At 39.2% G+C, this 72,089-nt stretch overlaps 1 protein-coding gene across 3 annotated transcripts; it reads right to left on the reverse strand.

Moving 5' to 3' along the window:
- Window positions 1-6,526: 6,526 nt before the first annotated feature.
- On the reverse strand, window positions 6,527-20,580 carry LOC136762958 (pantothenate kinase 3). Of its 3 annotated transcripts, XM_066716588.1 has the most exons (8): window positions 20,308-20,580; window positions 20,077-20,183; window positions 14,686-15,038; window positions 13,316-13,569; window positions 12,604-12,780; window positions 12,066-12,189; window positions 10,619-10,744; window positions 6,527-9,237 (listed from the first exon to the last, which is right to left on the reverse strand). In XM_066716588.1, the coding sequence occupies exons 2-8, from the start codon at window positions 20,102-20,104 to the stop codon at window positions 9,187-9,189; spliced, it is 1,113 nt and encodes a 370-aa protein (XP_066572685.1). In that variant the 5' UTR covers window positions 20,105-20,183; window positions 20,308-20,580; the 3' UTR covers window positions 6,527-9,186. The 3 variants fall into 3 exon arrangements, with proteins under 3 accessions (XP_066572685.1, XP_066572686.1, XP_066572684.1); XM_066716589.1 differs by having other exon boundaries at window positions 12,622-12,780; window positions 20,077-20,580; XM_066716587.1 differs by having other exon boundaries at window positions 20,077-20,580.
- Between the last annotated feature and the right edge of the window lie 51,509 nt (window positions 20,581-72,089).

A 72,089-nucleotide genomic window follows, 5' to 3' on the forward strand; every position in this document is an offset into this window, starting at 1 on the left:
AGCTTCCCCAGCTGCCACCCACACTACCACCATCACCGGAAGAGACGCTATCCCATGTGGCTTCTCATTTGGATATCTTGGATGCTCTATCCTTTACAGAGGAGACCGAGAGAGCGAGCTCAGTGTTGGAACCGTTTCAAGGGCCGAGCATGGAGTTCAAGGGCCTGATGAGGCGGGCGGCCTTGGCGGTGGACGTCCCCTGTTATGCCAAGGAAGAGGTTACCCAAAAATTGATTCGTCAGGGAGAAGACCGCGAAGCCTGTGGAGACTCTCCCCTTGGTCGACGACTATACATCGTACAGTCCACATGGAAACAGCCAGCGTCGGCTCCTTTGACTTGTACGCGACGGCATGGGGGCATAACAAAAGGGACTGGGATCTTTCCCACTGATCAGGGACTCCAGGCTGATCCAAGCGGGTGCTGTTTTGGGCAAGGAGCTGCTCTGCCCTAATAAACAGTGCAGGATGAAAAACGCTATGCTCAAGAAGGCATATGCTGCAGAAACTTCAGCGGTCCGAGCCAATAATGCACAGGCCATCCTCATCCTGTAAAAGGGGTACCTGACTTGACGCCTGAAGGAGCGCCAATCTATGGCAGATGTGGAGGAAATGGAGCTTGTCAATGCCTACATGACGGATTTGCTGCGAGAAGGGGTGAAGGCCATGAGGAGATCTCTCACAGGTATGGTTGCAGCTAGACGCCATCTGTGGCTGACGCCGCAGGCGAAGCTCCAGGACAAGGAGAAATCCGTCCTCCTTGATGCTCCCATCACCCCAGGTCAGACATTTGGAGAGTCGGTGGACCTCTCCATTGAAAGGCAAGCCTGCACCCAGGACTCCTGGGAGTGAACGACGATGACCCACGGATACGCCCTCCAATTCCACTCTGCCACGCCCCCCTTCAGGGGGGTACTCACCACTACTGTCGGATGTCCCGAAGGGGCTCAAGCTCTCTCTCAGGAGATTGCGGTGATGTGGGAGAAACGAGCGATACGACTAGTGGTTGACAAAGACTCTCGAGCAGGCTTCTACTTGGGTACTTCCTGGTGCCAAAGAAGGACGGAGGCTTCAGACCCATTCTCGATCTGAGGGGCCTCAACATGTTTCTGAAGAAAAGATCCTTCCGCATGTTGACTGTGCAGTGTATCCTCCAGCCTGTCTGGCTGGGCAACTGGTTCACGTCAATAGACCTCAGGGACACCTACTTCCACGTCCCCATCCTCCTAGTGCACAGGAATTACCTGCGCTTTGCCTTCCAGGGCCAGGCGTACGAGTTCAATGTGCTGCCGTTCGGCCTCTCACTGGCTTTGAAGTGCATGGACGCAGCCTTGGCCTCCCTCAGGAAGGATCCTGAATTACCTGGATGACTGGCTGGTATGCGCAGACTCCAAGCTTCAGGCAGAGGAACATACAGCGGAGGTCATACGTCACATGACTACACTGGGTCTCGCAGTTCACATAGAGAAAAGCTCCCTCGAGCCCGCACAGATGGTGATTTTCTTGGGAAATTGGGCTGGACTCTCAAAATATGCTTGCCTACCTGTCCAGAGACACAATCGAGTCATTGGAGAAGTGCCTTGCATCATTCAGAAGGACTGGGTGAGGAGTGTGGAGTGGCCTCTGGTCAGCCGCACACATCAATGTACAGGAGCTGCAGGCGGTGCGACTTGCGCTGCACCACTTTCGCCATGGTCTGGCAGACAAACATGTCCCGTTAAGAACGGACAACATCAACCCCCCTGGTGGACTACACGACTACATTGTGTGGCGTGCAGACTTCTCCTGTGGGCGCAAGACAATCTCCGCTCCATAAGGGCAATACATCTGCCGGGTGTGTCCAATACAGCGGCGGACATTCTCTCCAGGGGAGGTCCAGAAACTCAGAGTGGAGACTAAATCCTCAGGTGGTGGAGCAGATCTGGAGGAAGCTGGCGACGACCCACTGTCCTCTGTGGTTCTCCCTGGAGACGGGAGGCAAGCCCCCTGGGTGCAGACACCTTTGCTCACCAATGACCACAGGAACTGCTCTATGCCTTCCCCCCACTGCCACTTCTTGCACTGACACTACAGAGGATTTGCCAGGAAGGAGCTCGAGTTCTCCTGATCACCCCCTGGTGGCCGAGACAATTGTGGTTCACTATGCTGGTGCAGATGGTCAGTGCGGACCCCTGGCAGCTCCCGCTTCAACAGGACTTGTTGAGCCAAGCAGGGGGACTGCTGTGACACCCCAACCCAGCACAGCTGCAGTTGTGGGTTTGGCCCCTGAAAGGCACCATCTGATGTCTCTGGGACTCCCTGTGAATGTTGTGGAAATGCTGCAATCGGCCAGGGCCCCCTCCACCAGAGCCCAATACACTTACAAGTGGTCAGTTTTTCAGAACTGGTGTCTAGGGAAGGATGTGGATCCTGTGTCGTGCCCCATATCGACAATCCTGTGCTTCCTGCAACCGCTGCTTGAAGACGAGAAATCTGCATCCACACTGAAAGTTTATCTGGATGCCATCTCGGCATGTCAAGATAAAATTGACAGTGTCTCCCCAGGAGCGCATTTCGTGGCGATCCAGTTTCAGAAAGGTGCGAGGCGCTTGAGACCACCGATAAAGGACACAATTCCAGCCAGGGACTTGAAATTAGTGCTGAATGCACTGAGCGGTGCTCCCTTTGAGCCCATCTCCACAACGGAGCTCTGTTTCCTCTCGCTCAAGGTTGCTTTTCTTGTAGCGATAACATCGGAAAGGAGAATTAATGAAATTCATGCCTTGTCTGTGGATAGAGCCTGTCTGATCTTCTTGGGAAGCAATGACAGAGTAACTCTCAGGAGGAACCCGGCCTTTCTGCCCAAGGTTGTGTCGGCTTTTCACATAAACCAGCCTGTTGTCCTGGAGCCTTTCCATCCCCCTCCACACGAATCGGATGAGGACCGCAGACTACACACACTCTGCCCTGTCCGGGCTTTGAGGTGCTATATGCGGAGGACTGTGCAGAGTCACAAATCCGACCAGCTGTTTGTCTGCTACGGTTCCACTACCAGAGGGAGGGCGGTTTCAAAACAGTGACTGGCGCACTGGTTGGCGGACGTTATCCGGCTCACGTATGAGACTGCTAATGTTCCCATGCCTGAACACATCTCAGCACACTCAACAAGGGGACAAGCCAAGTCGTGGGCTCTTTTTCATGGTGCCACACTGCAAGAACTGTGTAATGCTGCAAACTGGTCCGGGCAACAGACCTTCACAAGTTTCTACCGCCTCAACGTGGCGGACCGGCTATGCCCAGGCTTGGGCACCCAGGTACTTCAAACTGCTACCCCTCAGGCACCATGAGGCTCTGTTATCCTTGTCATTATGGGTTTAGGCTTATTCAGGTGTCAGGACTCGTGACAGCTCTGGTATACTCTTCCCATTAGGTAATGGCTGTCTTTCGATTTGAAAGGGAACGATAGGTTATTATCATAACCCCGGTTCCCTGAAAAAGAAAGACAACCATTACTCTTCAGGGGTCGCTTGGCCAGACGACCTCCCTGAGGATGAAATGGCTGGGAGCTGCGTCAGGAGGAGACTTTTCACAGACGCCGGGGGTGGGTCTTCTTCCTGCCAGCAGTGCCCCTATTACTTTCAATGGTTGGCAAGTCAGAAGGTTCTTCCCATTAGGTAATGGGTGTCTTTCTTTTTCAGGGAACCGGGGTTATGATAATAATCTATCGTTTCGAATACAGCCAATTTCTACCAACAAGAAGACAACACGGCACGGAAGACGCCACCATCAATGACGTATAACAGTACAGGCGGTGCCGAGGCACTGTACCAAGATGTCAGCAATGACCACAGCACTGGTACTACAGCCTATGATCCCGCACTGGCAAGAGCACTGTACCGTTATTAGCTCATTACACAAGTAAGGGCAGGTCCAACAAATTACAGCAACTCAGACATCTGATCGTGTGCGTCTAATGCAGATTTCCGCAGTTGTGCACAGATCTGCACAATCCCAGCGATCCCATTGGTGGAGCCGCGCAGATCTATGCAGGACTGCGGAAATGTGCGCTACGAGCGTGGCCATACATCTAACAATCGAGACGCTTGTGAGGTCAATGTAAAGCATTACAATATCCGACTTACCGACGATGTTATGTTAGTAGATCCTTTTCCTGCTTTTCTTTGAAGCAAACTCACTGATTGATAACAGTGAGCCCATCTGACTCAACAAATCATAATCAATAGACATCAGAGTCAAGTGGTTAAGATGCAGTTCACCCATTAAGGTGTTACATTTATGTTTGATCACTCCCAGTTTGGAAAAAGACTTTCACCACTTGCATTTGTGACAATATATTCAAATATATTCTGAAAGTAATAACCATTAGGGAAAACAGCATGGAGTTCCTTATCCTTAAGTAAGATAAACATATTCCGTGGTGACTGGGCAGTGCAGAAATTCAGGAAAACTGTGTACTTTACTTATACTTCACGGTTTTCACAATTAATATCTTACAGGGGATCCCTGCTTGCACTGCTTTCCATTCCATTATTTCCATTCCATTTTCCATTACTTAAAGTAATTCTAACCTGTCACTCTGCTAAGTTCCACCCTCAAGTAAATGACCCAATCAGGTTCTGGAACCCAACTCTGCTAGGACAGAAGTGCTCCAGGGACAGAACTATCTGATGCTTGATTGGTTACTTGCCTTTAGAAGGTGGGACATACTCCTAAAGGCATGTCGCATCATGCGACATTAATTTTGAAAGGTTTGCAATTTTGCAAAAAATAGTTTTCATTTCACCCCCACATCTTGCCATTTTTGTAGACCCACGCAAGGTCAAACTTAGAAAAGATAATATTGTGATGACACGATATTGTATTCTCTAATATTGTATACTCTGAGTATTTGCATGAGAAAAGCTCAGAGAAACACAATTTCTAAACATTATAATTAACATTTGTACTTGTCGCTGAGGCCCCCTGGTGGCGAGAGGCCCTAGGATGCGGTTAACATGGCCCAGTCTATAGGATGTCCTAGACATAGTGTGCAGAATATACACATTATCTATATAGTGTGTAATATATATGCAGTATCTGGTGATATTGTTACAGTCAAGACTGGAAGCAAGAAACAAGAGTAATGACAGATTTTTTTAAAGAAGGTTTTATTGCAGAATGATTAAAGCAGTAGGATCAGATCGAGTCACTGTTAAGATCTGAAAATGGATCGCCCAAAGAGATCCCTCCAGTAACATTCAACTTAGGCAAAGGCATAAAATGAGTCAGTGAAACAAAATGCAAAAAGAAATACATGTCAATTGGATGTGAATAATTTGTTTTCATTTTGTACAATTGACATGATCTGTAGCAGAGTGTGCTGTACCATTGTGCCAGTTTCATGTTATCATGTTAGTAATCCAAAATAATCGACATCCATATGATTATGCTTTTTCAGAAAACAAAACAAATATTACAAATGTTCAAGTAGAATGAAACACTGAACCTGAAAATGTAAAATGCACGTTAATTCACAGTGGGTAATTGGTTAACTCTAAGGTCGGCACATACTTCAGAAAAAAGAAAGGAATTTAACTTTCAAAGGCTAAGTAACATGAATTTAATACAATTAAATAAAAAAAAATGAATTTCAAAATAGTTTACTCAGGAAAAAACAAATCCAGTCACCCGTTATTGCCTGAATGCTTCTAATACTTTTCTGAACTGATGTATTCATTTAACCAATACTGTAGATGTCATCAGTAAACCGATTTCCATTTTGGTCACATTTACACTTGTGAAAACTATGATGCCACAGGCACGTCCTGGAGAAGTAGTGTATATGAGTTTAGCTTAGAGATTGACTTCAATAATCTAGTTCACCACACATACAAAACACAGCTCTAGCATGCATAGCACTTAACGCAAGGTTAATTCAAAGCAATTGTTATGGGAGGTATTAACTATGACCATTTCAGGTCAAGGTGCATACAGTCTTTTAAATCTTTAAATAAACCTTTCAAGTTTACATAGTTGTTATTTATTTCCTTCAGGAGGAACTTATCCCCACCTGCTGGACACATTGTGCCAGAACACATTTTGAGTTTCCCTTAAAAATAATAAAAATGCAGAACACGCTTATGCAAGGAGAGCCAATATATAAAAAATGTATTATGATAAAATAAAATAAAAACACTTTCTATTCACAATTGTTTCTAGTGTTATTAAAACTGAATATATATTGTTCTGGTATTTCATTTCTAAACAGCAGTCTACATGATGACACAATAGCACTCAAAACCCATTCCCCAGATTAGGCTTCCCCTCAAATCACAGGACCAAAGAGGAAAGCCAACAGAACAAAGCAACCTTTTCACAGTACCTTGAATGCGACAAGACTTACCTCGGTGGAGACGAAGGAGAAGCAACCCTTTTTTAATGTTATTATCAAGAAGGCAACAGCATTTTCAAGTTTAATAAAAATAAAAGTTATGGTAAACATTAATCAAAGTTAACACTACTGCTTCTTAAAATATATATTACTAGTAGATTTTTCAGAAAACATTTTATTGTTGTTGTAGAGATGTCTAAGTAGATTTTAAATAATTGATGTAAAAAACAAAACGACAATTAAAATACAGTGTTTATAGACTTTACAGCAAATCAGGATGGTCCAGACTACAACATGATTTAAATGTTATATACAGTATTGCCAACAATGACAAAGAAAGGCAATGGCTTGCCATGGCAACCGGCGAATGGAATAGGTTGTGTACAGTATTACTGTTTACTGGCCATACAGATCCCGTCCACACAACCTCTGACACGGTTCTCCCCAATGCAATGCACAGACACAGGGCTGGATTCAATCAAAACCTTGACCCACCAACCACAGCAAAACTACAAACATGTAAGTGAGAGGGGTTATATCTACGAGCAGGAGAAATAAGAATCCAGTGTGGGACTTATTTTCAATTTTTATAGGAGGTGGGTCATGGTTTTGTCTTAATCTGGCCTCTAGTATCTTTCTATATAACTTTATATGAATTTAAATGAACAGTTATAGTAAGCAGGGAAAGGTGAAGTCCTAGCCCTGGTCTTGAAGATCCACAGTCCAGCAGATTTTCTTGGTCTAATACCAGAACCTTAGGAATTGGGGGCTTGACTCTAAATTGGGCCTGTGAAGCCAATGCTCAAGTTGAATTGGGTCGTTAACAGAGCAGAGTGAAATGACAACCTGGAAACACTGCGGCTCTCCGGGGCTGGCCTCCTCTAGGGACATATCAGAGAAGAGGGGAAGTGAGCTGCCAAATAAACATGCAAAAGCCTGCCCTCTAGTCACACGCACTGCAACTGCAGGTTGCAACCCACAATCTGAAATACTAACTCACGTGTAGGTCCCCTTGTGAAATACTGAAGTTAGGCTCGGATGAGGTTACTATGAGGTAGATGTGAAAGACTGAAATAGTCTGAGAAGATGGAGATGACAATTTCAGATAACTAAAGCTGCCAATATTTAAGATCGAGATCAAGTCTCATCAACACGGTTTCTACTTTCCATTCCCATTTCGAGGTTCTGGTAATGGGAAATAAAAATAACGACTTCTAATTCGACTTGACTCCCAAGTAAATGAAACCACACATGGCACAACCCATCAGGAATCGTAGTGCTTTTCAGTTCTTTCACAGTATTGATATGTTATAAACTAACTATGCTAGCTAACGTGCAAGTGCATTGTTTATGGGTTTTGCACCACCACTGTCTTTTTAAAATGTACTGGAGAAATCACAGTAGAAAAGCGAATGTGATGCCAAAATACTAGAATAAGGTGCAGTGTAGAGGAACCTCACATAAAAACGGATTAAAAGATGTTCTTTATACAAGGCTTACGTACATAAGATATTTGAGGTTATTTTACATTTATGGAAATGCTTTGCATAATAATAAACACTATACAGATCACCTATATTTTAATTGAAAAGCAGATACCTCTTCTTGGATTCTCCCATTCACATAAAAAACTTCGTAGTTGAATTTTGCTCAGGTATTTGGCCAGTTTTGAGGGCATTAAAATATATAAATATATATTTATAAGAAAAAGTGTCTATTCCATTTCCCAGATTAATAATTTAATAATAAAATATTGAAATGCCATGTTTTTAAGTAGTGTCAAATGTTATGTACTACAACTCTGATGCGAAGGCATGGCATAACACACATAACAGCCAACAATGCTCAGTTTTGCCCCTGAAAATCTTCCTTTCACTGAAGCCAAGTCACTCTAATATGACACTCAGTTCCAGGAATCTGAGTTTGATCCTTTTAAACAGACTAAACTATGGAAACACATTTAGTGGGTTTTAGCAAATTTGCATTCATTGCACACATAGTTTGTGTCTCTGAATCTAGAAGAATGCAATTTTGTACACTTAAATGGTATTGGCTTGAACTTACAGTGGAGTAGATTGTCTGCACTTGAAACGAAAGGGGGTACGATGTGTTTTCTACTGCAGAAAATAATTCACTTTGTGATGGAAAACTGAGGCACTGAGGGTGAGATCGGGAACATTAGCTGAATATTAGATGCTAATAATTTAGCCATATATGACACAGGCATGGTCATTATCTTTCTCTTCAATTGAAAAGTACTCTCTCTCTCTCCATGGGCCCAGAATGTTCACCTACAATACAAAACTTCTAAATAGCAATTTAATGATACAGATAAATGCCTTTAAAATGGGTGTCTAAACCTGCAGAATTCACACAGTTAATGCCATCAACAGTAAACAATAAATACATGAATGTCTCAAAACCTAGGGTGGAATCTCACAAAATATAGAAGATAAGGATGGGCCTTTGTGTGCCGAGAGTGACCAAACAGAACAGGCTTTTGCATGAAATGAGTCAGAGGTTGCGTAGTGACAAGTAATCACAACAATAAATGCTACTCCGAGTTGGACCCCAAATACAAAAATCTTTTTTCTTTCTTTACAAAAACTAAAATCCCTCTCACTTCTATTTCCCTCTCTCCTTCTCTCCAGTGAGTACAATTTTCAATATATTATAGAGAATGGGTGTTCTCTAGGACCCTTCACCTGTTACAGATGAAAGCTTCATTTTGCAGTCCTTTGGTTGTTTGTCAGACAGACCTGACCATGAGCAGAATCATTGTCAGCGCAGGACATCGGCAACCAGGTTGAAAGCAGACCTTAAGTAAAATTCATTAGACCAAGGAGGGCACCCACTGCTCCGAAGTAGCCCTGCAAGAGAGTTTAGATTGGTTAGGAGGAACTGCTAACAAGACCAGACCTGTTAATCAGATTACGCTTCTGCCAATCACAGGAAAGGAACTCTGGAATCCCTGAATTCATTCTTCAGAGATTAATAAAGGGGTTAGTGCATGTAAGGACAGAGAAATCTTGCCACACTTTGACAGAACATAAATCAGGACATAGGGACGATTAGAAACTAGAAGGGCTAATGTGATTAATCTTGCACGTTTGGTTGCTTGCAGTGAATGGATCCTAAAACCTCTCCTAGTCCTTAAATGCACAATGATCTTAGCTGCACAACATTGTTGAAGAAAAACTTTGTAAATGTAAATGTAGTCATGGGCAGATTGCAGTTTAAGTCTTAATGTATTTCTGTAATGAGGAATGCTGCTGATTTGTACCTGTTTAGGACTCTTTAGTGGTGTTCGTAGTGTTTTGATTGCTTTTACTGCAGAGTTTAAAACTCAAAACAAGTTTAGGTGTAATCCTATACACAGACCGGCTTTGGCATTTCAATTAAGCCTTTGATTTGATCATTAACGTTATTTATTTTGGTAATGATTCAAATGCTGTCCTTGAAAGCTTCAAAGAATGGTCAACGTTTCACAAGAAAAGCTCGGCCGTTCAGAGAAACGGCTGTACGATCCAAAAACACAGAGGGACAAGGGCCCCTGTTTAGACAGCTTTTGCCTAGTAAAAGGACAAGTTTGCCAAGAATTTTCTGTTGTGCTACAGCCCACTTATGCAAGAGATTGAAGCCTCTTGAGTGGGCCTCGACAGACATATTAGAGGCAAACAAATCATAACCGTGATGTACAGGGATTGTTAGACATGAGAGCCATTCAAATCAGCCACACTTGACACTGCAATTTACTCATGTCTTCAGACTCTCAAACTGTTCAGATCTTGACAGTCACCAGCAATGTTTTAAACCAGTACGAACATGGCAAGCCAAATTATCATTTAAAGATATCTTAAAATGCTTTACATATATCTGGAAATATTTCAAGATATCTTCAAATATTGCAAATCATTTAAAGATATCTTATTTAAAAGTACATTTAGATATATCTGCAAATGAGTTCCTGTTTATTTAGAGATCTCTCTAAATCATTTTGCGATATCTTCAAACGACTATCTGTATGTAGCCCAAGATTATCACTTCCTGTTCACTTGTTCATTCATTTCTATGTAACTGAATGAGGAAACAGGAAGTGATAATCTCAGCCAAAATACAGGAAGTCATTTGAATATCTCAAAATGATTCAGAGATCTTTAAATGAACAGGAAGTAATTTGCAGATATCTCAGAATGATTTAGCTTTCCATAATATGAACAAAAAATTAGTACTACAAAGGAAAGACAGTACCTCATGTTCAAGGAATAAGGCTTTCTGCTGCCCATGTGACCAGTAATCCAGAGCGTAGGCCAGGAGCTTCATGGACAGAGTGTTCACACGGAGGAAGTTCCCCACAAACACTACTCGGTTTATTTTCTAAATGGAGAAACAAAAGGGGGGAGAAAAAAAAAATGTATGAATGTGGCAACCATAACATACACTCAATGTGGTTCAAATGATCACAGCATATACAAGCCATTATGCCTTCGATTAAAAAATAAAAAAACTCTACAATTCATATACATATACACAGGAGTCCAGCAGTAGAGCAGAACAGTGAAATTGCAGCTTTTCCGGCAAGCTGTACTGTTCAGCAGCAGCAGTGGGAAGCGCACCTGGGGGAATAGGCGTCCTTAATCCAGGGATTAGAGAAAGCCAAGAAAAGGGTTTGAAGCTGAAATGCCCTCTCAGACACAATCGTCTTGCAGCCTCCACCACAACTTTCATTTAAACTATTGATGAAGCGGGCCCGACCTTTCCTCAATCTTAAGCTTTCCATAACAATAGAAAGAGAAATAGGAGATTCTCTCGGATGAAGAGAAAATGTTCAGTTAGGTTATACCCTCAGAAAACAGCCTCTCGCAAATTAATGACATCAACTGCTGCTGAGGAGTGGATTAAGTCTATGACACCATATTCTGAAAAAACTAGAAAAACCTAAATGTTTTTCCCCTCTCGTAGACCTAGCACAAAATCTGCGAGAGGACCTGTTAATTTGCCGATCATGAAGGTGCTAGATTTTAGAGCTTAGTTTCGCTGCTTCCACAATACATTCACACGAGAGACAGATGTACTTGATGATTCACTTCTCCAAGGACTGGTTTTGGATACAAATTATTTGGCACTTGTCGCTGAAGCTATCTCTCCCCGTCTTCATAGCCCTGTACAATGCTGCTTGATTCTCAAAGCCACAAGGCAGCACTGTAAAGAAGCCGAAAGCAAAGAGATCAGTCCTGCAGCACTTTTTTACCTTTTTTTTTTTTTTTTGCAGGAAGTCAGGATGCAATACCTAAAACAACTCCTGTCTTAACTGTGAAAATCTTATTACAAGAACCCGGGATAGACTCATCTCAGAGATGTGTTTCACTACATTACTGGAAAAGAGGAAAATGCAGAAAATGAATACTGTTGCGCAACGTGCTCCATTTAGGCACGCTCTCGCACTCTCACACTGACAAAGGAGTGAGGATGAATTCATTTGACAGAGCATAAACAAGTCAATGTCAATGACAAGTAGCGTCTATATACAGCAGATATGAGAAATGATCTATGGAATATAGCTGTGACAACTGCTTGACTCTCTTCACGGGTTTTCACTCTGACAGAGCATCTAAAACAATGAAAAAAAATAAGGCACATGTTTCTAGGGTGGTTTGTTTAAATTCATAACAGACAAAGGTGCAGTTCCTTCCCCCACCTCGTTCACAGCACACATCTTTGCGATCCAGCCGATGTTGTTGGTAATGGTAACCAGGGTAGCTCTTGCCAAGTCCTCTTTGCTGACAGACTCTCGTTTCTCTTTGTGGATCATGTTCCCGAAGCTGAAAAGCAGAATTGTACAAGAACATCCTTTATCACAGCCTGCCGATGACCAGAGCCAGAGCCCCGACCGCAAAACAGCCTTCTCTAAACTGAGTTTCACTCATTTAGGAGTCAGAAAAGAAATTTTACACCACAGAAAAAGTAATATAGCCAGGACTCCCTTGTAAAGGGAAGATCCTTGACAATAAATATATGAATACATTTCAAACAAATTCTGCACTGGCAGGTTTTTTAATTACACACGCCTTTCCTAGGAACAACTGACATAAGCAAACAAGACTGGTCTAAATATGCACATCTTTTCTCCTCATAATCTGCTATTTCGTGCACAATTTCTTGTCTTTCTAACATGTCTATCTGTATCGCCAGCTGACATCAGTGGAGAAAGGCTCACAATTGATCATTTCTTTCACCTGGAAGCCACAGCCCACCCTGGTAAGTCGAAGCGTTCATAGTCCCCACCGTAGATGTCCCGGACCAGCTTGTCCGCATTTGTGCTGTCCCCTTTGGAGGCCAGCTCCAGGGCCTCGTCGAAGCTGTCACAGCCAGTTAACAAGCTGCACAAACCCAAGAACGTGCCGCCTCCTAGACTGCAAACAGAACAAGGTCAGTTAGGTTTTCACTGAAAAATACAAACCAAAAATGAAAAGCCTGCCAGTTATGGAAACCTCCTTCAATGACTAGTGGAAACTAAGGTGTATCAAGACTAATATCTGATCTGTTCATGTGGGGAACATCTCCCAACTCCGCTGTGCTGTTGGACTTGTACCTTTCATGTTGTAGTGTTGTTCTGGGTGTCCGCAATAGGACATTACAGACATTTCTCACATCAAGTAGGGTTTCATTTTAAATCTCTTTCAATGCATGGAGCCGTGGACAAAGTATGTCATAGAACCTTATTTTTTCTCAAATATATGCTAATGCACCAGTAGCAAAGTCAGGTGAGCTACCATTGTCAACACTGCACTTTCAGGACTGTTGTGAAGCTGCAATATTAACCCGTGAAGGTGTGGCACAGATTGCGGAAAAACACAGTTTACAGAGAGAGACATCAAAAAGCTTGTCTCCTTTGCCGTTGGTCCAACCATTTCCAAGCTCCGTGCAATATTCTCAGTATTATATTACCTGGTCCCGGAAACTCGTTTGTAGTTGTCTTTCGAGTACACGGCCAGGATGCTGACCCCTGAACCAATATTAACCACCAGCATGGGGTACGGGTCTTCCAGGTTATAAGGCATCTTCTGGCAGCATTCAGGATCCAAGGCATTCTCAAAATAATAGCACTCGGCCTGGCCGTTGAAACTCGGGGAGTCGATATACAGCAGCCCCTTCACCAGACAGTCCAGCTCATCCAGTTTATGAAGCTGAAGGTTTCCAATCTGAGAAGGGAAATAAAAAGAGAGACCGAGAGAGAGAGAGAGAGAGGGGGGAAATAAAAGCAAGACCCAAGAGTTAATCTCACTGGGCCTGAAGGCATAGTGAATCCCATTTAATTTAATTCTTAGCACAGTGATATCTTTATCATGTCAATTCTATATTTGGCACAGAAACAAAACCTACAAAAAAGTAATATTTTCTCTTATATTAAATGTAATTATTTCAAAATAGGTCTTGACAACACCTACTTATTAAGTTTAGTATGAAAGCAAAAACCCTACAAAGAACAATGGTAGAGATGAGGAAAATATACTGTAGATGTTCTTTTTTTAGCTATAGTAATTGTTTTTACAGTACATTATACAGTGAATGTGTGTGTGAGAGACAGTGTATATATATATATATATATATATATATATATATATATATATATATACACACACACACAAACAGTATAGTGTAATTATATCTACAAGATCATAAGAATTGTGGTCATACAACAAATCTGCTAAATGATGCATCATGTAAAATGATACATTTTACATCTTAATTTCAGTTTAATTCCTCATTCCTTATTTTACCATTAATTCTAATTCTAATTTTGATAGCACCATCTGCCAGTAAAGGTTTCCTTTGATTAGCAGCCCATGTTAATGGTTTATGCAAAACTAAATTCAACAAGGCTGAACTCCCCCTCTTCCCTGAGAGAAAAAAAAGCTTGAATTCGAAGAACCAATTTGGAGGTTAGAACAATAGCATAATTGAGCTAGTCTATTGCACAGAATATTGCTACAAGTGTCTCTTCACCTACATGAAGGGTATAACTTAATTGGTTTTATTATTGTTCAACAGATATATTAACACAGAATACAGCAGAGAGGAAAGTTATTAATTTAATTACATTCAATTATGTTATTTAAATGACAAGGTTAGGGGAGCATTTCAAATCTCTCTCACAAGGTTATTTGAATCTTCCTATGTAGGACAACTGCAAGGATGAGAATGACTGAGTCGGGGAAGGTTATGTAGCACACAAGTGGAATTATTTTGATACTCGGAGGCGGACAGAATCAGCAGAAGAGCTCTGGCCTCGTGGGAACCGAAAAGCGCCACTTTACCGTGCGGAACTCCTCCTCAAACTTGTAGGCGCCGCCCCCGGTGGCGCAGAGCACCGTGTGCAGGGTAGAGAAGTTCTTGTCGTGGCCCATCTGGATGAAGGTGGCCATGTCGTGGGTGGGGAAGCGGATGAAGTGCAGGTTGCCGCGACGGCCCAGCAGCGTGAGGTCCTTGATCTCCAGGTGGATGTCGCGGATGCCTGTGGAGCCATAGGCCACGTTGGAGGTCAGGTACTTGCGGATGCTCTTCAGGCTTTCCACTTCCTCCTGCTCCTCCTCTGCAGTGATGTCGATTGGCTCGAAATAAACCAGCTTCACCAGCGTCCCCCCGATGTCCATGCCGAACCATGGAAAAGCTGGAATATAGAAATAGGTGTCAAGTTTAAAGTTAGCTCACACTTTTGAGTCTGCCCACCAAGGGCGCCTTAAGTTCTTGAAAAAGATGTCCCTCCAATCTCCTAGTCAGGTCACCTTTAGAACACAGAAAATGCTGGGATCTTTCTAGAAACCAGGTAGGCAGATTGAACGTTTTGTAATTTTTCTTCCCAGCCTATGATTTGTTTTACTTTGTGTAGAGCAACTTGAGTGGAATTAGGAGCACCCTCTTAAGGTTAATGAAGAAACTGCTTTGGTTCAGATCCTCTTAACAGACAGGTACATCAATAATTGCCAAAACAATGCAAACTGTTAATCATAAGAATCTTTGATACCTGATTTCTATGTTCTTTTGTTGAGATGCATCACGAAGCATGAACTCAGCATGAGCATAATATTGTTCCTTTAACTCGAGTATTGTTTTGTAATAACCCCAGCTGTAATTTTTCCATTATACTTGAAATGTCACATGCCAAGACCACTTACACTCACACTTTTTACTTCAGTAAATCCTTGGATACTTGCATTTCTCGGTTGAAGAACATTCCTGTGACAAAGTGCCTACTTGACTAAGCCTAAACATGTTCCACAATTGCTACAGATTACATTAGAGCTGATGGTTACTGTTAAGATTTCTATACCTTTTTACATTTAATCCAATGTAACACTAGTTACATTGGATTAAATACTAGTTAGTATAGTTAGTAGTTAGTAGGTTTTCAATACAGACAATTTATATAATTATAAGATGCCACTGCTAATTGATTTGGTAGAAGCTGTCTTCCCCCCCAGCTCTAAATAAAATGTGTGATATTATATTCTATGTAAAATCCATCTGAAGGTATGAAACGCTACCCAATATTTAATTATTCAATACATGTGTTTTTCTAAATATAATGATAAAAACATACAGATGCAACTATTCAGAATATATTATTTTGACCTATCATGCAAAATGCTCTCTATTGCAAATTCTGCTTTACTGCAGTGACCATTTTGAATGAACATGGTTATGTAGTATCTTAGGCACTAAGCAGACCAGCTGTAGCTTAATGGAAAACATTTAATACATGCATAGCTCCACATTTAAGGTGCCTTTGAATAAATATTGAAAAATTATAGAAATAGAATGTGACAGTTTGTCCTCACTTAGCAAAGTGATTTATATATATATATATATATATATATATATATATAAATAAATAATCAGTATCTTAACCTATATAGCAAAAGAAGACATTCCATAAAGAAAATATTGTTATGTTTGTTTACAGTTCCACTTATTGGGATGCAAATTTCTGGATCTTTTTTTTTTTAACTAAACCATTCTTCAAAGAAAGTGCCCCCATTCACAAACATTAAAAATCACACAAATTACAACACAAACTTGGGGCTGGATTACATCAAAACCCGCTAAAAGCAAACTACAAACCTGTTCATCATAGCGGTTACATTTTTGATTAGAAGAAAGTGAGTACTGGTGAGGTTTTCTGTTAGCGGGAGGATCAAAGTTTTGATGTAATCTGGCCCTTGATATCAAATGCAAGCACATCTGCACTTAAATGCCAACTTTCACTTGGTATTTGCATATTCAAAACTACACAAGTATGTGCATTTGTAATTAAAATCACGAACACTTGAAAATGTTCTTTTCAACCTTCGAAGTATGAATAATTCTAATGATTAGTTTAAATGTTGCTAATGTATAAACTGCACTCCTGTGTCATTTTGGATGAAGGCCAAATTAATGACAATAAAAAAAGAATTGCACAAGTGTCTATGAAGACTAGTCAATACATTGTTATACAGAAACATTATTTGAATTCTGTCTAATATATCACATATTTGCTTTTGTTTTTAATTGTTGGTAGGCATCACCTTTCACAATTCACAATTTCAACATTAAGTCATTTTCATTTTCATTTAAATACATTTGATCCCATGTCTGACTGCAACCTTTAATAAAACCATTTCCAAAGGACACTGATAATATATTTAATGTAAAAGGATGCTATGGACTTGGAAAAATAAGTAAAATAAACAAATCAAAACACAACCAGCATACATACAGGGCACTGTAGTGGGATAGACCAGAAGCCAAACTGAGTTAATGGTGAGAAGAACAAGTGCAGAGACCGCATGCTGACAGTAAGAAAAAAAGCATTAAAGCAAAATTAAACATTGTATTACAAACATCTAGAACAAAAAGAAAATTCCAAGTTTTCATTTTAACTTAATTATTGCTGATAATACAGTCTAGTTCAGGGATGCCCAAAGTATTGCCTGAGGGCAAAGTCTGGCCTGAGACAACTCCTGAGAACTAGAAAACTAAATTTTAAATATAGCTTGTTCAGTCCCTATTTACCTATGATAATGCATTTTAATATATGATAATTTGTCAAAGGATATATAAAAAAAGAATTACAGTACTGCGTTATAATTATATCCCCCCACGGCATTCAGTCAAAATAGTTTCAAAATGTGTGCAAAGTAATGACTGCGTATCGTGCTTTGGTACAGTGTAGAGGGTGAGGCAAAAAAAGAACAGAAAATGAGCCACAGAAAAATTACAATTTCAAGAAAAGTGGATCAAAACAGATTTTTCACCAATGTGAAAGACAAGGCATCTATTATGAAACAAAACATGCAACATCATACAGCAAATTCACAGGTGATACACGGAAAGAGAAGGCCAAAGAACTCGAAACGAAGATCTGTGCCCAACAAAACACACTTTCGAGAAGCTCGTCGGTTCAGGAAAGTGTCACAGAAGAAGCTAAGACATCGCAGAGCTAATCTGCAAGAGCGAGAAACCATATGCAACTGGCCACTTTTGTGAAGGAATGCTTGACTCTGGCTGTTGAAAATGTAGGCCTACATCTTGCAAAGAAAGATCTGTTCTCCAGCACCACATTTCTGAGCAGGTGCATAAAAAGGCTCAGGATTTTTCTGTGAATTCTGTAGTGCTAGATGAGAGCACCGATAACAAATTATGTGCAGCTTTTCATTTCTGTAAGGGGGGTTCATGAGAATTGGCTGGCATGTAGACACTTCACAATATCAAGGAGGCCGATTTGTTTGAATGTTCTTAATGGGTGGGAAAAAATGGCTGGGATTACAACAGAAGGGACACTGGCAATGACTGGCTGCAGGAATGGGCTGGAGACATCAGTTACTCAGAAAGCGGTGAGAAAGTGATGAAATACCACTGTATTTTGCACCAAGAGCAGCTATTTGCAAAGTCTTTTGGCTTAAGGGAAGTGATGCAAGCAGTCATTTAAATTGTAAATACCATCGAATCGAAAACACTGAATCACTGTCAGCTCCGATCCAGGTTGGAAGAAGTGGATGCCAAATATGGAGATCTGATATATCATCAACAAATGACTGAGTTGGGCTAAAGTGCCTAAAACGTCTATTTGACCGTTGTGTGGAAAAAAAAAAGATTTCCAAACAGGGGAGACTGGCAACTTTTTCCAAAAGAAAAATGGTTCACTGACCTTGCATTCCTTCTCCTCATTACCACTCTGCTAAATAATGTGAATTTGCAAGAAAGATGGCAACTTACCAACCAGCTATTTTGACAGCATTAAGGCTTTTCATCTGAAACTTCAGTGGCTAAAATGACACGTAGCAGCTGGCAACCTTGTGCACTTCACAAGCTTCACAAGTGAACTGCACAGAGAGCACTGCCACTGAAAAAGCAGCGGAGAGTGTTGCATTCATCACAGGTCTCCTGCAGGAGTTCAGTCGGGGTTTTGAAGATTTTCAGGCCATGCTAAACTATTTTTCTTTATTTGCATATCATTTTCAACATGGACAATGCACCTGGTGATTTGCAAATGAACTAATACAATTTCAATGTGACTGTGCTAAAGGAAAAATAAGTGAAATATCAGGGGTGCTTCCTACCCATTACCATGGTGATACCTCACATACAAGCAAAGATACATTGTTGAGCTCATTATCCCCAATGAGACCTTCTCCAAACCAAACAAATACAATTGAATAAACACATTTGTTTGTCTATATTGACCAGAGAAAAACAAAAAACATTTGGACATACACTAAGGTCAAAATTAATGTCTATGTAAAGAGAGTATAATGTTCCCTCATAATTATCACTGCTACTTTAATGAACAATACAAAATGGCCTACACATGTGTTATTGTAATCTCATGTTACAGTAAAGCATTATTATTATTATTATTATTATTATTATTATTATTATTATTATTATTAACAGTTCTAATCTAAAATAGGCCTACATGAAGATCTTCTCTCTTGGTTAGAATGCAGCTAAAAAATACCATTACACTATTAAGCATTGCTTAAATAATGCAATGTGTTATTCACCCTCGTAATCCTTCATTTTTAATAATTATAAAAGACCATTTGCTTTTTTATAACATTTTAGCACTGTGTCACCAAATTCACCCGGGCATGGTGAATAACAGAGGATGCATCAGCTGTGATTAAGTGAGAAAGGCTGTCAGTTTCCGTGGATTAGGTTAACTATTTTGAGCATCAACCAATTTAATTGTTTTAGGTGAAAAATGGTCACACAAATCACGATTTAAACCGTTTTCATCCTATGTTTTAACACGCCTACACTGTCTAGTGCCCACTGTGGTCACAATGCAATACACAATACAAGTCATTAATTAATGAAGTGTGACCACAGTGCAAAACACGGATCTTTGCATTTGCAAACCCTGCCATTTTAGTATTGCTTTCCATTATCCCCAACCTGAAAAATATAGACACATATATAAACAAAAAACGACATGGCAAAACACAAGAAAAAAAAAAAAACCCTGTATTTTGACACCACATCTTTTCAGCCAAGTTGCACCAAGGAACCCATTTTGTTAAAGCACCACAAAATATGAAGTAGCTAGATTGAAATCCCCCCGCCCACATTCACAACAGAGGGAATCAACATATAGGAGACACAGAAATGTGTCCAACACGTCTTAGTACTGTATGATGAATCAAACTGGTCAATTTTCTACTTACACGGCTTTTTAGCATCCTTGATTTTCATTTCTGTGCGAGTAGGCGGAACCTCCCGGCTTGTGTCACAGTTGCTGATGGTGGACGATTAGCTTATCGTGTCAGCTACACTGTATGCGTCAAAATAATACAAAAAATAATAAAAATATATATTTCGTATACGGGTGCCTCGCTTAAAATGTGTTCTGGTGAATGAAAATTGCTTTGAATACAGTGAATACAGCGCTTACACACCTATCAATCGACCGTGATCCTTTTCTGCGCCGAAAAACCTGTTCCGCAAATACAGTGAACGTAACCCCTGAAGCAGCGCAACAAGATGCGTCTCACACAACCTGTGTGCGAGTTAGTGTCGTGGGATAATGCGAGGCTGTGCAAATCAAACACAAACACAACAACCGACTAGAAAACAAAAACAAAACGAAACAGCTGTACTACAACTACACAAGCGAGACAAAGGCACTCAGCTGATCATACTGCAACAGTCCACTGTACCAATTTACTATCCGGTTACGTCATGCCATTCTCAGAAACGCCCATCGTGTTCGTACTGCATTATGGGCAACGTGGTCCAGATATCCGCGCAGGTCCGGATCTGTGGTACTATCCCCTGCCAGAGCCCTCAAATGAACTACAACTACCAAGAGCACGCAAATCATAGCAGAGCTGTCGGGCAGGCTGAAAGTAAAAGTGGGGGATCTGGGATGTGGTGTTTGTTTGGTTTGTAATGTTGTTTTACGATCATAGATGTGGAAACTAATATAAACTACAAGGCAGACATTTCCGAGCGAACGCGTCAGCAACGTCTGACATATTTAAACCAATCAATGGCGATCTTTCCATTGCAAAAAGGGGAAAGAACATTTATACTGTATTTTTTTTCTCCATCATAATTTTCCGCAGGAAGAATTACTGGAACATCCTTTGGCATCCTGTGTAATATGTGTGTGTGTGTGTGTGTGTGTGTGTGTGTGTGTGTGTGTGTGTGTGTGTATATATATATATATATATATATATATATATATATATATATATATATATATATATATATATATATATATATATATATATAAGATTTAAGATGTTAAGATTTTGTTAAGAATTTACAGTGTAGCAGGGTTGTCACTCACTTGGTAACATGGTAATACTACTACTACTACTACTACTACTACTACTACTACTACTACTACTACTAATAATAATAATAATAATTATTATTATTATTATTATTATTATGCATTTGATATATGCAAATTACCAAGTGACAACCCTACTGTAAAATCTTAACAAGGGAAATCTGGAAATCCTCAAACTGGAAGCTGTAGGCATTCAGGGTAATGTAAGTAGATGGATTATGAACTGGTTGATGTATAGGAAACAGAGGGTGTCGATTAGAGGAGTTGCTTCTAACTGGAGTGAGGTTGTTAGTGGAGTTCCACAGGGATCAGTACGAGGGCCTTTGCTTTTTCTAATCTATATTAATGATCTGGACTCTGGGATAGTTAGCAAACTTGTCAAATTTGCAGATGATACTAAAATAGGTGGCTCAGCAGATACAATCTTGGCAGCACAGGTTATTCAAAGGGACTTACATAATATTCAGTTATGGGCCGACACCTGGCAGATGAAATTCAATGTGGACAAGTGCAAGGTAATACATGCAGGTAACGAAAATGTCCACTATAATTACACTATGGGAGGAATAGAACTAGATGAAGTAACGCATGAGAAAGACCTAGGAGTCTATGTGGACTCCTCACTTTCTGCAGCCAAACAATGTGGGGAAGCAATACAAAAGGCAAACAGGATGTTAGGGTATATTGTCAAAAGTGTAGAATTTAAAACAAGGGAAGTAATGTTAAAACTACAATGTGCTAGTTAGAGCTCATCTGGATACTGTGGACAGTTCTGGGCTCCACACTTCAAGAAGGATATCGCTGCTTTAGAGGCAGTTCAGAGGAGAGCAACCAGACTTATTCCCGGTCTGAAGGGAATGTCCTACTGAGAGACTGAGGAACTTAACCTTTTCCCCCTGGAACAGAGGAGACTATGTGGGGACTTGATCCAAGTCTTCAAAATCATGAAAGGCATTGACCACATCAAACCAGAAGAGCTTTTCCAGATCAGCAGGAACACACGCACCCGGGGACACAAATGGAAGTTGGGCTTCACGGCATTCAAGACAGAAAACAGGAGACACTTCTTCACTTAGAGAGTTGTCACAATCTGGAACAAACTCCCCAGCGATGTGGTAGATGCTGAAAGTTTGGTAACATTTAAAAATAAACTGGATAGGATCCTTTGATCGCTCAGTTATTAATGGACAACAAACAAGCACGATGGGTTGAATGGCCTGCTCTCGTTTGTAAACGTTCTTATGTTCTTATATTCTTATGTACACTTGTGGACACCCAGGTATCATTTACATTTGCATGCTTGTATACACAATGATTACATAGAATACATAGACAAGCTCAGATGTCCCTTAAGGAGAATCTCAATTTGTTGTATAAAATGTACAGTTCCTTTATCACACCATGCAGACTACCAGTTGTAACCATCCAGTTGCCCATACTCCATATAACATATTTCATTGCGGATGGTTCAATGAAAATTCCTCACAGAATGGGACCACACCCACACACAGCCGCTATCTAAGAAGTGTGAAAACCTAGGCTCTCTGCTAACAGTTCAAGTCAAGAAGGGAGGTAGCATTTGGCTTGCCCACCAACTGACCTTGTATAGATGAAGAATGGCTTCCAATAAACCCCATGTTGTGAAGATACGTTTTTTCTTTTGTGTGTGTAATGCCTGGTCTCTTGTGAGTGCAGATAGATCTCCACAAATCCCATAGAAAAAAAATATTGGTCACTTCTAGTACCTTCTCAAACCATTAATAAAAACTTAGGAGATAATTGAACTGCACCATTAAGGGATTCCTTGCTGGTTATCAAGGAGCCACCATTAAATTAACTATTTTGCTTCATTTGACTTTTTAAATTGTGTAGCTTATAAAAAGTTGGAGATTTCAAGTTCCATCTATGGTTTCATACTGAACATGAACTCTACAACTGTTTAAAATAATTTAAGATCTCAGATTAGGCAAATGATTAGTTAAATTAGGGTTCAATTATATACCCCACTAGCAGAGGCGATTCTAGGGTATGTGGGGGCCCCAGGCAAAATCCCGTGAGAGCGGGGAGGGGGTTCCCATTCAGGGCCCCCCCTCAGCCCGGGGCCCCAGGCAATTGCCTAGGATGCCTACCCCCTTGCGACGCCCCTGCCCACTAGTAATCACAGAGGAATATCTATGGTTAAATGCTGAAAGAGGACTGCAGGAATAATGATTGATTATAAGTTGATTATATTATTATTATTATTATTATTATTATTATTATTATATTGAAACAAAAGACAGAACTGTGGATAACATGATTTTTATTGTCCAAAAGCTCCAAGAAAAATGTTGTAGTCAGGACCAAGATCTCTGTTTAACCCTTGTAAGGCTTAAGACTGAGGCTTACACACTTTACAAGAGATGGCCCTTAGAAACTTATTGTCAGTTGTCCAGCTAAGTCTATCATTATGACCCTACAATTCCAGAATTGGATAAAGGCACAAGTTATTTTTTGTTATCGTAAACACATTTTAAAGCACAGTGGTATTAACGTTTTGAATTTGCAACAACCTATTGACAACATCCACTGGTCCTGCTCCAGGAACAAACATTCCCACAGTGAATGCATTACATGTATGTAGTACATCATGTGTCCTTATTACAAATTCATGCTGTAATTCATGTGCAATCCATCATAGTAATATCCTATGTACTAGTTTTGCAAAAATGTGTAATGGGAGGAAACAGCTCTCATATCAACCACAGCCAGCAGCTCTGTTTAAGAACTTTCTGATCTTCTTGCTGCTGTATCACAGAATTATACTGCCTGGAGGGGAGGCAACCATTAGGCCTAGGCCTTAAGCTGTGGACCCCCAGAAATTTATTTTTTCCTATAACAATCTGCCATCCTATAGGGGTTTTTGTATTTCTCTGCTCTGTGTCTAATTGTTTATTTTATTTTATTGATTTTGGTTTATTTATTTGTTTTTTGTTTCTCTGTTTTCAATCTGTAAAGCTTTCTGTTGATTGACTGATTGACTGATTGATGTAGACAATTAAAGAGACAACACTGCTCACTCATAAAGGGATGTGGGTTTCCATATTGTGCAAGTGGTGTTGAAGAGTCATGATGTCTGCAAAAATCTGTTATGTTGTGACATAATTGCAGAATTCTGCTTTCTGTTTGTATAGAGTCTGAAATCCTGGGGCAGTTACTGTTTTGTTATAATTTTCTAGAAGAAATATAGCTATGTGAACTGATATACAACTCTGCTCCAGTTGAAAATGTATATATTCACAGAAATGTATAGCATACATCATTGTCATTGGTATCACAGTACTCAGGAGGCATGGGGAAATGTGCTGCCCCTAGTGGTAACTTAATGAAAGCAATGCTGAGCAAGATGGCATACACAACAGAGCAGCTTGAGGATTTTCAGGACTGAGTTTTGTCTAATCGATTTCCTGCACGTTTTGCGTATGGATAGTCTAGGCCACCATACTCTGCAGAGTATGACTTCTTCTTATGGGGTTTTCTTAAGGATACTGTTTACAGAAAGAATCCACACACAGTTCAAAAACTGGAAAAATGAACAACTGTGAACTGCGTCAATGAAGAAACTCTGGCTGTAGTAATGAAACATTTCCTAAGGCGACTACAGAGTGTTTTGGATGCTGATGGTGCATATATTGAAAATGTTTTCACATGACTTCCACTCTTCCAAGACTGCTCAGTTCAGAGACACCAAACTCAATGATGCAGGTCATCTATTTTGGAAAAATATATACAATTAAAACTGGAGCGCCTTTTTGGAAAGACCCTGTAGGTTTAACAAGTAGGCTTGGATCAATTATTTTTAATTGAATCATGTTAAAACAAAATTGAGTGCATTGAGGAAATAAAGAATACAATTCAGCTGATGTAATTTACTGTCAAAAATACAAACAGGAACAGCTTTTCAAACTATTGTTGTTTCTCTACAGAAAAATAAAGATTAATATCCAAAACATGTTTAAGTTACAAAAATAACAAATACAAGATGTTTACTTTCTAATTCTTTCTCATAATAAGAGCTAAGTAAAATAAAATAAATCCACCAGCATGTTTTACAGACTTTGGTTCAATTCGAATGGTTGGCAGTCACTTGTACTGCTGTGAACCACTGACTCAAATACAAATCAGAAAATGAAGCTGTCATGTTATCATGCCAATATACACTCACCTAAAGGATTATTAGGAACACCATACTAATACTGTGTTTGACCCCCTTTCGCCTTCAGAACTGCCTTAATTCTATGTGGCATTGATTCAACAAGGTGCTGAAAGCATTCTTTAGAAATGTTGGCCCATATTGATAGGATAGCATCTTGCAGTTGATGGAGATTTGTGGGATGCACATCCAGGGCACGAAGCTCCCGTTCCACCACATCCCAAAGATGCTCTATTGGGTTGAGATCTGGTGACTGTGGGGGCCAGTTTAGTACAGTGAACTCATTGTCATGTTCAAGAAACCAATTTGAAATGATTCGACCTTTGTGACATGGTGCATTATCCTGCTGGAAGTAGCCATCAGAGGATGCGTACATGGTGGTCATAAAGGGATGGACATGGTCAGAAACAATGCTCAGGTAGGCCGTGGCATTTAAACGATGCCCAATTGGCACTAAGGGGCCTAAAGTGTGCCAAGAAAACATCCCCCACACCATTACACCACCACCACCAGCCTGCACAGTGGTAACAAGGCATGATGGATCCATGTTCTCATTCTGTTTACGCCGAATTCTGACTCTACCATCTGAATGTCTCAACAGAAATCGAGACTCATCAGACCAGGCAACATTTTTCCAGTCTTCAACTGTCCAATTTTGGTGAGCTTGTGCAAATTGTAGCCTCTTTTTCCTATTTGTAGTGGAGATGAGTGGTACCTGGTGGGGTCTTCTGCTGTTGTAGCCCATCCGCCTCAAGGTTGTACGTGTTGTGGCTTCACAAATGCTTTGCTGCATACCTCGGTTGTAACGAGTGGTTATTTCAGTCAAAGTTGCTCTTCTATCAGCTTGAATCAGTCGGCCCGTTCTCCTCTGACCTCTAGCATCAACAAGGCATTTTCGCCCACAGGACTGCCGCATACTGGATGTTTTTCCCTTTTCACACCATTCTTTGTAAACCCTAGAAATGGTTGTGCGTGAAAATCCCAGTAACTGAGCAGATTGTGAAATACTCAGACCGGCCCGTCTGGCACCAACAACCATGCCACGTTCAAATTTGCTTAAATCACCTTTCTTTCCCATTCAGACATTCAGTTTGGAGTTCAGGAGATTGTCTTGACCAGGACCACACCCCTAAATGCATTGAAGCAACTGCCATGTGATTGGTTGGTTAGATAATTAGCATTAATGAGAAATTGAACAGGTGTTCCTAATAATACTTTAGGTGAGTGTACAATCTAAGCATAATGGCTGTTACCATGGAGCTCAGGCAAACCAGGTAGTGGAGCCTTCATTACAATATCATAGGGCACCCCATAAAGTAAAAACAATTACCCAAAGACATATGCTTTCAAATTGACCTTCCTTTTTTCTACCTTTTTTCAGACAGTGGACTTGTATGAATAAATGGTGGCAGCATGCTTGAGAATGTATCTGATCTCAGTAGCATCCCATGATTTAATTCTGTGTGGTAAACATGAAATAGGAAACTCAGACGCAATCTGAATGTGTAAATGGGGCAGTGATGTGTGTAATTGGTTCTGGAGGTGGAATATAAAAGCTGGGTAGGTAGTTTGTTTGTTTGTTTGCATTTTTGAGTTGCGGTTTGAAAACTGGACCATTTCTGGGGTAAAGGAGGTGACCTATTTTCAAAAGCATATTTTTTAATATAGATTAGATGCATTGTTAGAAAGGTACACTTTATTAAAATTGGTTTTGATAAGGAAAACACACAAATTAAAGCAAATTAGCAGCAAGGGTTTTACTTGTGAACCCAGCAAAATTACAAAAAGGATTCAAGTCATTATTATCATAGCATCTAAACTATGCTTTTTCTTCACATCCATCCTCTGGATGAATGTTAGTAGCTTAGTCTGCACTATTTTATTTCCATAAATCCGAGTTGTAAAATCCAGACACTGTCTGAAATTTATGACTGTTTCCTTGAACAGTTTTGGTTGATGCCAGGGCTTTTTTTTCTTTGTTCAACAGCTTAGCCAAAGCACTGCAGACAACTCAAGAATATCCTGCATCTGTCGCCCTTATCCACAACAATTGTAATCCACATGAAATGAATGTTTAAAGTTAAAGGTGCAGGAGGGAGGACTAAGTATTATTTTGTGCATTTACTGTATTTGAGAAAAGGCAAACATTAAAATACATGCAGGCTTAACAGGAATAAAATAAAATGGAAGAAGGCTGTTATTTTTCATGTACCACTTGGTGGAGCCAAAGACTAGCTTCTTCTTGTCTTTTTCCCACCATTTCTGGATGTGTTCACTGATATGACGCATTTCAGGAGCTTTTTAATGTATATAATGAAACGTGGAGGTTTATTTATACATTGCAACAATAGGAGACTTAAGCTCCACATCAGTACAATTACATACATGTCAACATAAAAAACACATTTAGTTTAAAACCTTAACACTTGTATCTGAATTATAATATACAAAGCAAACACAATGTTTGATATATTTACTGGTCCTATTCTGATCTCATCATTCCTGCACATCTGAGGAACAAGAGCTTGTTTTTGTACAGCAGGAACTCCAATCCAAACACAAAACCATGTAGTGTTGTGCAGGTGTCGTACCCTGCCATATTGAAATGTGCGGATACAAACATAACACCATTGTTCGGTTCACCCACTACCCATTTCTCTCCTTTTTATAAACATCAGCCTTCTGTCTGGTGCACAAAGCCAAGGTGACGCACACTACAGCGCATTTTTTAGTCACGTGTTGTGATTGATGTTGCTTTGCATACATCTCATCTGTGTGTCAAGACTTCTCATTGAAAAATGACTGGGGTCTGCACTTCCCCTTAGTAAGCTGTGATGGTAATCTTATACTCTTTAAATGCAAATAATACTACAACAAATAAGGCATGTATCCAGTTTGATTCCAATAAACATTTTTATTCACTTTATTTTGAAAATGAAATAAAGAATAGGCTGTAAAACAGAGAACTTTAAGTATTCTAAAGAAAATCAATTGGAAATTTGTATTTTGAGGCTTTTACATTCGATGTACAGAATATAAACACAACAGCACCAATACTTGAATGAATACTTATTGAAGCCACTATAAATGGACGCTGATATTTCCTCCGTGCCATGTACTACACAGCGCTTGATGAATTTGCTACATTATTGTTGTAACTTAAACATCTCATTTCTTTATACTGTATGAGCCTGCACACTTCTTCAATAAATATAATATGTTGAGCTCTCTACCAGTTCTTAGGCCCTAGGCAGGGGGAGAAAAAAGCAAGTCAGCACATTTAATGATGCTGGGGAGAAAAGCTATTCAGTATCAGTAGAAAATGGATTACACATTTATTTTTATAAGGTAATAAAAATACAGAAATTAATCATTTTAATCTTTTACATATTCTTTGGGCTTTCATAGTTTCCACAAGCTAAAGTTGCATTAATTAATCTATATTACAAAGGGCACAAGTTTAGAGTATTCACATTACACCCAGCTTAGTTAAAGTGTTTTATGCAAGGATGCAGCTGCAGATGGCATAATTGTATTAATAATATGCAGCTTTATGTGTTCCCCTTTGTTTTGGTACATGAGTCACCTGTATATTAATCACCATCATTACAACTACTACTACTACTACTACTAAAAAGATTGAAGTGGATGACTCAGTGCAGTTTATTTACTGTACTTAGTTTTGTACTCTGTCTCTGCAGAGGTAGGAGATCAATTAAGTCAGCTTCCTTAAGTAATACTCTTGTTCCATTGCAACACTGAATACAAAGCTTCCTAAGCGGCGGAAACCAAAAATGCAGAGATACCTGGATAGGATATGACCTTGTAAAATCCTGAAAAGCAAAACACAGAAAACAACTTTATTTGCACACTTCCTGTAAAACACTAAAACAGTTTTCTCTGTTTCCTGTACAATCTGAGATTACCCGTGTCTTGCTTAAACCTGATGACATGACCTGTTACTCTTTCCATGTGCTGAAACAGGGAACACGGCAAGGTTCATGGCTGGAATGTTTAATCCTGAGAGATCGTGACCCCCTCCAAATGTCCGTTTACTTTAAAGAGGGGTGCACGTATAATATATTTAATGTACATTCAGAAAGGAGCTGTCCAACTCCAATGGGAGCATGATTTAATGCTACAGAAAACCCTGCACTTCTAAGGGTCAGGGGCTGGTGTTTTCATCTAAATAATGTATCTGGAATGAATACTGCATGGGCAGCAGTGGGAGGGGGGAGTCTAGAGCAGTTGAAGACGAGACACATTGTTCAACCAGTCTGTTTGAAATTAAACCTCTAATTCCCCAGCTCATTGCTTTGGCAACTCAGAAGCACAATTAGAATGAATAAGCCCTACTGTGTGCAAGTGTGAAATCCATTCGTGTGGAAGTCGATAAACTGTCTGACATTTCCCTTCTCTTCATTGAGGCAAACTGTTACAATCGCATGATCGGCCTCGGGCCCACGAACCACAAGGTAAGGATTGAGAGTTCAGAAAAAACACTCGAAAAGGAACTCATACTTATTCCGCTGATTCTCAATCATCCATCCAGCCATATATCTATCTATCAATCAATCAATCTATCTACGTGGCCAAAAAAGAAACAGCACACTTTATTTTGTTCTTCTATATGTCTTATACAGTAAATAAATCTCAAATACAATCTACATATTCCTCTGCCATTATTTATTTGTTGTTCTACATCCTTTGTGCATTTGTGTGTGTGTGTGCGTCTGTGCTCTGTGTTGTGTGCTAGACTTTATGTTTAGATTGTTATTCCCAATGCATTCTACCCATAGAGTACAAAAAATGCTTCCAATAAGACTTCTCAAAGCCAGCTGTGAGGAAGTATATTACTGTGGCTCAAATAAAATCTCAGAACCGAAGCTGACCCCACAAAAATCCTGTGCAGCAGGGGCATGGTTCCTCAAAAAGCTATTTCAGAAGCTATTTTACTGTATATAGTTAATAAAGACAGGGAAGGCAAGATATCCGGACCGAACATGCACCAGAAGCACAGAATGTAAAATGCAATGTCTTTATTCAAGGAAGCAAGCCGTTACACTGCCCTGTTAAATAGACCCATGTGACCTTTGACCTATTCCAAATGGAATAATTTCCAGGAGTAGAATTTGTTTGTTTTGTGTGTCCTGCCGCTGGTATCGATAAACACAGTATGTAATTGCTGTAATCGACAAGTTGCAATTTGCTCAAACTTAATTCGTACAAGAAACCACAGGATCCCCTGCCCACCTACTGTGTGTATTGGCATGGGTTTCTATGCATGAGGAACTGTAATTTTTGTAGTGTATTGAGTGAGATTGGTGGAGCATTTCTATTTTAATTTGATGAGAGAAAAATGTTGTGAATGAAGCATATTGCCAATTATTATACAATACTCCTATTGGGCTTCTAAGATTCAAAGGTTTGTGTCAGCTTACACAATTGTGGTGTTCCTTTTCATGTTTTCTTGTATATATGTTTCCTAATTACCACTTTGTATCAGACAGTTGTGTTCTGTTAAATTACTGCAGTGGGTAGCCAAAGTGATTTAATAATTTTAAACCTGAAGCTGGTGCCTGCTAACAAATCTAGATCTAAAAATACTCTCCATCATGTATAGCCACTCGATGTGATATACAAGATTAATTGAATGACTCTAGGAGACTTGGATGCTCTTGGATATAGATAGATATTTTTGTAGCATGAGTTGTGACACTGCAGTGCAATAAGACCTCAGCAAACACCTCTGACTCTGATTTCACCTTTATTTAGCATTTTATTGCTTTGAGGTTTATGGCGTTCCTTAATTAAATCCGATGGAAATGCAATATGTTATTTTTGAAGTGTGCTGGAGTGTTTTCCTGCCGTGATATGGCTTTTGGTACACTGCCTCAATTTTGTGAAGGGGTTATGATGTCATCATAAGTGATTTTGAAATCTAGAAATGCAATTAAATTCAAGAAACTAAAACAAAAGTATTGTGCCTCTTTATCTTTTTCTGTTAGTACTTCAATTGCATGATGTGACTAAAATAGGCCAGGGTGTATATTCTGGGATTTCGTCTGATAGAATTTGTGGCAATAACTATTTGTATTAAAGTAAAACAACACAACAACACAAACCAAATCCAGACAGTATCCTGGCAAGAAGAAGAAGAAGAAGAAGAAGAAGAAGAAGAAGAAGAAGAAGAAAAAATAGACAGAAATATTGTTAGGAAATCTAAAACCGATTTTTGTTTGACAAATAGCTTAATGTCTGTTGTATCCAGAGTAGCTCAGAGAAAGCAAATAAAAAGAAAATTGGTAATGAAAATATTTGTATCCATTTAAACACTGGTAAGATTTTGTACAGAACAATTACAAGGGGAATATCAGAGAAACAACCGGGTCAAACAAAAAGACATATATCACTGCACTGGAAAACATAAAAAACACACACAAAAACTATAAAAACCTCAACCCCAGTGGAAGCTGTATGCGGGGGAAAAGGCATAAACAGGCATTTATTTTTATTTTTAACTATTATATTATTATTTAGGGGGGGGGCAGTTTTTCATTATCCCAATCTTTTTTCAATATCATGTAGCTATAGTAACCATGCTTTACAGTGAAACAGTTTGATAGTTATCAATCACTATACATCACTTCTTCACCGAAGGAAAAGGGGAATTATATACAAATATTTGATGGTTAGTCGAAGGGAGCTTGGGCATTGATCAAACAAAGGAAGTCTTATCCTCTGACTTGTACTGAGTTTCTCTCTAGCTCCACTGTAGTTTCTGATTTTCTTTCCCTTCACACACAATCAAATCAAAGCGACTGCTTTACACCACAACACAGTTTTCTACATCTGCAGAGCCTGACAGATAATGCCTTTATTTTAATCCACCTGTTATTTTTCAAACTCTTCTGTATGTTTAATTATGCAGTATCACACAGCCAGGTTTCTGTCTACTTTACACAGCTTTGTTTTCTGTGTTATACAATTACATTAACAAAACACAGGAATAACAAGAGCATCAAATAACTACAAAGACACATATTCTTTACCATAAACCAAAGGTACAGACCACTTCTGGGTGTTAGTTTTCCTTCTTCTTGGCTTTTAAGCAAAAGTAAATGACTGCTGTTCATTACTACTAAATTGCTCCAGGCATCTGTTTTCTTTTACCCATACTATTACAACTTGCTAATTTCACAGATCTAAGTTGTTCAAAGGACCTTTCACTCTGTAAAGTAAGCTTCACACAACCTTTGCTGTTACATTCATGTTGTCATTTATTTGCTGGTGTATTGCCACACATGGATAATGTGATATTAATGTGTGGTCAGCTCACGTAGTTGCAAAACGAAGGCACAACACAGCATAATGAGATTCATATCCTAAAGTCAATAGCACATAGTGAATTATGTAAATATTATATATCTTACAGCAAGGATATTCATTTGAAGGGGTCTATTTTCCCTCTGGTACATTGCGAGGCAGCTTCTTTATTTCAACAGAAGGTATCTGTCATGGTTATTTTGCTTTAGTTACTTGCATCTTCAGGCTAGTGCTATGAGGCCCGGTGAGACAAGCAGTAACAATAAAGGGGTAGGAGGCAAAATGATTGACTAATAATACAGAAGAATAATATCTCTATTAATGCATGTTTATTAAACACAGCACTCCCCTGAGACAGGGTTCTATACAACAAATATACACTCACCTAAAGGATTATTAGGAACACCTGTTCAATTTCTCATTAATGCAATTATCTAACCAACCAATCACATGGCAGTTGCTTCAATGCATTTAGAGGTGTGGTCCTGGTCAAGACAATCTCCTGAACTCCAAACTGAATGTCTGAATGGGAAAGAAAGGTGATTTAAGCAATTTTGAGCGTGGCATGGTTGTTGGTGCCAGACGGGCCGGTCTGAGTATTTCACAATCTGCTCAGTTACTGGGATTTTCATGCACAACCATTTCTAGGGTTTACAAAGAATGGTGTGAAAAGGGAAAAACATCCAGTATGCGGCAGTCCTGTGGGCGAAAATGCCTTGTTGATGCTAGAGGTCAGAGGAGAATGGGCCGACTGATTCAAGCTGATAGAAGAGCAACTTTGACTGAAATAACCACTCGTTACAACCGAGGTATGCAGCAAAGCATTTGTGAAGCCACAACACGTACAACCTTGAGGCGGATGGGCTACAACAGCAGAAGACCCCACCGGGTACCACTCATCTCCACTACAAATAGGAAAAAGAGGCTACAATTTGCACAAGCTCACCAAAATTGGACAGTTGAAGACTGGAAAAATGTTGCCTGGTCTGATGAGTCTCGATTTCTGTGGAGACATTCAGATGGTAGAGTCAGAATTTGGCGTAAACAGAATGAGAACATGGATCCATCATGCCTTGTTACCACTGTGCAGGCTGGTGGTGGTGGTGTAATGGTGTGGGGGATGTTTTCTTGGCACACTTTAGGCCCCTTAGTGCCAATTGGGCATCGTTTAAATGCCACGGCCTACCTGAGCATTGTTTCTGACCATGTCCATCCCTTTATGACCACCATGTACCCATCCTCTGATGGCTACTTCCAGCAGGATAATGCACCATGTCACAAAGGTCGAATCATTTCAAATTGGTTTCTTGAACATGACAATGAGTTCACTGTACTAAACTGGCCCCCACAGTCACCAGATCTCAAGCCAATAGAGCATCTTTGGGATGTGGTGGAACGGGAGCTTCGTGCCCTGGATGTGCATCCCACAAATCTCCATCAACTGCAAGATGCTATCCTATCAATATGGGCCAACATTTCTAAAGAATGCTTTCAGCACCTTGTTGAATCAATGCCACGTAGAATTAAGGCAGTTCTGAAGGCGAAAGGGGGTCAAACACAGTATTAGTATGGTGTTCCTAATAATCCTTTAGGTGAGTGTATATGGCAATTTCAGAAAAACATATCTATCGTAATAAAGGGACATTGAATCACACGAAATATGCAATGTTTCTGTATCAACATATTCATTGTTTTTTGTACCATGTCAATAGAGCTGCTGCAATTTTATCTAAGTGATGTGTCAGAGACCAGTGGATGGCATCAATAAATCAAGGAATGAATCTGAGATGGAGGATAGGAAAACTGGTTAGCAATCGAATTAATGGAAAGAATGCCTCTAAATTCACCACAAATTTCCCATAAAGCATCACAGAATAAGAGCGGTATAGAGTTTCTGAAAAAATTGAAAGGAGGACTTTTTCAGCTATGGAAGTATTTCTTCCTAATTTACAAAATAAAAAAAATAAAAAACCTGTGCAGTAGATAAAGATGCATAAATAGGTCATGCATGGACACGGGCCCTAATTATACATTTCAGAATGATTTTGCTACTTTGCTAATTTGCTACAAATAGATTAAATGCCCTCCGTGTTGTAGGAGTCATTTCTTGAACGGCAGACTTGCACAAATTTCAGCAAGTAAGAGTTGGGGAGCAATCTGGTCTCTGGCGATAAGTCACAAAGGAAATGTATTTGTGAGGGCATGATTTGCACTACAAAGAAACTATTTCTGTTATTTATAGAAGACAAGGAGCCGCATTGCAGCCAAGCTTAAAGTTACTCTATGGTAATGTGAATATAGAGAGTATATGTTCCATAACTCTTTAAATTGGGTTTCACTTAAAACATTCAAATTGGTTTAGATTTGGCACCCTAAAACCAATTTGATTAGGCCTTTAAATAACTCAGAGCCAGAAGCTGAGAACGAGCTCACGTGAGCAACATCTCATTTCCATGGTCTATCAAGTTCTAAATGTATGTCTTAAAATCAGTTCTCAGTTGCACTTGTGAATAATTGAAATAAAGATAAAATAAAGGTAGTTTTAATAGTATTCCTTGCTGTAACATAACAATACATGGCATGTTTAAAATTGTGTTCAGTACAAACAGCTTCAAGACTTTATTTTTTCTTACAATAGACTAGGAAATGGTTGAGTCATTTGCCGATCCCCTTTGCAATCCTTTCTGTGGATCCCAGGAAGAGAGAACAAAAACTGAGACAAGGGTTACCATTTGAAATAAAGAATGAAACCAAAAGAATAAAGATAGAATATGCAATCGAGGAATCCATGCATGACAATGTTATTCCTCTTTTGCTCACTAAAACACACTTCACAACCTTGTACCGAGTTCAGCCATATGTGTAAAAGGTCAAGAGAAATTAATATTCCATCCATCCATTTTAGAAACTACTTATCCTGGTGAGGGTCACTAGGAAGCTGGAGCTGATCCCAGAAGACAAAGGGCACAAGGCAGGAATACACCCAGGACGGGATGCCAGTCCATCACTGGGCAACATACACACAGCAATTTAGCATGGCAAATAAACCTAACCTGCATGTCTTTGGACAGTGGGAGGAAACCGGAATGCCTGAAGGAAACCCACGCAGACACGGGGAGAACATGCAAACTCCACACAGACAGACACCCCAAGCCGGGACTCTAACCCAGGACCACTGGAGCTGTGAGGCAGCAGCGCTAACCACCGCGCCACCATGCTGCCCACAGAAATTAATATTACTGTCTTTTATTTTAATAGGGCATTTGGATTATCAGAAATTAGAATTAGCAAACACATGGGGTTTTAAAGTACAACTAACCATTCCATTTAAATAAAGAAAATAAATACATTTATTATATATCCCTGATGTCACAAAAATAAAAATGTGTGTCATGGGTGGATAGTTACAGACTGTCAGATTATGACTAAGCCACCCCAAATATTGTCGAGGATGGCGAAACCTTATAACCACCCTTCCCCGAGCAGGTTCACAGGCCACGATCCCAAAACATATACCTCAGGCTCGGGTAAGGGAAACTAATCTCTTGTCTCTATCCAATACAGGGAATCATACATCTGTGGGGAAACCTAAATGGGAAACCTTAACCTAAAAATGCTACAATCGCTTTTAATAAAATGGGGCAATTAAAAGCACCTCAAACCCTACAAAAATAAAGAAACTGACAAAAGAAAACAAAAACTAAGCTACTCTTAAAACTAATGTAAAACAGTAATTGTTTCCCCTAATGGCAACAACTAGAAACAATTCAGATGGACAGACTTAACATGGATAAAAATAAAAAAGGGTGCAATAATTCTTATCAGTCTTTTGGTCAAACCTGAACAGTCTCAAGCTTGCACAGCGACAGCAGGTGAGTATTCCCATCCAGCGGACGCCAGCGCTCCTCCGAGTGGTGCTCTTCCGCCAGCATCCCTTCCTTCCTCCAGGACTCCCGACAGCTCCTCCAGGCGAAGACACACTGCAACTCAAGAGGGGGAGAGAACAGATGGTCTCAAGAGCCAATATGGTAAGTTTCCGTGGCTCCACTACAACAATCCTGGAATCCTCCTTCACTCAGCGACAGCCACCACGGGATACCTCCCATCCTCACCGCACCGCTCTGCTTCTCTCTCCCACGGGGATCTTCGCTGGAGCCGGTCCTGGACCTGGAACACATGGAGTGCCGCCATCCCCAGAGGAGTCTGGCACACTGGATCTGCAGATAGGTCCAATTCCCCTTTTTTATCCTTTTTTGGACTGTTCAAGGTTTGCGCTCTACTTATCTATTGTATTTTGTTATGGGGACCGGCACAAAGGAGTTGGAGACCTTCTAGATGGCAGAAACAACTTTGAAAGACAGGGGCTTAATAAACGAATATCAGTTCCTTTTGTTTCTAGAAAATACTGGTTCCTTACTTCACCCTTTCAACTCTATCAATACAATTGCATAAAGCACCATGGAGCTCTACTTAGCGTCTCTATTGCTGGCCCCGTTGCAATTCTCTGTCCGCCTTCTCCGTGCTGCTGCCCAGTTTCTCCGGCTGCTTGCCCTATGGTTGCCGCCCACGGTGCTGCCATCCTCTGAGCTCTCCAGCTGGAGCTTTGTGGGAGGAATCCATAAAAGTGAAACAGGTATGTAGCAGGCTTGTAGGGCATCACCCGCATCGGTGTTGGTGTGTGTCATTAGTGCAGGGGCTCAAAAAAAAAGAAACCCGTGCAATCAATCAGACAAATAAAACACGTGAATCAAATCAAGTGATGCAAGCAAATACAGAATGAAAGAAAACACTTCAAATGAGGTAAAACAACCAATAAGTGAAAATCAGAAAAAAATATAGTGAACAAGGTCTGAGCTCTGGCACTGGCATGCAAATGTCACTTAACTTTAAAATGTGTAGATATTTAGATCTTAATTGTTACATCAAATGAGAAAGCATCTTGGTGGAAGGCAAAATGCATTATGGGTAGAACTAGGATAGTCGTAGCAGTAGGTCTAGGGGATGCGAGACACGAGAAGGTGGAGTTAAGGGATGGTGATACCTCTGCTGGAGGCCGAGCCTAGCACTGCATCCTGGAAGACGCAACATTTACTCTCCTCAGTAAAGACCTACTCTGGCTCCTCTACCAACTCACAATACACTAACTAGCACTACTACACAAGGGAGTTACATAATTATACAGAAATAAGGTAATAGCTCTACAATATTGTTAGTTTTAACACAGGACACTACAGTTACCATTTTAGCCAAAGTGTACAATGTCTAAGACCACTAAAACAGATCTAACAACACTGTTAGAATATTATAGCCCATGTGGACAACTCAAATATGTATAATATATATTAATATTGTATTACAAATATATATATATATATATATATATATATATATATATATATATATATATATATATATATCTATCTATCTATCTATCTATATATCTATCTATATATATCTATATATATATATATATATATATATATATATATATATATATATATATATATATATATATATAATATAGTGTACATACATGAGATTTCCATATGGGAGTATTGTTAATTTTCATATAGGACAATATGATACTATACAATAATATACAAAATGATTCCTGCATGGGAACACACAAAGGTGCTAATTATTATATATAAACAGGAAGGTGTATATATTCAAGTTCAGAATTCAATGTTAAGTGGTCTCAGTTTTTTCCAGAGCTGTATATTCTTTCTATTCTTTATATCAGGGATCCTCTTTGTATATTGAGAAACCTGTACCAGTTCTTTGGATGGTATATTTCTGTGGTTTGATTTATTCCTGCCAGGTTTTCCAGTGGCTTTCACATGCTTACTTATTTTTTTATATATGATGAAAGAGCAGTGGTTATACACCCAGTAATTTTCAGCTGAGAAAGACAATGAGGGTTGTTGAATTGGAGTGAATTACAGGTTTTGCTGCAGTGACATTAAAATGACAAAGAGCTGCATTAAGAGCACCCTGTTTGAAATGTTTCAAGTGACATAATTAAGAAATGGAAGCAACACTGCAATGCAGAGTAACAAGCCATAAGTTATTCTTAAACATTTTAATACCCGTGTGCCGCTCACAGAAACGTACTGCACAATTCCTTCTTGGTGCTTAAAGTCGGTGCTTCATCGACGATTTCCTCTTTAGATACCATGCATGTGGCTGTTTCAGAAAAAAATGTATTACAATAACCAAAGTATCCTGCGATTCTCATAGATGCGTCTATAAAAGGGATTCATTTTCCTTACAGGGTACATTAAATCAATTGTTTCCTGCAGGCACAGCGAGATGCACTCCCACACCCATCCATGCTTTTATCTTTGAACAAAATAATGGATCAAGCTGTGGAAGAAAACTCACAGAAACATGAAGACTAGAATTTTGATTGATTGCTTATTTATTGATTTTTTTTTTTTACTCCTGTCTTTTTACACTGGAATTATAAGGAAAACAACACACAAAAAAAAAAAAACAACAAGAACAATTTAATCAATCCACAACAATAACTACAATAAACCAAGCTAGATATAATGTCACTCCTTCGAACTGATCTCAGTGAAGAGAACCAAACAGGAAAAGCTTGATGGCAAACTACCAAGCTACGCAGCTTTAACCGCTTAACAGAAAGGTTAAATATTTAATATGTTTTCACGTTTACAAAAAAGAAGAAGAAAGAAATATGCTAAAGTAACATAATGATACTGCAAACAAGGAAGTCAGTTCAGTATGTATTAGTAAGCAGAGATGCAGATGTTCTGGTTGTGATTTGCTCTAAGCAGCCCCAGAGGCAGATTTAAACCCAAGCAATGTCCATTCCTATCTATTCAACCATTAGCGCTCTCGAACAGACCATGGGGAAATAAAATAATAATCACAGCAGCTTTCTGTTGGGAGGTGTATGTCTCCTCTGCCCTGCTTTTTAGTCAATTATTTTTCTTGTTATCTTTACAGCCATTACCATCTCTAGTTGCACAACATGGCAGCACTATTGCAGCTTTGCCTGATGAGGTTTTACAGCTATAATCTCTTTCCCAGCACTCTTTTCTAGGTCTTGCTTTCTATTCATACACTAATTAGCCTGGTTCTTAGATGCTACCACGCTTTGTCTGTAGACATTTCCAATAAGCCTATATAATTGAAATAAAGTCAGCTAATGCGTTTCAGGTTATACACGAGGAAATCTGGGCACCTTCTGCAGAGATTCTGCATCCATTAGCAGCCTCTACCCAATTCATTTTGTGTCCAAATTGTGATTATTTGTCGGCTGGTTAATGACTAGAGCCATTAGTTGGTGCTTTTGTGTCTTAATTAATGTGTAGTACCAACAGAATTATTGTATGTGCTTAGGGGTACCGGGTTTTTCTCAGTTTGACAAAAATAAGATAAAGTGTAGAAAACCATTTAAGGTATTTAGTGAAGCTCGTAGTTGTAACCATCACATGGTTATTTTATTTTAGAAAGACAAACCAACACTTCTACTAATAATAATACTTTAGATATGACCTATTTGAGATTTAGATTTGAGTTGGTGGTGAGGGCCTGAGTGGAACTGTAGCCAGGACATCCCGTCAGGGTGCACAGATGTATTTCAGTCAACACACTGGGGTACCAAGGTTATAGAGCACAACAGAGTTATCAAGGTATCTGCTGATTAAAATGTAATTGGCTGAGAAGTCAATTCCAGCTCTTTTACCACATGAAAAAAGAATGCAAAATTATTTTGCACAGCGTTTCTGCCCCATGAACAGAAATACAGTCTCAAGAATTTGGAGAGGGAAATTGGGCATTCAAGACAGAAAACAGGAGACACTTCTTCACACAGAGAGTCGTCACAATCTGGAACAAACTCCCCAGCGATGTGGTTGAAGCTGAAAATTTGGGAACATTCAAAAATTGACTGGATAGGATCCTTGGATCACTTAGTTATTAATGGACAACCAACGAGCAAGATGGGTCGAATGACCTCTCGTTTGTAAACTTTCTTATGTTTCTTAATTTGTTGCAGATTATTCCTAACAGAGAGGCCGCGACCTTGCTTTGGTAAGACAATTATATCAGTAGTAGGAAGCCATTAGTGGCACCTTCACTTTAATTATCCACCGGGTATTAAGATGTTTAAGACTCCTGTCCCTTAGTGCTTCTCTTTAATCATATATATATATATCTGTATCGATATCTGCAGCCCACTGACCTACTGGAATCCATGGCCTAATTATCCCCTGGATGCTCCTCAGGTCTTTTTACACGGTGTTCAGTCAATTATCGCATGATACAATGTCAAGCATCCATCATTATTAATTTTAATGGTCTGAATTGATTTTGTTTGCTCGCAGTTTGTTTTTTCTAAAGCAGGGTATACTGTTAAAACTACATTAAAAACATTTGAAATGATACTATATCACATTCACAGCATTTTGTAATTTACTCTTAACACAGGTACTCAGCAGTAACACACTGTATTGTTCTGCATTGATAATTATTATTATTATTATTATTTTTATTTCTTGGTAGATGCCCTTATCCAGGGCAACTTAAAACATAAGTGCAATACAAAGTGCAAGAATACAGTTAAGTACAAGGCATCAAACATTACAAATTGAAATTTACATTAAACAGAGCAATTCAAAATATAATACATTTTACAACTTCCAATTTAGTCACACTTACTGCTGAGAGGGGGCAATAGTTTGATATGATGTGACTGCTTCCTAAACATCAACATGAGTTATATGACAGAGTATGCCAATAAAGATATGACTTATTAGTATTATCTTAAGAGATCTGGTGTGATTGTCCTATCTGCAATATGTTAATCTAACTCTGAGATAACTCAAGAAATAGATGTTTCTAGTGTCAATTTCCAAAACCAAGCCTTGGCCAGATTTAACTACTGTCTGAACACAAAAAATGGTCCCTCAACAGGGCCTTCCACAAAAATGATGACACCTTTATTCACCATTAAATGTCTAGTGGATCACCAGTGTTAGCTTGGCCGCACGCCCCATTACAAGCAATGTGTGGTTCAACAATTAGCCACAATAACACACCCACATTATTAATTCATTAACCAACAGCCTGACAACAGATCTGTTTTCCTATTCAAAGCTGAGGTCAGGCAAAATGCTGGGGTCAAGTGGACCTTTTCCAACCAATTTTAATCAGCCTCTATTTTAGCAGCACATTGATCACTGATGAGGACCTTCAGCTCACATTGGCGTTACGATCACCAGAGACAGAGTTGTCTGTCAACACAGCAAATCAGCCCAATAACGCAAATGAATGTACGTATGGTAAACCTGCTGATGAAGTGGACGATGCTGGCTTTAAGTCCCTGTGGTCATCCCATTTTTGCATCTTGCTAAGACAGTGTTTCCAATTTCACCCATGTTTTGAGTATTTTGTAATTAAATGTTCCACCTTACTTTCAAGGCAAATCAGTCACATTTATTATGCAGTCCTTCTGAAGCCACTAATTTATTTTTCCCATTAAAACATTTTAATGTTTTAATCCCTTTTGTGTTAACAGAGCTGTTAATAGGAGACAAAGCTACACAGAGGACCTACATTATTAATGCCTACTCAAACACTTTGTTTCCCTGGAGAACTAAGCTGGCATTGTGAGCTGTCAACAAAAACTAATCCATCTTGGCTTTTTGGTAACGTAAACAGCTTGTCAAAATGGGTCTCTCTTCTGTCACAGGCAGTACTGTACATTGTTAGATGCCAAAAAGGATGGGGTAGAATGCAAATGTAAGGGGGTTGCATGGCCATTGATTTTTAAAACATAAAAATTGACACAGGTTTGCCCCCTCAATTTTGTTTGATGTGATGTTCTGCAAAACTTTGTTTTCTAAATGTTCACTGTAGTACATATACTGCACTGCACCCACAGAACACTCTCAGAATAATATAGTTCCCTATAGTCTGACTCCAATAAACACAAATTCCAGCTCCTGATATTTTAAAAACGTTAAAAAACTACAATTAAGCTGAAGTCTTTCAGCCCAGTGATGCTTGTCCAAGGTTAGGATTCATTTAATTGGTTTTCTATTCTCTGTTCAAATTTGAATACCAGAAAACTCTTTGACTTTAAAATCCCACACAGGTGAAATAACCAAGGCCGTGAGAAGGAACAGAGGTTTTGATCGAGAACTTGGTGACAAAAAAGCAAGTCATAGCTATAATTGGAAAACACACTGATATACACTTGTTGTCGAGTATGTGTGACAGCTTTGGATCACATGCCCTACTGCTCCCAACATCAGTACAGAAGTTCAAAGGGTAAGGTTGAATTGTCAGCCCCTCTACAGTATATACATAACAAATGCACTCACAAAAAACAGACTACCTGCTGGATACACACAAATAATGTTCCTGTTCAAACAGAAAGAATGCAGTAAACATAGGTTACAGTATATTTTTAAAACACTCTGATATTTCAGAAAGCAAAAACCACAATCTTCTTATGTAAATTATGTTGTGGAAGGAAGACAGGATTAGAAAGCTCATAGTTTCGCTACTGAAAGCTATAAGACACAGCCTTGTTAACCAATGCATCAACACAATATAATTTTCCCACACAAAAGAAGAAAAGATGCAATCACAGGCCCAGAGATGACTACATTAGCTCTTCAACAAAATACCAACAACATTCATCTGCCCACACAATGTCTTTATAGGCTACAAATGTTTATTTGTTGCACTGTGGTGATTAGAAACACCTTGAGAGAACATGCATGACAGTTTGCAAAATGGACACATATAACACAAGCTATGGTATCTCCAATACAATGAAAATCCTATAGAGTATGGAGTGATGGATACCATTTGATTAGAGTGTGTGCAGGTTTCTTGTGAATTGGAATTGATTATTGAAGAACTTTATTTTTCTCTGGAAGGCTGAATGCTCTGCTGGTCTAATGATTTCCTTCTCGGTCTTTCTTTTCCAGAGGTAATGCAGAGATAAATGACTGAAGTTCGTTATTTCAAAAGCCCTGCAGTGTGCCATGCTAAAATATTGACCATAAAGCTTTTTCATTTTTTTTTTTTGGAGGGGGGGCATTTTGTTTCATAATTAAATACCTGAAACTGAGGATGAAAAGTCACGCTGCAGGCGGGAAACACAATAAAGCAGAAAACAAACTGTGGTTGCCGAGGGGAATTGCTTCACCTTAGTATTTAGCGTTAGCTTCACCCTCTTGTTTGCTACATGGAATTTGTTTTGTTAGCCGGAAACATGGAGGTCAATGCCCCCGTGATAGGGAACATAATTGCATAGGTCTGAAGGAAGGAAGAAAAGAAAACAAAAAGCATGTTTATTTTTTACCTGTAAGGGTTGGTAGAACTGATACAGAAAGACAAGCTGTCAATCCAATGCCCAAATTCTGGATTTAAGATAGAAAAACGTGAAATTTTTTGAAAGTTGTGAAAATGACATGGTCAAAGAGCACCAAAACATGAAGACATTGCAATGCTATGATTCTATATGGCGAACAGCCCATGGCAATATAACCCTTTGCACTCTTCTATGGTAAACAAGCGTTCTTTTATTTTTAATTACATGGAGGATTGCATGACTGAAGGTGCGTTTCCTTAACACGTATATGACACGTCAACATTTCTTAAAAGGGAAAAGCACAAGATTGTCTGATCTCAAGACAAGAAAATAATATGTTAATTGACTTATTTTGTGCACAGAAAAGGTCTATATTACATAAAAGCAGTGTGGAGTTAAGGCTATGCACTCTGGAGCAGATGGTTTTGGGTTCAATCCCAGGTGGAGGACACTGCTGTTGTACCCTTGAGCAAGGTGCTGTACATAGATTGCTCCAGTAAAAACCCAGCTGTATAAATGGGTAATTGCATGTAAAAATAATGTTGTAACAATTGGATTAGGGTGTCTGCTAAGAAATGTAATGGTTTCATATTAAAAATAGCCAACAATATATTCTATAATTAATTTGTCTTTCCATGTGTTTTCTTTTTTCTATTGTCTGAAGAAATACTTTACATACCTACCTGCTTTTCAATAGCTTACCGAGCAAATATGTTTTCCCAAAGCATGCAATTGACTTTTCCAGCTGATTTACTTAGATTTACTGTATGTCCTTGAGGTGCTGAAGTACACCTTGGAAACCGTGAAACATAAATAGGAATTGATTGAGGCTGGGTGATAGCTGGCTTGAGTTCTTCTCCAACTTGTTTAATTAATTCAGATCATTTTTCCTCCTCAGGGGTTTTTAATGGTGCGATTGACTAGTTCCCTGCGGGTCAAGTGGAGTGACTTAAACAAAAACACACTCACATTATATACAGACTGGCAGAGAAGGTGGCTTTGAGATATGTAGTGTTCTCTTTGTGGGATGCAGATCGCTTTCAGGTACATAAGTTTGTTCTTCTTTTGAAACTTTTGGTTGAGTTATGAGTTTTGAATCCAAGAAGATCTGTAGTGTGGCCATTTCTTTTATACAACCTCCTGGTATAATAACATCACAAGGCCTTCATACATCTCAGTGTGGGTGGGATTATTGAGTACCATGGTTTGTTTGTGTTTGAAATAATATCTGAATATAATAATAATATAATGTCTGAATATAATAAATAGGAGAGAAAGTAAATTGATTCATTATGATCTTCCAGCAAGGGATTGGTTGGTGGGAACAAGGGATTGGGGGTTGCCTTTCTGCCTTAAAGTATAGTTGCACCTTTTTCATTGTCAATTGGTGGCTCTGTGGGGAATAAACAGACATGTTGTAATATGAGGCCCTGCTATATTAGTATTTTTAAACATAGCCGAGAAATATTGTGTGTCCGGGTTAGTTCAAAATACAATATTGTAATTTATGAATTGATTTCTCCCCCGAAATGCTACAAAAAACAATCTGCTCCCTTCCTGTTTATATATTTATTTATTCATTTAATTTATTTATGTCCGAATCAATTTTCCCCAAAACTGTATTTTCTGTAAAATAAGAGCCCCAGTGCTAACTCATCTTTTGTGCAGAGACAACTTGATTCTGCTTTTCTAATTTAGTGAATTGCATGGGTTTCACGTGCACCTATATCACATGCAGTCTTATTGCTGTTTGGACAAGAAAATAAATACAAAAGCAAAGCAATTCCAGTTTAGATAAGGAAGAGAAGAAAAGACTGATATTAACTGTGCTTGCTTATTTATTTATTTTGGCCCCAACATCCTGTTTAATTCAGAGCTCAAATCCCGGGATTATTAAAGTTCAGTGTAGGAAACTGATGACACAGCAAGGAACCATCTTATAACCCAGTACACAGAGGTAAATAGTTCTAAAACACTTCAGTATCACTGTATTTTGTATTTCTTAAATAAAAATAAATATATTCATAATAATAATAATAATAATAATAATAATAATAATAATAATAATAATAATAATAATAATAATAATAATAATTACATATAACAAATAGTAAGACATATTCATGTGCTTTTTTCCTGAAACATTACAAAGGAAACCCTTAGGAAGATAAGTGTCTTTGACCTTTGAAGGTTAGGTTATTCTTTTTTTTATATTCCAGAAGTATTTCCTGTGTATTCATGTGGATTTTACTGTCACCATATCAAAGTATGTGCTTCAAATTGGCCTTATTGTGGGTCTTTTCCAGACAAACTGGAGAGAATCCTACAAGACTGGACAATGGTAACATGAATGTTCATGGCTTCATTGCAACCACGGTAGCTGCAAGATGACATGGATGGGGAAAAGCATTTGTTCAAAAAGGGGGCATCCTCTATTAATACCATGTTAGAAGTATGATTCACCTCATTATTAGAACTTAATAAAATGACGACAACAATTAAATCATTTGGAAACAACAAGTACTTATTTTTATATAAAAACAACAAACTAGTACAAAATAGCTGTCACTGTCTGAAATAATCAGTGGGCTTCTCCTGCCTGCTGTTTGTCTCTGCAACAACACCTTTAAAGACTTTCTAAAGCATACAGAAAAAAAAAAACAGCATCACGTTTAGCCTCAGGAAATTAATATACTACAACCAGGTCTTGGAAAGCATGCCTGCTGGTGGGCATAAGATTAGCCATCACTTCATCTTCACTCACTTTACCTTGGACTCAGGTGATAAACTCTGGAATCTGCTTTCAATAAAATGCACAGAGCTTCCTTCATTGCAGCTGAGCAACATGGGAAAGGGATAAGGGATTACAGAAAGATAACATCTCCATAGGGATTCTGATTGTTGGTGCGTTCCCCCTGTCTTTTTCATTTCCTTCAGGGGTTTGTTGAGAGGTGTTGGTCCATTCATGAAAAGGTCTAGAATATGGACCGAATTATTGTCAGAATTACCTCTACAACAATAACATTAACAAGAAATCGCTGCTCTAGAGGCAGTTCAGAGGAGAGCAACCAGACTTATTCCAGGTCTGAAGGGAATGTCCTACTGAGAGACTGAGGAACTGAACCTTTTCACCCTGGAACAGAGGAGACTACGTGAGGATTTGATTCAAGTCTTCAAAATCATGAAAGGCATCGACCACATCAAACCAGAGGAGCTTTTCCAGATCAGCAGGGACACACGGACCTGGGGACACAAATGGAAATTGGGCTTCAAGGCATTCAAGACAGAAAACAGGAGACACTTCTTCACACAGAGAGGCGTCACAATCTGAACAAACTCCTCAGTGATGTGGTTGGAGAGACAATTTGGGAACATTCAAACATAGACTGGATAGGATCCTTGGATATGACATATTAATGGACACCAAACCAGCATGATGGGTCGAATGGCCTCCTCTCATTTGTAAACTTTCTTATGTTCTTATGTTTCTAATAGTGAGGTGATTGGAAGCTCTCAAGTTCTCATTTACATCTCTGTATCTTGCTTGGTGATGTAGGTTTAAGGCTTATACCACAACAGGGCAAAGCTCAAGTCTTTGATGCCAAATGGCAGACACCAACTGGCAGTCTGTGTAAAGTATTCTATCTACAAGAGTGGTTAGTATTATAGGCTATACAATTATTGATGTATTTTCCAGTGGTATGTTTATTGTAGAGTTCAAAATGAATATGAATATGAGTATGAATAGAACTGAATCCCAAGGTACAGTAATTACATTTTTTAATCCTGGTACAACAAATACAAATAAAACCATTGGTGTTGAAGTACAAAAGCAAGAGATAGATTGTAATTGATATATAAAGAGAGATTTTTCTTATTTGTGCCACTCTTTTTTATTGTCTTCCACATAAAGATAATAGCAGGTTAGAGGAAACGAATATATATAGGCAATTGTCATTCTCAGTGACATCGCACTGAAAGATACATTTCTGTGTTTTATGTGGTTGAAATGAATGAGATTGACAAGCACTTCCTATTCAAGCACATATGTACTGCTTACTCGCATGCATACATCATTGATTTACTGCATACATGACAGAAATTCATAAAAAGCAGACACCATGAAAGCAGAGACTTTTCATGTCACAACATGAAATATATGTATATCTTTATCCAACAGATGGCAATGTTGCTTCTCTAAAATATTACCTGAAAAAAAAGGAAAATAGAAAAGTTTACAATATAGTGGGCAAGAAAACAAAAAGCAAACATAAGAACTATGTTAGGACAATGGTTCAAATTGTGAAAGAGGTTGTGGGCTAAAGGATATAATGTTTAATCTGCCTTTTTCTTGGGGCTCAAAGGTAGGACACTGGGCTTCTGCTTTAGACAGACAAAGGACGAGAAGCAATCATTCTGCTTTTTCAAAGAGGCAGCTGTGTACCTTCATGCAGATACAGATACAATCATACATGTTTATGTATGTCCTTACATTCAAAGCATCTATTCAAGCATGTCATGTTAATCCAATCCTTATAGGTACTTCTGAGCTGAACAATAATGCTGGTAATGATCAGTAGGATTGGTTATCCAGTCCTTTGGTGACTGATCACTGACATTTGACACACAACAACAAGAGGGATGTCTTCTGCCTTTCCCCGTTTGTCACATCCTCTAAAAAGGCATGTGTGTCTGCAGATTACAAACTCTCCCTGGTGTGTTCTTGTGCTTAGAACCAAAGAGCATTAGACTGGAATGGCCTATTTGAAACTCTTAATAATATCCATCTGCTTACACCCCGTCTCCCTGGGAAGATGTTATACCGCCAGGACTCTGTCACACAAGCGGGCAAGACATCATCAGCTGCTCACATTCTCCCTGTGCAATCGGTGGGGTGGTAGTGTTGTGTTTTGCATTATCACTTTAACAGAGCTGTCACCACATCCCATGTTATATGACAAGAGAAAATCAAGGCCCTCTGGATCCTGTTGTGGTGTGATAACAGGTCCTCGTAGACAATCAATATATCAGCCGCACAAAGGCTCACCACAGATTGAGTGAAGATGACACACTGACAGAGACACGCTCCACAATGTTGGCAGAAGAAACAAAGAATCCACAAAATGCAAACAGCCACAGAATCAATAAGTATGAATTATAAAAAAATTTGGTTAGTGCAACCGTCAATTTCCAGTATCAGATCCTGTTTTTCTGGCATCATCTCTTTGATGCAAAGGGCGATGTCATAATTTTTCCATCAATTAAGAGTCTTGCTTCTAAATAAGATATTAATGAGAGCTTAGAGAGCACCATGGACAGACGTGGTTTCCACTAATGCAGAATCAATTTAATTGCAAATTGGAATCGCTGCTTTTGAAATAATATCATTTAAAGTCAACTTTTTCATTAAATCACTAGTTTGGCATGTGTTAGGCTTATTTTTAGACAACAGCAATTTGTCTTATTCAACTTCATCAATATCAATTCTGTTGAATAATTAAGAACTTAGAAGCAATATTAAAAGTATTGTGGAACAAATTAATAATTAGAAAAGTGAATGCTAACTAATTAAATATGCTACCTAATTACATAACTAGTACAGAGGCTTTATAAGGAGCCAGCTTAATTGAAGATATATTGAAGACTGCTCAGTACTGTTACAAGGTCATTTTTGGGATATTATTATTGCGTTCAGTACCTAGGAGAATGGGAGCCATTATATGAATCTAATAATGTTCTGTACTTAAGATTACTAATGATACAATAAGAAGCATTTAAGTGTAAGTTAGGACAACATGAGTTGTGAACGGCCCTGGGGTAACTGTAGAAAATACCACATCATGCTTCCTAGCTCGCTTACAACAGTTTCTTCTGTAAAGCTGTCAGTGGCGTGATTGTATTTTAGCCATGGTCTTTTATATATATATATATATATATATATATATATATATATATATATATATATATATATATATATATAAAGAAAGTGGGGTTTGATTAATAGATCTATCATCCTCATCATCACTCGCCTTTATCGATCCACTGCTGGATGAAGGCTTCCCCAAGATTTTAATACATTTGAACTGGGGCCATTTCTTTGAACCATTAACACTTCAAACCAAACCAATATGGAGGAAGCCTTGATAATCAACACATACATTTTTCTGGTAGTAAAAAAAAGATCATTTAAATGAGATCACTTTTTGCTGAAACATTCTTTGCCGTAGTTAATAGTTGCACTGCTCACAGTAATTATTCCTTCCTTTGTACTATTTTTCCTGAGTGTCCTTCAGTCCACAGGATTCTCATTTTAAAGCTTCTTATAGATTCATTATATTACACTCCACTGTTTCTCGATGAGTACTCGGTATAATGAATTTCACTTTGGTAATGTAATAATCTCCATTTGTACGTACAAAAGAGGGAGGCTTCATAAATTCTGGGATTTCTTCAACAATCAGCATTACGCTTTACATGTTAATGTCAACTACAATTTATTTAACCAAGCTATAACATTAGAGATGCACTGTCCATATTAAATGCAATCACATTTATCAGTCTTCAAAGGGTATGTAGCTTCCTCTTTCTTTCTCTGTCCGCCAGCATCTTTGCTTGGTCGCAGAATGACATATTTCAAAAATGCAGTTCTTCTCTTTTAGATACTTTGCTTTTATTTCATGTATGTATTATAGGAAAACCAGACTCATGCATCTTTTGTCAGGGTATCTGTTTGAGTCTGGATTTTTTTTTCTGTTGTGCACTAATATTTCTTTACCAAACCATCCCGCTGTTCCTTCAGTAAATAAGATGGATCATCAAACAAGTCCTACTGGCACTAGACTCTATTGAAACGATGAAAAGGGAATTTTAAGCAAGGATCTTTTTCAAAATGATTGTAAAGTATAGTCAATATTCCATTACAGTGTAGTGCCATTGGAAAGTAAAATAGAAAACGTCCTTCTTTAAAATAAAGTGTAACTGGTTACGTGCACAAGAATTTAAAAGGATAAGGATGTAAAATTTACATCTGAATTTAAGGCCTTCTGCATTTCTCTGTCACCCATCTCTGCTGTTTCTTATTCAATATTTCTATCAGTTTCTTACCACAAATGCATCAATAATCCCCAATCCTAAATTTATTACCTCATTAAATAACTACAATGGTATGAATTTTTCACGAGAACAGACTATTTTAAAGACAAACGTGCTGCACTTACATAATTCTCCCTATCTGATATCAAAAGCTAAGTGCTCTATTTCTTTTCATTACTGTTATAGGAACTCACAATCTCACAATTTCAGACAGTGTCATGTAATGGCATGTGACTACAAAATGTAACAATTTGATTTCATTTTAACAGCAGTGTTGTTAACAAAACTGGTTCTCAGTGACACATCGCCTGATTATGTCTTCTTCATTTCTACCTATTGCAACAATAAATAGAAGATTGCTTAAAAGTAAACCTAAACAAACAGCACATTGAATGTTTGCATGGAGACACTGATATATGACAAACAAACAATGTGACAAGAACAAACAAACACCAAGACAAACCCTTATATTTACAGTCCCACGGGGAGTAGGCAGTTAGCAAGCAAAGTTCTGCAGATTTCAACGAGACCTGAAACTCTTGCCGTCAGTGCAGGTGACATACTGCAGTTTAGGATCACACCAAAGTTTACAATAGAACTTCTATTGTAAACTTTGGTGTGATCCTGAGCCCCAGACTTATGCATGTTTTACCAAAAATAAACATATTTGACCTTGAGCAGGAGAAACAATGGAGCACCTCCTTGAAAAATGAGAGCCATTATTGATTTTAGCTCAGTGTAACTGATGAGAGAGGGAAGGGAATTTCTTGATTTGCTCCAGCTGACAGCTGTAGAGTCACTTGGGTACCGCGTGCCCTTTTGTTTTTACACACCAACATCTGGGCTGCAACTAATTACAAGTGCCTGCTTACATCTTAATGCCAATGAGAGTCACATACCGACGGCGAGGGGTTGCTGAAGAAGCATGCACATTTTACATAGTTTTCTAGCATTCGACTATAAATCTCCTTCCTGAATATTATTATACTTGATTTGTCATTGAGGGAACCCTTCATATCGTACAGAAAAGTTTATTTTAAAGAATGGCCCCATATCACAGGGATGTATCGACACAAGGAAGAGAGTGAATCTACTAATTTGGGCAATAGGTGACACAATATATGATTACACACCTGCTTCTAAATCTTTACATATTCTTACTAAATTGACATCATGATAGGTATCAACTTTATGTCCTTGAAAAACAAATATGGAAGTTATGATTCTGATATAATATGTAGTCTGAAACATACACCACCTCACGTCCCCACTCCGCACCCACACACTCCTATTGTAATCAGTGATCCGCTTTTTAAAACAATACCTGTAGAGATGAAACCCTGAACCAGCTTCAGTTTGCCTACCAAGTGCTTAGCTCTTCAGGAGCACAACAAAGCTAATTAGACTGCTGGAAACAATCCAAACCGAAGTAGCTTGGTTTGTTGTTAACTGGCTTTTAAATTAAATAATGTATGCTTGACAGCTGACATATCATGATACTGCTTTACAGTTATGCAACGGCTTATACACTATACTGTGGAACCTAAAGTGTGTCTCTGTTTTAGGGGATGTTACTTTGTTATATTTATTGTAACCTTCTTTCAATTTGATTCCCATTACTTATAATTTTCCAAATTAGAATAACTGAAATGTCAAAAAACAACGTTTGGCACTATTGATGGCTATACACTAAATTACTGAGAGTTCTGGAATAGACAAAAAATGCAACAAAAACAAATCTATGCAAAAGTCAGCTGTTTTCCACCTATATCGTAGGCTTAACCTAGGTCTAAATTCAGTGTTCTGCTGTCTTATAGTTATTTGATGTTTCAGTTAATCTCAGGACAACAGAAAATTAAATGAAGAGTCTACAGAAACACACTTGTTGGAATCCGATTAAGTACTACATTTATCTCCACCATGAATCCCTTTCACCTCAAACAAAAACATTGTTGCTTAGAAGGGGATTTGTTTTAACTTTGCCCAGCACCTGAATACAAGATTCGTTTTTCATTTAAAAGATAAAATGGCAATGTATGTGCCAGTCTGACCACATATGAGGAGAGGAATCATTTTCAGATCAGAAGATGCCGTTCAGAAACGATGGATTTGAATGAGCAGACGTGGTACACCTTTAGTCTGAACAATGTTTAGTTGCTCTGGCCAGTTTGTGCGAGACCAGGATCAATCTGACACGTGCTGTCCATCATGTGTGTTATGACAAGCACAAAAAGAAAGAATACATAGAAAATATTGAGTTTGTTATTTTAAACTGAGACCATTTCCTCGTGCTAGTAATGCATGTACCAGAGTCACTAGATGTTGTCACTTAAAAAATAATTGTACAGAACACAAGTAGATTGAACAGAACATTAACCTTAAAGGCGTATTGCTTGAGTCACAGCTCTGCAGATAAAAGGTGACATATTGCCAGACTCAATTACAGCCACAGATAAGATAAATAATGGGACATCCTGGGATGTTTAGAAACAGGAGGAAAGAGTTGTGCCGAAATAGGCCATTTGGGTTTTCAAAATATCCTCATCAAACGGCTGATGATTGATAAGAGTGTTTCTTGCAGAGTTTTCCTCTCTGGCTTGGGCTTTCAGATCATTGACGGCTTTATAATTACCATGTCATATAACATTACTGCATACATGGCTGTTTTCCTATCTCTACCAGACACTTAAATGCCAGGAAGTACAGGACATTGTTTAGTGTTCAGAATCCTTATGTGTTTGTCACTGGGACTCAGAGATTACGGGAGGAGTCAAAGACCTGTCAGGCACAAGACCCCTTTCAGAGCTGTACCATGTAAGCAGCCCTCACCAATAGAGTTAACAAAACCAAATCTATTATCTGTGCTCTAGTTTGAAGTTTCTTTAATCTTCCTTTCCTCCATCCAATTAAGCTTCCTTTGTAAATTAACAATGTACAGGTCCTTGGTACCTAGCAGCGAGATGATTAACACTTACAGACTAAGGGAAAAAAAGGACAGCAAGTTAGAGCTATTTAAACTATGTTTTTTTATTTTTCACAAATCACACACTGTTTTGTATAATTTGCAGCTGTACTTTGGTTAATAAGTAGGCTGTACACATTCACCTCATCAAAATCACAATTTAAGAGCAGTATTTTAATTTGTCATTGTTTACGTTATTTGGTGTGATTATAATGACATTGTGGTAATACAAAAAAAAAGTCTAGAGAAGTTTAACACTTTACACTCATCCTCATTTCGCTTGGTTGGAACTTCTTAGACGCGCAATTGTTAAATATGGACATCATAAGGAGTACAGGTATGTGACACCTATCAAATTAAATTAAACAACCTGTACTATAAAATTCTGCATAGCTGATCATGATTAGACAAACTATATTACAGTACTACAAATTTTTTCACATAAACAAAAATGCGTTTTTTGAAATTGGGACCTCTTGACCTTTTCTTCCTCCATTAAAGTCTATGGGAAAGTCTTGATATGAACATTTGATGTTGAAATACCACTCAAATTGAAATTTGTAGACGTTGTTGGGTGAAAATAGCATAAGAAATGAAGGAATAATGTGCATTTGAAGGAAAATGGTCTATGTGGAAAAGTTTAGAAAAAATGTGTACCGCAAAATATGCGCATTAGGGCCGTTTCCTCATTACAGTATAAGGGCCACAAGCAAATGGGACCACTCAAATGAAAGCATACAAACTACAGAATTCTTTTCTGCATTGTTGATCATGATTCGACACACTATATTGCAACTCTACCACTTTTTTCCAACATAAATAATAGCATAATTATGAATTATGACATTTTTTTATTTAATGAAAAAAGTTCAATGTCAACTTAAAAAAAAAAAAAAAAAACTTTTAAGCCAATTAATAGGTATATCTCAACCTGCCAGCGGGTTGAAAACAATGGGGCTGAGTGTAATGGGTTAAAGTGAAATAATTTTCAGGTTCATAATATGCCTTGGTTTATAAATAGGAGAATGATACATTAGGAACACATAAAATCAGATTGCTTTGTACAGTTTAAGACCTGTTCAATACACGCAAAAAGCTTCCTTCTTCCTTCAAAAAGACACAAATAAAACTAAGATCTGAAATTCTTGTCGCTCCTTCTTGTGTAACCCAACACGTCTTTCCAAAAGTAAACTCAATAACGGAAAATGATTATGACAGGATTTGATAGCTGTCAGAGGATAACTGTTGGCGTAGAAAGCCAGTGGGTATGAAAAGCACTCAGCAGGAGGAATGACATTTGCATCATAAATCTAAACTCACAAACACTATTTCTAATCAAAGCTTTGATTACCCCATTTAACCCAAAGTCCTGCTCAGTTGGAGGAACTTGGATATATACTCTGACATCGTCCTGCTGACTCACCCTGAGACGAGGAAGTTAATTTAATCTCAGCAGCTCTAAGACTCTGTTGCCAATGCACCTTCTTCACAGCAGCGATGACCCACAACATTAGCAAAGCAATCATAAAGTCCGGCTCGCAATACTTTTTTGGAGTTCATAGTGGTTCCAAACAGCCGCCTCGGGGTACTGCACTTCCTCTTATTGAGAGAGCTAATGATTGTGGTGTTTGGGAGCACTTTGCTTTGGACAGACATCCTGCTGTGCATGCTCTCTATTAGTCTAGATCTTATTAAAGCTTCAAAGTGTTCACTCAGAAGATGTTTTTTTGCTCCCAATCCAAATGAATTACTGTTCTATAAAATCAAATTATGCTGAATTGTGTAATTGTTATGTTTATTATATTTCATAAAATCAAATTCTTGGGAACTTACCAGAGCTTCTGAAAAAAAAATGCAAAAATCAATGCCTCTTTGATGGAGGCAGTGAAACACTTTTCGAGGGCTTTTCTTTTTGTGAAAAGGCATGTTTGCAGCTTGCAACCAGTGCTAGAGACAGAACACCATGTTGACAAACATTTACCGGCATTTTCTTTCCTGGGGGACCCTTTTGCTTAAGATAACCACTTAAGTATCAGCTGCTGGCTTAATGTTTGGGGCGCACACTGCAGTTACGAATTACAAGATGGTCCCTCATACTGACTGCTACATTGCATCTTAAATAAATCTGAGATTGTACATACGCTGTGGCTCCCGGGCACAGACAGCACTTGTTGCACACTGCTCTTGTGGATTTCGTTGGTAGAGCAAAATTTAATCTAATGTATATCAAGAGGATACACTAATCACAGACAATGAGATTGTGCACACCGGCGATGACCCCAGTTGGCAGCCCTGCTTGTCTGAATACAGCAGCAGTTTCTCGGCAGAGAGTGCGGCACATTAAAAACAACGACGTTCCCGGCAGAATCACTCAGTTGATATCCCCCTCTTGAAGCAGGCATTCGGGAAAGGGAAATCAAACTTGTCACTTATGTCTGTACTCATCTTGAGCAGGGGTACAGGAAGCTGAAAAGTGGCACCTGACAAGAAGGATTGCTTTAATACAAGAACTCTGATATGCTTAATGTTTCTAGCAGGCAAAGGTCCCATTTATCTTGATGTTCAATGACGTCTGTTGATGGCGGATAACAATATCTTAAATCTCATTTGCATGTGAAAGGAATAGATTGGAAAAACTCATTCACACACCTGGCCTGAGGTTGCCTAGGCAACATACTAAGCTCTGGCAGCGGATACATGTGCTCTTCAGACTTTGATCCTATTACGCCAGCAGTCTCCTGGCCAGAATTGGGTTTGTTGTGTAGAGTAGACACCTATATCATCTGCAATGAAGAGAAAATAAAACTCAAAACTATTATAAAATCACACCCTTGTTTTATGACCGCCAGATGAAAATGTACCCTAGGATATTACACTAAGCTTTCAAAGTACAATCGGAGATACAATGGACTTTCAAGATAAAAGATTACCTGTTTGCACCCTATGATTTAGCAGTAAAAGGGAAGAGAGCAACATTTATATTTTGTTAAATCCTCCTCCCAGATATCTACAGTTACACTTGAACCGTGTCATTTGAGAGCAGTTGTAAAATCCTTAAAATTTGCATTGTAACTTAAATGTGAAGTTTGCAGAGCTTGTTTGCATTCTTTACATTGCATTCTTTCAGTATTTGATCATTGTGGACAAGGTAGCATTGCTGGTACAAAACATCAACGGTCACATACAGTAGTGGCTTATATAATAAACCTAAAACGAGCCAAATGGCAGTAGCATCAGGGGAAATGGACCTTTTGAGTTAAAGTCAAACTCCAAGGATATACATTTCAACTGGGGAAACAATCACTGGAGAAAATTCAAATTCATTTTCTCCGTGTTAAATGGAATGAAATAAATTATGGTTTATTTTTGGATAAACATAATCCACCCGAGTGTCATCCACATCTTCAGAAGCCACCGTTGTCCCCAGTCAGGCACACTTCCTTGACAGACCTGAGGAGCAGGGAGCCTCAATGAGGTCAGCGTAAGGTTATTACTGATGTAATTGTCAAGTTTCATAGGGCAATTAGTCCAAATGAAGGCTGGCAGTGCTCTAGTGAACAGACAGCTGGGGTCTTCATCTACAAGGCACAGACAGATTAAGTGTCTTTAAATCCCAGGATGACACATACAGTGCAAGTGAAGGGATATGATCTAGGAGTGACGAACACTTAATGAGAACTTGATGATAATAAATTTATGGTGGAAAAAAGTGAATTATCTTGGATAGCAACAGTATGATATTATACCAGCAGTACAATAGCAGGACTATTTTGATGGTATTAATTAATCCCAAATTACCTCATACATCAAGGACTGGGACATCACTGTATATTTGGGGTAACAAAGTGAAGCCTCAGTGGTAGGTGTTTGTCATTCCAAGTGTAATTATTGTCAATATTTAGACAGTTTACCTTTTTAAATGTAGATTTTTCCATTTAAAACAATCAATTTATATACGCCATTTAGAAATCAATAAATTACTCTGTATTACAATATATTTAATGATTGCATCAAAGTAAATGGAAATCAACATATATATCTATAAAATATCTAAGAGGAGCAAGAAAGGAGATGCAGAAATAGAAATCTAAAGAGATTTCATTCTTCAATGTGGGAGAGTATCATTATTTTAAAGTGTTTTTTATTATGTTTAGAAAGGAAAGCATGGTATGAGGACAAGGGACAATTTCCTGGCATGGTGTTTTCAAAAACAAACAAACACACCCCCACATAAATGAATCCCATACATTTTATTCTACACTTTTTGAAAAGTATTCTTTCCCCGGTTTTCCCTCTTTCTCACCCACAATTTGGGAAGCGTCAGTTACTGAACTTGGCTCACTGCATCCTAGTTTTGCACGTTTTCAAAGACATCCATTACTGCATCCACAATGCCTACAAGCCATCCATCACACCAATCAAGACATTCAATGCTGATGCAACAGCTAACACCATGAACAAGCAGCTACAGGAGCACTCATGTGTGGTGAACCATATTCAGCCGACTTGCACCCACCTCCACCCGGTGGCCCTTGGCTAATTGGACACCTGTCCCTGGGAACTAGCTGGCAATTGCACAGGCTGGATTGGTGACCAACTCATCCAGCCCAGACAATACGCATTCCTTTTTGTCACATGTGAGCCCCATCATCGTCAAACCTTCAAACACAATTTCAGTGTCACTTTTTTACATTGGTTGAATACAAAAAAACACACAAACAAAACAACAATGCACAGAATATGTTAGGCAGTGTCTCAGAGGTCCCTGTGTTATCAATTTTCTTTATTAGCCATTTTGGGTACCATATGGAAATACAAAATGAAAAACTGTACAGGGGATAAGGAGAAAGACTATTTATAGAGGCGGGCATGCAATGGTTCTGTCTTCCATTAAAACTGTATTTTCACACAAACACACATACACGTACACATGCATACACAACAAAAGATTCTCATTATGCACCAGTATCTTACTTCTCCACACACCATACTGCAGGCATTCATTATTTTGGCTCATTACTATAATCTTATACGGCGGAGCAGGTGTTGGGAAACATTTAAATGGAACTTAGATTGTTATCTGAATATTAAAATCAAATTAAAGCATCATTTAAACTTCGGGGGGAGACAGGCCTGTTTTAAAATATCAGACTTTGCAAGCAGATCACTTTAATGTTATCAGTGGAATGCAACCACTTGAGTCATGCAGTGCTACACAAATCATTGTAATATCTCTTAAATGGTTTACCACCGTAATCAAGAAAGGCAATGCATTCTGGTCCTATGCATAGCAGTGAGGAGAATGTGGCTGATAAAAACCTTTTAACATAAGGTAGCCAGAATGCTATTCAAAACACATCTGGGTCAATTCAGCTGATATACCGATAAGTACAGCCATTCTTCAAAGCTTTAGAAAAGGCGTTCAAGTGTAAAAAAATAATAGAGTGTAAAGTAATAATAGTATGGTAAAATATATATATATACACTCACCTAAAGGATTATTAGGAACACCTGTTCAATTTCTCATTAATGCAATTATCTAACCAACCAATCACATGGCAGTTGCTTCAATGCATTTAGGGGTGTGATCCTGGTCAAGACAATCTCCTGAACTCCAAACTGAATGTCTGAATGGGAAAGAAAGGTGATTTAAGCAATTTTGAGCGTGGCATGTTTGTTGGTGCCAGACGGGCCGGTCTGAGTATTTCACAATCTGCTCAGTTACTGGGATTTTCACGCACAACCATTTCTAGGGTTTACAAAGAATGGTGTGAAAAGGGAAAAACATCCAGTATGCGGCAGTCCTGTGGGCGAAAATGCCTTGTTGATGCTAGAGGTCAGAGGAGAATGGGCCGACTGATTCAAGCTGATAGAAGAGCAACTTTGACTGAAATAACCACTCATTACAACCGAGGTATGCAGCAAAGCATTTGTGAAGCCACAACACGTACAACCTTGAGGCGGATGGGCTACAACAGCAGAAGACCCCACCGGGTACCACTCATCTCCACTACAAATAGGAAAAAGAGGCTACAATTTGCACAAGCTCACCAAAATTGGACAGTTGAAGACTGGAAAAATGTTGCCTGGTCTGATGAGTCTCGATTTCTGTTGAGACATTCAGATGGTAGAGTCAGAATTTGGCGTAAACAGAATGAGAACATGGATCCATCATGCCTTGTTACCACTGTGCAGGCTGGTGGTGGTGGTGTAATGGTGTGGGGGATGTTTTCTTGACACACTTTAGGCCCCTTAGTGCCAATTGGGCATCGTTTAAATGCCACGGCCTACCTGAGCATTGTTTCTGACCATGTCCATCCCTTTATGACCACCATGTACCCATCCTCTGATGGCTACTTCCAGCAGGATAATGCACCATGTCACAAAGGTCGAATCATTTCAAATTGGTTTCTTGAACATGACAATGAGTTCACTGTACTAAACTGGCCCCCACAGTCACCAGATCTCAACCCAATAGAGCATCTTTGGGATGTGGTGGAACGGGAGCTTCGTGCCCTGGATGTGCATCCCACAAATCTCCATCAACTGCAAGATGCTATCCTATCAATATGGGCCAACATTTCTAAAGAATGCTTTCAGCACCTTGTTGAATCAATGCCACGTAGAATTAAGGCAGTTCTGAAGGCGAAAGGGGGTCAAACACAGTATTAGTATGGTGTTCCTAATAATCCTTTAGGTGAGTGTATATCATCACAATTTGCTTATATCGATCCACTGCTGGATGAAGGCCTCCCCAAGATGTTTCCACTTGCTTTGATCTAAAGCTTCTCTATTCCGTGTCATGCCTGCAAAGTTTATGATTTTTCCATCTTCCCATCTTCTATCATTTTTCATCTCTTGGGATCCATTTAATAGCTTCCTTTGTCCATCTTTGGTCTGTTCTTCTTGCAAAACGTCCGGCCCATTGCCATGTTAACATTTGTAATCTGTCAATGATGTCACATATTTTGGTTTGTTCTGGGATCCATAAATATCTTCTGATCTTCCCATGCTCCTATGGATCCTCAGCATGTAGGGGATGTTTGTCTGAGTGACACACACACTGGCCTATAGGCAGCTTTGTTAGACAAATGCATTCACTGAGATCCAATAGTAACGACAATGCCCCACCCCCCTTTGAGTAGTATCCTGTTTCCCAAACAACCTATCATTTTCCTCTTAATTTCCCACTCTTTTATTAGCACTCACTTTCACAGTCTCTTCTCAGGTGCTACTGCTTCATGGAAGAAAAAGGAATACTGAGACGTCACATCAATGACTTCAATACTGTGCCATGTTTGTTCATACCGTGGCTCAAAGAAAAAGGTTCATGTTTATTTCACTGGAGGTTAAACAGGGTGAATGTCTAAACCTCCTTACAAACAACAGTTACAATCTCTAATACATTGCGAACCCATGAAAACAAACAAGATAAAATGACACACAATTACTTAGGAAGATAAGACGATATGGGCATCCTCTTGGGGAATGTGTAACACGCATGAAATGACTGAACAAACACCCCCTTCTCAAAAAAGAAACCTAACCTAACCATTGAAGCTCCATGGGGGTTGCCTTTGCAGAACTCAAAGACAATTCTTTCTGGCTGGTTTCAAACCCCATAGGAGAACAGGGGGTTCATAGTAAACTTACTCACTCATCATAGGCACTGCATGGGCAAGACAGGACATGTGACAGACTCTGTTATAGTGTTATTGTAACTATTTGCTCTGTAACGTTTAGTATTTTGGAAACATACTACAAACTTGCAGTTGTCACAATTATTTTTTAATGTGAAAGTACTTGCTCTGAAATGATCAATTATTGTTAATCTACAGCTCTTACATATTCTTCTGTGTTGTTTTAACTAATTCATTAATTATTTGGAAGACTTTTGCATAAAACATTGGTGTCTTACAGCCCTGGAGACAGATATTACTGATGAAGCCAATAACTAGATGTCCATGCTTCTGATAACATATTCTGGTGAATGTTTGTGCATTAAAGGATAATGAAAAAGACTTTACAATAAGGTACTGTGATTCCTCATGAATTAATATATGAATACCATTGGATTTAAACATCAATACATCAGGAACATCACCTGAGTTCTGATGTTGAGCACATTAACTCACACTTACCCGAACCCTAACCTTATTATACATGTGATTAACATAAGAACTCACATGAAGTTCATAACATATTCATGTGTTAATCCTGTGCTATTCATATATTAATTCATGAGGAAGTACAGTACCTTACTGTAAAGTGCAACCGTTTTAAAATAAAAACAACTTTTTTCTTTTGTCTCTGCAAATTCTCCCTTGACTTATTTGTAATGGTGATTGCAGTATGATCTGTTAAATGTAGTGAATCTGTAGTTGAGATTTTGAGGAATGCAAACTGCCAGAAGCTACTGAAGTACAAATAGTGTAACTATCACAATTGTGTTGGCATAGAGATGAGACTGCCTGAAGCATTGAATTATATGTCCTCAAGCTTCCTATTACTAATTGAGTGTGAAAAGAAATGCATTTTGCTTCTCATTGTCTCATCGGTGCTACTGGAGTTCTACTCCACATTTAACAATCCTGTGAGATAAGAAGTTTATAACAATTGCTATAGATGCAATTCCTCCAATTGTGGAGTACCATATAAACAAATCATATGGTAAATCCTTACTAATACCCAGTTCAAACTCTACAATAGTCTACATCATATGAATGTTTTGCAGTGTATAAGGTTTCTTTATGGGGAAAATAGAAATATTTTAATCACACAATTAACCCATGATAATTAATATTCCCATGTGACATAATTTGTTTTGATAATCTGTCCCAATGTCCAATTCGAAAGTGGGCAGTTACTTTTACTTTTACAAATCCTTTTAATTATCAGGGTTGCACAAATGTGGAAGTGATAAATTAACCTTAGAAAATAGGAAATGCTGCAGAACAACCAGAGGAGATGAGATAAAGGTATATAAAAAGCATATTAAAGGCAGGAATTTTGGATTGTGGAGAATGTTAAATTAATATTACACTATGTATTTGACACTTTGCAGCATAAAATTGTTTCTTTTAAATAGTGTATTAAATACAGAGAAAGTCTGTAGTGAACATTTTACTTGATTAAAATATTTAAATAAAAGGCTTAGTCAATTATTATAATTTACTTCTTAGCAGACAACCTTTACAAAATATACAAAATATTGATTTACAAAATAAGAGCATTACCAAAGTGGGTTACACTTTAGTATAAGGTGCTGCTTATTAATGTGTTATTAATTATTTATCAATTAAATTTAAATGTATTTATTATTAAATTATTAGTATATACTTTATAAAATATGAATAATGCATCATAAACATGATGTTATGCAGTTATAACACTCCATGGAATGGTCACAATGTTTAACAGTTAGCTAAAAAGTGTCCCTTTTCACTACTACTTTGACACATTCCTAATAAATATTTTTCTCACTATTGAATCATTATTTTTGTAAAGGAGGGACACTTTTTAGCCACCTGTTCGACTGTGGCCATTCCATGCATTGGTATAACCGAGTTATATCAACTTTTTAATGTAGTATTAATACTTTATAAAGTATCTGTTAATCATATATTACACATTTATACATCATTAATAACATATTGATAAGCAGCACCTTCTTATAAAGTGTTACCCCAAAAATGTAATAATAATTCCATTAAATCAGCTAATAGTTTGTATTCATACCTAAAATAACAATTCAAACTCTACATTGGTTATTTGTAGCCAGCTGTCTGCTTATGTTTATTATGTGCACACATGTGTGCTATGTAAGGAGTTATGGCATTGCTCAGATTTTAAACAAATGTATAGAAAGTTGAGTTGACACATTGCTATACTATTAGAAAGGTTTGGTGATGAATGTTTTAAACCCACGGGGGCTTGCAAAGCAGTCCATGCATCACATCACAGCAGTGAGCAGAACTGAAAACACTCCTTCATGCCTTATTGGATTTCCAGTCATGTGGATACAAATCAGCTCTCTCTACATACATGTGTGACGGGTGTGATGTGGGTACTATCGCAAAGCGAGTGGAGCCTTACACAAATAAATAACTGACTATAGCTGTGGCTGCGCCATCTAGTGGATTTAGGGCACTAGGACCCAGAAAGGATCCTTTGCTTCTTTTGATTGCTCTTCCACACCTCTGGTTCAAATATGCGTAGTTGCACCTCTTGAGTCAGGACCACCATACAACACCATGCACAGACACCAATTTAAAAGCAATAATAAACAATGTATTAATACAAATGGATAAAACACTAAAATATAAAACAGGAGAGTCCTGGGGTACTAGAGTCCACACTGATGCTAAGCACCCAGCAGTCCAGTTGAAGATTAGATTAAGTCCGTTCATAAAGGGGAGAGGACAGAACCCAGGATGACTATGGGGGGAAATAAAACAAGTGCCAGTAAACATGCTTTGATATCCTATAATCCAGTCTAAGCCTAAAACACAACCTTCAGTAACGTGCACCGCTCAATTCAATAACTAATCATAAAACCCGACACAAACTTAAATACACAACTCATGTTCATCATACAAAAAGGTGTCTCGATAAAACATTTCCCCAAATAGGCTAGACTAAAAGAAGCCTGGATTCCCCAAGACCAATTTATAAAGCTCTATACACCGACTCCCCTTTCCCCATTAAGAAATCTAAAATAAGTTAAAACTAGAATGTAAAACTTTTAAAAGACAGAGCTGGTTACGGAGTGTTAAGTTAAGAATATAGAGCTGTACATAAAAAGAAAGGCTGATCCCTATAGCAATACAATTACTATTGGAGCTTTAAATAGACAAGTAGAATGTAGAATAATAAAATGCTAAATAAAAAACAAGAGCCCACTGGTAGGGTTTAAACTAAAAATCAATACACAATAAAAGTTAAATCTAAAAGGCACGTTTCTTACACCATGGTTAGAGACTTGTACTCTAACTTGACAGACATGCATGCCCTTTATAAAATAGATAAAAGATTAATACACAAAGTAGGTCTTCTCATTGTATCCTCAAACTCCCCATCCCTCTACTAATACCCTAGTGGCCTTTGTCCCAAGTTAGGTCTCTGTGACCTTCTCAATACCACCCCATCATCTTCATTATGAGGTTACACTATTGGTTAATGGTCTATCCCTGGACCCAACATTCCCCACCAAGGCCAATGCCATAATGCATTCTCACCTTCCCCTGTTTCAACACTGGGGCTACTGGGAGGTTCCTTTGGGTAAAAGGCACAGGGATGGAGTCAATTCCAGTGTATAGTCCGAATGGGCCCCTCCCTTCCCTCTGGTCTAACCTTATACACCGGCACCCCCGAAGGCAACTGTCCCACTTTGATCTGAGGGGTCTTCTCCCACTGATCTACCAATGTACCACTTCCTTGATGTCGATTTGTATTGATCAACACCCATTCTCCTGGCAATAACGGACCACCTTTCACTCCCCGATCGTAATGCTGGCGCTGCCAAAGCGAGGCTTGTGCTGCTCTCTTCCCCAATCGTTGATATGCACCCACCAACTGCTGGTGATGCTTCTGAACCCATTCTTCTGCACTAACTTGTTCTTGTCCCATCCAAGTGACTGTCATGAGGTCCGCTGGTAGGCTGGCGTGTCTAACAAACATAACGTAAAAAGGGGCAAAACCTGTAGATGCATGCGCAGTGCTATTGTAAGCCTGAAGCACTCCAGGAAGGGGACTCCAACCACCTATCTTGCCTTTCCTGCTCTGGGGTACCTAGCTTATTCATGAGCATTTGGTTAAACCTTACACAGGTGCCGTTTCCCTGGGGATGGTATGGACTAGTCCTGCTCATCTCACAGCCATAGTACCGGCACAGCTCTTGAATGAGACGAGACTCAAAATTCGCTCCCTGATCAGAATGAAACCTCTGTGGACAGCCGAATGGTTGGATTACAGTATGCCATAAAGCATGGGCAGTGGTTAATGCAGTTTGATCTCTGGTAGGTACAGCCCATGCAAAACGAGTGAACAAGTCATTAATTACCAAAATGTTCTGGTATGCGTCAGTGGGTCGACTCAAAGTTAAAAAGTCAATTGCTACAATCTCTAAGGGGGCAGCTGCAGCTATCGAGACAAGTGGGGCCTTACCATCAGTCTTGGCCTTCCGCAAGATACATCTCTCACAGGTGGAGACCCAATGGCAGTTTTCTGCCTCCATCTTCGGCCAATAGAACCTCCATCGTAGCGCAGATGGGGTCTTGTGTCCCTCCAGATGTCCAGAATGGTCATGGAATTCTTTCCAAAGTGCCCACCTCTCTCCTTGTGGAACAACAATCTGTAGGTGTACCTCACCAGTGTTTGAATCCCAACTCCATCTCATCAGTACTCCCTCTTCGATACTGAGCTTTGCCCACTGCTGGAGAACAGCAAGGACAGCGGCACTCTCTACTTGCCGCTCTCCCTCTGAGGGTCGACTTCCTCGGTCTGTGTAATAGTGAACTCTATTCAGCACTGGGTCTTCTTTCTGGAGGGCCATGCACTTATGAGGGTCCCAACCCCAACCTTGGGCTCATGTAGTCTCGACCATAGGCCTCGTAGTAACTTGCTGGATCTGAGAGCCAACCTCCTCCTGGACCTGGGATTACCATGTTTCCTCACCATTACCCAAAAACAGTCTTTAAATGATTTAAACAATCTTAAAGATTCCAAAATGTATAGAAATAATTCATTTAGCAGAAGATATTGCAGAAAAGTCTGGAGTTCATCTTGATCACTAAAACACATTTCCTGGTATATTGAAATTGAAAATGAAATGTATTTTTTGCTATTCAAATTAATGGTATGAGAATGTTAACTGTTTTTGCTAACCATAGCAACAGAAATAAGACATTGATTTCCAGTTGTTCGTCATGGATTTATATATATTTATTTTGCAAAGTATAAGTAAAGGGCTGATTATGAATTATACATTAATTTCTAGCCAAAAGATGTCAAAGCAGCTGCCACACACTGGGCTCTAAGCGGAGAGATGTGCACAGGTTCCTGCAAGGAGAAAAGGACAGTATATTAACACTTTTATATGCATGAAAAATTATCTCTTTGATTATAATGGATACCAGTAATATATAAGCAATACCGGGTGGGAAAAATAAATCATTACTCTATCTGAGAGTGCCATTATCCTTCATGTGGGGCATGACGAAAGTGAATCACAGTCATTAAAGAGCAGAATTTGTCTCTTCTCTTTATTGTTTGCCATTAAAGGAAACATCTAAACACATGGACGTAAGTACTCACAAATCCACTGATGCAGTCAGTGGCAATAACTTTTAAATATGTGTCATTTTCATACAGAAGCAACTGCTGATTATGTCATATATATATATATATATATATATATATATATATATACTCACCTAAAGGATTATTAGGAACACCTGTTCAATTTCTCATTAATGCAATTATCTAACCAACCAATCACATGGCAGTTGCTTCAATGCATTTAGGGGTGTGGTCCTGGTCAAGACAATCTCCTGAACTCCAAACTGAATGTCTAAATGGGAAAGAAAGGTGATTTAAGCAATTTTGAGCGTGGCATGGTTGTTGGTGCCAGACGGGCCGGTCTGAGTATTTCACAATCTGCTCAGTTACTGGGATTTTCACGCACAACCATTTCTAGGGTTTACAAAGAATGGTGTGAGAAGGGAAAAACATACAGTATGCGGCAGTCCTGTGGGCGAAAATGCCTTGTTGATGCTAGAGGTCAGAGGAGAATGGGCCGACTGATTCAAGCTGATAGAAGAGCAACTTTGACTGAAATAACCACTCGTTACAACCGAGGTATGCAGCAAAGCATTTGTGAAGCCACAACACGTACAACCTTGAGGCGGATGGGCTACAACAGCAGAAGACCCCACCGGGTACCACTCATCTCCACTACAAATAGGAAAAAGAGGCTACAATTTGCACAAGCTCACCAAAACTGGACAGTTGAAAACTGGAAAAATGTTGCCTGGTCTGTTGAGTCTCGATTTCTGTTGAGACATTCAGATGGTAGAGTCAGAATTTGGCGTAAACAGAATGAGAACATGGATCCATCGTGCCTTGTTACCACTGTGCAGGCTGGTGGTGGTGGTGTAATGGTGTGGGGGATGTTTTCTTGGCACACTTTAGGCCCCTTAGTGCCAACTGGGCATCGTTTAAATGCCACGGCCTACCTGAGCATTGTTTCTGACCATGTCCATCCCTTTATGACCACCATGTACCCATCCTCTGATGGCTACTTCCAGCAGGATAATGCACCATGTCACAAAGGTCGAATCATTTCAAATTGGTTTCTTGAACATGACAATGAGTTCACTGTACTAAACTGGCCCCCACAGTCACCAGATCTCAACCAATAGAGCATCTTTGGGATGTGGTGGAACGGGAGCTTCGTGCCCTGGATGTGCATCCCACAAATCTCCATCAACTGCAAGATGCTATCCTATCAATATGGGCCAACATTTCTAAAGAATGCTTTCAGCACCTTGTTGAATCAATGCCACGTAGAATTAAGGCAGTTCTGAAGGCGAAAGGGGGTCAAACACAGTATTAGTATTAATAAAAAAGAAGACTTTTTAAATATTATATTATAGAAGCTTCATTTATTTGAAATAATAATAGGTTACAATAGTTGTCTTCTCAGGTTAAGGGGCATTGAGAAGTTGATAGTGATGGATTACGGCACCAAAGAAAAGTAGTGAAAGGTACACTTAAATTATTCAGGATGTTTCAAAATGCTGTGGGAAGGAATGTAGCAAGATTGCCTTCTCTAATGAACATTTTCCTTCCTGTTTATCAGAACATAAATGAATACCTTCAATTTGTTAATACAATCATCACACTGATGAGGATGTAGGCAGAGGAAGGATGTTGAATGGGAATTATCTCAGAAAGACCTAGAAAGACCATCATTAAAAAGGATCAAATTGATAGGGTCTTCCATCAGTTCTTCTTGCAATGTGTCAAGCCCATTGCCATTTTAACATCTTCACTCTTTTGGTGATGTCACGTACCTTTGCAATATACACTCACCTAAAGGATTATTAGGAACACCATACTAATACTGTGTTTGACCCCCTTTCGCCTTCAGAACTGCCTTAATTCTACGTGGCATTGATTCAACAAGGTGCTGAAAGCATTCTTTAGAAATGTTGGCCCATATTGATAGGATAGCATCTTGCAGTCGATGGAGATTTGTGGGATGCACATCCAGGGCACGAAGCTCCCGTTCCACCACATCCCAAAGATGCTCTATTGGGTTGAGATCTGGTGACGGTGGGGGCCAGTTTAGTACAGTGAACTCATTGTCATGTTCAAGAAACCAATTTGAAATGATTCGACCTTTGTGACATGGTGCATTATCCTGCTGGAAGTAGCCATCAGAGGATGGGTACATGGTGGTCATAAAGGGATGGACATGGTCAGAAACAATGCTCAGGTAGGCCGTGGCATTTAAACGATGCCCAATTGGCACTAAGGGGCCTAAAGTGTGCCAAGAAAACATCCCCCACACCATTACACCACCACCAACAGCCTGCACAGTGGTAACAAGGCATGATGGATCCATGTTCTCATTCTGTTTACGCCAAATTCTGACTCTACCATCTGAATGTCTCAACAGAAATCGAGACTCATCAGACCAGGCATCATTTTTCCAGTCTTCAACTGTCCAATTTTGGTGAGCTTGTGCAAATTGTAGCCTCTTTTTCCTATTTGTAGTGGAGATGAGTGGTACCCGGTGGGGTCTTCTGCTGTTGTAGCCCATCCGCCTCAAGGTTGTACGTGTTGTGGCTTCACAAATGCTTTGCTGCATACCTCGGTTGTAACGAGTGGTTATTTCAGTCAAAGTTGCTCTTCTATCAGCTTGAATCAGTCGGCCCATTCTCCTCTGACCTCTAGCATCAACAAGGTATTTTCGCCCACAGGACTGCCGCATACTGGATGTTTTTCCCTTCTCACACCATTCTTTGTAAACCCTAGAAATGGTTGTGCGTGAAAATCCCAGTAACTGAGCAGATTGTGAAATACTCAGACCGGCCCGTCTGGCACCAACAACCATGCCACGCTCAAAATTGCTTAAATCACCTTTCTTTCCCATTCAGACATTCAGTTTGGAGTTCAGGAGATTGTCTTGACCAGGACCACACCCCTAAATGCATTGAAGCAACTGCCATGTGATTGGTTGGTTAGATAATTGCATTAATGAGAAATTGAACAGGTGTTCCTAATAATCCTTTAGGTGAGTGTATATGTTCTATATGTTCTATACAAGTGGTTCTGAAGGGAATCAGAGAGATTATTTTCCCCAGACATCCAAATAATCAAATTGCTGCAATCCAGCACTCTACTTAAACAACATGTTTAATCTCTAAAATCTTAAATAGGAGTCTAATTTTATTTTGCAGCATTTTAAAACATCCTTTGGGGAAATATCTAAAGTCGTTAGAATGTATTTTGGAACTGGAATATAAAGGTTTGCACTGTGTTTGGAACATACAGTGAGGGAAAAAAGTATTTGATCCCCTGCTGATTTTGTACGTTTGCCCACTGACAAAGAAATGATCAGTCTATAATTTTAATGGTAGGTGTATTTTAACAGTGAGAGACAGAATAACAACAATAAAATCCAGAAAAATGCATTTCAAAAAAGTTATAAATTGATTTGCATGTTAATGAGAGAAATAAGTATTTGACCCCTTTGACTTAGTATTTGGCGGCAAAACCCTTGTTGGCAATCACAGAGGTCAGACGTTTCTTGTAGTTGGCCACCAGGTTTGCACACATCTCAGGAGGCATTTTGTCCCACTCCTCTTTGCAGATCCTCTCCAAGTCATTAAGGTTTCGAGGCTGACGTTTGGCAACTCGAACCTTCAAGCTCCCTCCACAGATTTTCTATGGGATTAAGGTCTGGAGACTGGCTAGGCCACTCCAGGACCTTAATGTGCTTCTTCTTGAGCCACTCCTTTGGTGTCTTGGCTTTGTGTTTCGGGTCACTGTCATGCTGGAATACCCATCCACGACCCATCTTCAATGCCCTGGCTGAAGGAAGGAGGTTCTCACCCACGATTTGACGGTACATGGCCCCGTCCATCGTCCCTTTAATGTGGTGCAGTTGTCCTGTCCCCTTAGCAGAAAAACACCCCCAAAGCATAATGTTTCCACCTCCATGTTTGATGGTGGGGATGGTGTTCTTGGGGTCATAGGCAGCATTCCTCCTCCTCCAAACACGGTGAGTTGAGTTGATGCCAAATATGCCATCTGACCACAACACTTTCACCCAGTTCTCCTCTAAATCATTCAGATGTTCATTGGCAAACTTCAGACGGGCCTGGACCTTGCGGGCGCTGCAGGATTTCAGTCCCTCATGGCGTAGTGTGTTACCAATTGTTTTCTTGGTGACTATGGTCCCAGCTGCCTTCATTAACAAGATCCTCCCGTGTAGTTCTGGGCTGATTCCTCACCGTTCTCATGATCGGTGAAACTCCACGAGGTGAGATCTGGCATGGAGCCCCAGACCGATGGAGACTGACAGTTATTTTGTGTTTCTTCCATTTGCGAATAATCGCACCAACTGTTGTCACCTTCTCACCAAGCTGCTTGGCGATGGTCTTGTAGCCCATTCCAGCCTTGTGTAGGTCTACAATCTTGTCCCTGACATCCTTGGACAGATCTTTGGTCTTGGCCATGGTGGAGAGTTTGGAATCTGATTGATTGATTGCTTCTGTGGACAGGTGTCTTTTATACAGGTAACGAGCTGAGATTAGGAGCACTCCCTTTAAGAGAGTGCTCCTAATCTCAGCTCGTTACCTGTATAAAAGACACCTAGGAGGCAGAAATTTTGCTGATTGATAGGGGATCAAATACTTATTTCCCTCATTAACATGCAAA

The sequence above is a fragment of the Amia ocellicauda genome, chromosome 11 (genome assembly GCF_036373705.1).
Source record: "Amia ocellicauda isolate fAmiCal2 chromosome 11, fAmiCal2.hap1, whole genome shotgun sequence".
NCBI classification, from domain to species: domain Eukaryota; kingdom Metazoa; phylum Chordata; class Actinopteri; order Amiiformes; family Amiidae; genus Amia; species Amia ocellicauda.

Excerpts from the sequence above, each read along its gene's own strand:
- LOC136762958 (XM_066716588.1), bottom strand. The coding sequence starts at position 20,104 with ATGAAAATCAAGGATGCTAAAAAGCCGT. Across the intron at positions 15,039-20,076 it reads CAAGGATGCTAAAAAGCCGT|CTTTTCCATGGTTCGGCATG; the intron begins GTAAGTAGAAAA and ends TCTATATTCCAG. Across the intron at positions 12,190-12,603 it reads GGGTGGGCTGTGGCTTCCAG|CTTCGGGAACATGATCCACA; the intron begins GTGAAAGAAATG and ends TCTGCTTTTCAG.